The sequence below is a fragment of the Durio zibethinus genome, chromosome 27 (genome assembly GCF_047325235.1).
Source record: "Durio zibethinus cultivar Kanyao isolate XHJ-2024 chromosome 27, ASM4732523v1, whole genome shotgun sequence".
Lineage (NCBI taxonomy): Eukaryota > Viridiplantae > Streptophyta > Magnoliopsida > Malvales > Malvaceae > Durio > Durio zibethinus.
Genome location: NC_143188.1, coordinates 16274322 through 16342058, shown reverse-complemented (window position 1 = coordinate 16342058; position 67737 = coordinate 16274322). Strand labels below are relative to the sequence as shown.

General features: G+C 31.2%; 1 protein-coding gene and 2 pseudogenes across 1 annotated transcript; 2 read left to right on the top strand and 1 right to left on the bottom strand.

The window, feature by feature from the left end:
* The first annotated feature begins 7867 nt into the window (after positions 1-7867).
* On the top strand, positions 7868-13913 carry LOC111286980 (cuscuta receptor 1-like). Its single transcript, XM_089756608.1, has 10 exons — positions 7868-8541; positions 8706-8849; positions 8925-9084; positions 9192-9271; positions 9376-9531; positions 9756-9830; positions 9929-10084; positions 10381-10455; positions 11734-11811; positions 11881-13913. Exons 1-10 carry the CDS (start codon positions 8169-8171, stop codon positions 13911-13913), a joined length of 3330 nt encoding a protein of 1109 aa, XP_089612734.1. The 5' UTR covers positions 7868-8168.
* Positions 13914-16611: 2698 nt separating this feature from the next.
* On the top strand, positions 16612-43125 carry LOC149511062 (ENHANCER OF AG-4 protein 2-like; annotated as a pseudogene).
* Positions 43126-48765: 5640 nt separating this feature from the next.
* On the bottom strand, positions 48766-51870 carry LOC149511061 (vacuolar protein sorting 38-like; annotated as a pseudogene).
* Between the last annotated feature and the right edge of the window lie 15867 nt (positions 51871-67737).

Sequence of the window (67737 nt, the reverse complement as noted above, 5' to 3'; positions counted from 1 at the left end):
TATGTATTATAAGTAGACACAAAAAAAAAATTTCTAAATCCGTCACTGAAAAGCAGATATAGGATGTTATGTTGATCAATGCAAAGAAGTAATATAAATGCAACAAACACTCAGGCCAGAGGGAACAACCAGGAGGCGTGGAAAAGAATATGGTCTGTACAGTTTTCAACCAAGATTAGAACTTTCATGTGTGGCTTTGTCACGGTATTATGCGGGTAATGGTTAACTAGGCAAAAAGGCAGATTCCAGTGGAGAAAACTTACTTGCAGTGCAGGGTGGTGAATAGGAGTGATTATATGAGACAGTGAAGGGATGATAAAGAGTGTACACACAGCCAACTTGCCAAGAATAACAAACCCCGTTTGTTATAGAGTCCCTAACTGTAGTTCGAGCGATCGACTTAGATTTAGAAATGGGATTTAGAGAAATTGAGCTAGGAGGCGATGCTTTAACAGTGGTGAAGAAATTGCAAACTTCTAACACATGTCTTTCTACTCTAAGACCAATTTTAGATGAAGCAAGAATCAAAATGACACAATTTAGCACCTGCTTTATAACACATAGCAGATATTCAGGGAACGAGGTAACACATTTGCTAGCTAAGCATGGATTACAAATTCGAGGTGAATTGTACAAGGTAAAAGAATGTCCTGAACTCGTTTAAACCATTGTAACTACTAATGCAAGCCTGAATTGTGAATGAAAGAGTTAATAGTTTATTTCAAAAAAAAAAAATAAATGATTGAACTCCACTTTTCCTTTAGTTCATTTCTGCATCTCCACTACAAAACTCTCTGCTAATGCCGGCCCCCTTTCTTTTGTATAGAAAGAAAGCCTCTGCATTTGTGTTTTGTAACAATCTCTCTGCTAAGCCTCTGCATTTCCGTCTAAGCCAAGTGCATTTGCTCTCCATGAGGTTACAATCTTCATCTTCCTCTAATCCTCTATCTTTTTCACGTTTTTACATCTATTGCTTTTCAAGTCAGTTTTGAGACAAAAATCTAACAAATCTTTTCTTAATTTTTTAAAAATCCCTAACTTTTTCCTCTCCAGTTTCAGCTCAATAGTTGTCATCTTCTCCGTTAGCGCCATTTTGAAACAGTTACTTCCTATCTCTCCTCATTTTGATTCTGATTTTGTAATGAACGAAATGGTTAACAATATATATATATTATTTCGATCCAGATTAAGTTTTATTTGATGCAGCTTATCTTGATTTTGTTGTTTGGTCAAGCTCAATCTCAATTCTAAGTGGTTTTTTCTTGAGATTTGTGATTTGGTACAATGTGTGAACAATAAATTTAACCGATTGAACCTAGTTCCTTGAAGAATTGGTTGTGAAGTCAGTAAACTATAAAAGTGTAGATTCTTGAAGGCCTTTGACAATGTCTTGTGCTACATTAGTATGATGACAGTGTCTATTTTCCATTCTTTTAAGTTCCCGTAAATGGAAAGAATTGCATGTTTGCAGCAATTGCTGGAAAGGACCAAACGTGGGTTTAATTGAAGTTTAGGGAATGAGTTGTGGTGTATGTTGTTCTATATTTTATTAGTTCTTACATTTTGAATTAGAGTTTCTTGAGCTCATAAGCACCTTCACCTACTTAGAGTTTTTAACACATTTTCGCTAAATTGTTTAGATGTGATCGGGTTAGCCTTATTGAAGGCAAGGGCATTGAGAAGGATCAATATGGATTTACCCTTGACAATTTCTCAAATTTAATTAATACGAGCAAGGATATAAAAGATGAACCATTTGTATTTGCATCCCAAGCAAAACAAGTATTTTATGTACGAGATCCTTGTTATGAGAACTGAAAATTTGTATTGAATACAATACCAAGAGATTTGTATGATATGGGTGTGGAATCAAATAAGGAAGAAGGTTGAATTTACTATTATTTGTTTTCTTGTTATTAAGAGATTTCATTGATGATCAAATAGGTAACTCGTGAATTTGTTTTTTTTTTTTTTCACTTTATCTTTATATATGTATTCCTTCTAATCTGTTTGTTCTCTTTTGTGCAGCTTTTCTTAGCAGCGTAAAGGCCTCTTCTAAGGTGACCCTTCCCTGCCATTTTCTCTCTTTTCTCTCCCCTTCCTCTGATATTTTGCTTGCCTGTCTCATGTTATGCACACAGAACGAATATAGCTTTAGTTTTAATGTTGGTATAAAAGTTGTTTGATGTGAATGTATCTGCTATTACTTGAGAATTGACCTGATGCGACTGAAATAAGAATGCTTGTGGTTCCTTTTATATTTTCCCTACTGATGTCGTCTCTTTATCATTTGATTTCCTGGTTTTTGTTGTTTCAGTTTCAACTTTATAGTTAATATCTTTGTCTTGACTTTCCATCTATGTTAGTTTCAAAATATTTTAGACATTCTGAATTGAGTTTGCTTTTAATGCAGCAAGATTTCTTCCAGAAGCTTATGGAGCTATTCAGAATCTGCTACTTGGAAAATATAGATGGTCTTCAAATGATATTTAAAATAGTCAAGATGATAAGTTAATACTCTTTCTCACTTGAATGCTCTTATTTCTTAGTTAAGGCATGCTTGTATTTTACAGGTGATTCATGGATCTGTGGTTTATGTTACTATTTGTTTTACAGTTTTGCTCAACAGTCCTCAAGTTTTGGAGAAAATTTTTAGGGATGAATTAATTATGGATATCATTTGTTATCAGATTTATTACCTGCGACTATTGCTGGATTGACTTGAATGTTTAATTTGCAAATTTACTTATATAACTTCTAAACTGTGACCTATTAATCCAAAACTAGAGTCCTAGCTTCTTCATAATAACTTCATATTTTAAAAGTTGCATAGAATTGCTAAGATACTTTTAACTTTTATTGCAAGTAGTTATGATGTGTAATTTTATGTCATTATTGAAGAACACATGTCAGTTTTTGCAAGTGATTGATTATACGAGAAGCAATTCTTTACATGAAATTTTTAGGTGGAACAATTATCTTGCATTGTTCATCGGGTTGAAGTTGTTTGATGCTTGTTCTATTTTCATGTTTATTTGCTTTACAATTGATTAATTTTCTAAACTGCATGTTGGGTTGCCATTTAGTATCTACTCATGTCTTTAGTTGTGTAATTTTTGCATTTGATTGCGTTTTTCAGGATGTTGTTTTGACAAAGGTGTTGAATGAGGCCACAGTTGCCAGTCTCAATTTTATAATTCATTCAAATAATGCTATTGTAAGATTTTTAGTATTTGTTGATAATATATTAGGCTTTTTGTTTCTTTTACACTAACTGCGGTATCGTATTGTAGGTTATTCTTTGTTGAAGGATGACAGTACCTTTATTCAGGAATTATTTGCAAGTTTGAGATAAAAAAAATGGTAATTGTTGGCATTGAAATGAAGTTTTATTGTATTATTTTTCATTGGTTATGAATGTACTTCCTTTACCATGAAGCTAATGTTTTGAGCGGCAGATCTATGGATATTGATCAAACTTTGTTGACTTTCAGTTCTCCTAGCCCTCCTTTGCTTGTAATTTGTCTTTGTTATTTCTAGCTCTTTTCATGGGTTTAAGCTCTATGGTTATTCCATTTTATTTGTGTATGCCCTAATCCTATCAGCTTATATTTTCAATAGGTATATTTCCTACACGAATTTTGCAATCTAAAAATGGTTTTTTCCTTAGAAATTGCAAAAGTTGGGACTTGCATAACTTCATTTCTCATGCCTTCATTCTCTACTAATTGGTATGAATTATTTTTTATTTTTTTTAATTCATGTAAAAAAATAAAGACTTTTAAGAGCAATTTTAAGTTTAATATAACTTACTCAATAAATATAAAAAATCTAAACAAAATATCACTCTTATCGGTATTTTAAAATGCCTTCAAAAGTTATTTATTTATAACGGCAATTTAAAATACCAAAAAAAGTTATGTCAGCAAATACATGTGTAATTTCGATACAGATAACTAAATCGTCCAAAAGTTTTCACTAATACTCATCTAATTTGCAGTCAATCGACGGTCAAAAAATTGTTGGCAATGGTAATAGCAGCACTTTTTTTTTTTTTTTAATCTTTTTAAGTGTTAGTAAAAATGACTTCTTGTAGTGAATACATCTTCCATCACACAACATTTTTCAACTCACTTTTTTTTTTCTTTTCATTTTCATCCACAACGTTAGTGTACCATATAGACAAAACATGGTTAGACTTAAGAACATGCTTACGCTAGAAAAAAGTTAATATATACAACTTCTTCTACGTTCTAGACACCTAAAATATATGAAACCTCTTTAGAAATTTCATGTTATTTTTTATTTGGTCTAAAATCGCGCAATTGGAAACTTCAGACAATAAAAATCTTCTTATTTCAACTATAAGATTTTTTAAAAAATTTTTACTACGAATCAATTTCGATGTGTAATTTATCACTTTTATTCAACGAGAAAAGTTATCATTTATAGATATATATTATATCCAAAATATTAAATTTAAATAATTTATTAAATGGAATTATTTGACAGCAGATTAAAATTTATTAAGCACTTATATTTGGAACTATGACTTAATTTAAAAAAGAAAAGATAAATTATATTTGAATTGAAAATTTGTGCAAAATTTTCAATTAGAGATAAATCCTTGACACTCAAATATAAAAAAATTAAAGTTTAAATTATATTAGAATGATCTAAAAAAAATGTTTTTTAGGCATCAATTAGAGACAGGCCACATATAATTATTTAGAAGCTTTTGATGAATATTATACATTTACCAAGATTAAAGCAATTCTTATTTAAATCTTAATACTGGTTAAATTATTTAGAAATAATTAAGTAAATAAAATTAAAAAGAAATTAGGAAAACCTAAAGTAATTTCCTACATTTTCATCTAAAAAAGTCGAACATGGTTAGCACCTTAAAACCTTATGCTCGGACAAATCTTCCACTTCATTTTTATTTATTATTAAAATATTAAAAAGATTTTTATATTAATATTTTACTATTTTTAAACATATTTTAAATTAAATTAACAAATATTGTTTAACAAGAAAAAAAGCAATTAACCTTGAACAAAATTTTAAAAATTTTGTTCAAGACTTGATTGAATCGAGAATAACAGATGGTCTGACACATAGATGAGTCTAATAACAAGGTATCATAGAAACATTTACATTATTTTATATAACCAATGTTCAATTTATGATGGTAAATTATAAAAATGATTAATACTATGAATGGTTTTTAAATTATAATTAAATATTTAATATAATACTTAAATTTGGAACATTTCTAATTTAGCACCTAAATTATAAATTTTAAAAATAGTGACATACTCATTGAGTTATTTGCAAGAAGTGAGTAATTGTGGAGGTGCAAAAATAATTGGCTTTCTTAATTCTCTAAAAATATAATATTTGAAAAAAAAAAAAAACTGACCATGAACTAAGAGGAGCCGAGCATGGTTGAAGTATAGAAATCTTCGGTTTGGTGGGCTCTGCATTTCATTTTTATTTGTCAATAAAATATTAAAAATATATTTATACTAATCTTTTAAGATTTTTAAATATATTCTAAAATAAAATTAAAAAATAAATTATTTTATAATAGAATAACACAATCAATCAGAACTAGACTTCAAAAACTTTGGCAAGTCAAGGTCCTTGCTTAAGTTCTATTTCCTTTCCTCCATACCAAAAAGGAGATATAGTGTCTTTCGCTGTCTTCTCTCATGATGGTAAATGTTAGGAATTGAAGGTTACGTTTGTTTGCAGAAAATTACTTCCGAAAATTTATTTATGAAAAATATTTATATTTTTTGAATTAAAAGAAATTTTTTGTTGTTAGATAAATTAATAAAAAAATATTTTTTGTTATTTGGTTGTTTTCTAAAAAATCTATTTTTTAAAACAATAATATTAATATAACTATTAAAATATTAAAAATTATTTATTATTAAAATATATTGAAAAATTTATTATTAAAATTATTAATATTAAAAAATAATTATATTTTAATAATAATATTTAATATTAAAATATTATGTTAATATAAAAAATACTTAAAATAAAATTATTTATTATTCTTTATATTAGTTATTAATATATTAATATTTATTTATTAATATAATATTATTTATAAATAAAATTATACTAAAAAGTATTGATAAATAGTTTTATTTATAAACAATTATTTTTCAAAAAATGTTTTTCCTTTTCTAATTTTGTAAGATAATTTCTAAAAAAAAATTTATTTTTCACTGATCAATAAATTATTTTTCGTTAACCAGTTTTCTATCAAACAAATACTTAAAAATATGAAAATAAGTTTTCGAACATCATTTTTCGTGAAACAAACTGAGTCAAAACTTGTAAATCAATTGAATAAACTAATTTATTATTTAAATCAGGCTGACATACTTTGGAAAAATTTTGAAATGAGATAAAGTACGTACCTTTGCGTGTAAAACGAAGCACAAGACGTTTTATTTTCCACAAATTAAATTGTTATTCACGCTAGAGTAAAACCAACGGTGAAGATATGACTATAACTAATGTGAAGTGTCAAGCAAGTAGGAGTTAATTTGTCAATAACTTTCTGTAGGGGCTAGCCAACAACCAACATTGTAGTTGCATTTAAGAGACCATATTTACCTTTTTTACTTACTGACACATAAAGTCTAATATCAAGCTATCATAGAAACATTTACATTATTTTATATAACCAACGTTTTATTTATGGTGGTACATTATAAAAATAATTAATATTACCAATGATTTTTAAATTATAATAAAATATTTAATATGATATTTAAGTTTTAAATATTTTTAATATAATACCTGAAGTATAATAAATTTTAAAAATAGTAACATCCTAATCGTGTTATTGACAAAAAGTGAGTAATTGTGGAGCTGCAAAAATAATTGACTTTCTTAATTCTCTAAAAATATATTATTTGAGAATAAAAAAAGAGGAGCCGAGCATTTCATTTTTATTTATCATTAAAATATTAAAGATATATTTATACTAATCATTTAATAGTTTTAAATATATTATAAAATAAAATTAAAAAATAATTTTTTATAATATAATAACACAATCAATATGAAGTAAACTTAAAAAACTTTGGCAAGTCAAGTTCTTGCGTTGACTCTGTTTGGTTTCCTTTCTTTTTTACCTAAAAGAGTGTTAGTGTTTTCCGCTGTCTTCTCTCATCGATAGTAAATTCCAGGATTGAAACTTGAATAAACTAATTTATTATTAAAATCACATTTCCTTGAAAGTGGCCGACGTACTTTACCAAAATTTTTTAATGTAATTAAACAATTATAATATTGTAATAAAAAAATTATAGGTGAAATGTTCCCAAACTGATTTGCTTATTTCAATTAAATTTGTTATTAAAATGTTAAAAATATTTTATATTAATATTATAAAATTAAAATTAATTAAAATATATTATTTATTAATATAATAAAATTCTTAAGTTGAACTCAAGCCTAAATCATATTTAGGACTGGATCCAAATCATTTGACCAATAGCCTAGAAAGCAGTTGGGTTTAACAAGTACTCCAACTATAATAACTAAGAGAACAATTGTGAAATGAATGATTTTTTATCAAGATTGATCATTGGTAAAAAAAATAATAATAATCAAAACAACTGAATAATAGAAAAATAGTATATTTATAGAAAATTTAAATTAAATCGAACATATATACAATGAGATTTGATCATAAAACCTAATGCTTCCAATCCCTCTTTCTTATTATTGAGACAATTTTGCTCTAAATATGATTTTTAATTTGAGGAAAATAAAAGTCATTGTCTTATTGCAAAATTTTTTTCTAAATTATGTCGGAAACTTTCGACAGAGTGATTTCAGTGACTATTTTATACAAATTTCAATTCCAAAAATAGTAGAATTTACCACAGATGAGCGAAGACAAAGAAAGAGACTAACACTCCTTTTGGTAAGAAGGAAAGGACGAGGGGAAAAAAGTTCTAATATTTTTTTTACTTTCCCTTTTCTTTCTTTCCTACAACACGGAGTCTAAACGATCGAAGACCACCTTGATTGTCTATATATATTAAGCTTGATGCAAGGCTTATCGTTATATATTTAGAACTAGCAGTTAAGAGAGAATTGAAAATAAAAAGATCATATATAAAGAAAAAGAGATGATGGAACCCAAATGGTTGTTGTTGAGTGTGTTGTTGTTGTTGTTAGAAGGATGCAGATGGTATAGTACTGATGCCTGTTGGGAGGAAGAGAGGATTGCTCTCTTGCAACTCAAACCTTTCTTCAATCCTCACAACGATCTGAACAGCTGGGTTGATGAGATCAAGGGTTCAGATTGCTGTCAATGGGATAGGGTCGAGTGCAACACCTCCTCCTCCTCTTCCAAGCGAGTCATAGGACTCTTTCTTGATTATTTAAGATGGTCCAAAAACGAAAGATGGTATCTTAATGCCTCTTTGTTTCTTCCTTTCAAGGAACTGAAGCATCTTTATTTGACAGGGAATAACATCGCTGGTTTTGTTGAAAGTGAAGGTCGCTTTTGCCTTTTCATCTTCAATTATTTCATTGTTAATTTGCAATATGAAAATTCATTCATCAGTTCTTCATTTTTACAATTTCATATTTAATTCTATTTTTGTTTTATTGATGAAAAGCCACTAAGTCCTTATTATATATTTAAATGAACTCTCTTGCAGGTTTTGCAAAGCTAAATTTGGAGATCCTTTATTTAAGTTACAATTACCTCAATGATACAATTTTATTATCTTTGAGTCAGCTTTCATCTCTCAAGGATTTATATCTAGCAGGAAACTTGTTCACAGGATCAACTTATGCAAACGGTAGAGTTAAAACCAATCTAATTATGATTATGAATTATATACATTAATTAAAATACTAATCTTTTTTCGTTACAGGTTTTCAATGGCTTTCAAGACTTAGTAATTTGAAAACTCTTGATTTAGGGGACAATTCTTTGAAAAATAACATATTGTTTCATATGAATGGTCTTTCATCTTTAAGGATTTTAAGTTTGAGTACAAATCACTTGGAAGGAACCACTCATATTCATGATAAACTTGCTTTATCTTTCTTTTACGTTCAAATCAATTGTTGTTTTAGAAAAAAGGTGTTGCATATCATTTGCTTTAATATGAACTATTAAGTATTCATTGGCATTGAATAGGATTGAATAATTTGACAAATTTGAAGAACTTGGATTTAAGCAGCAATAGAATTGAAAGCTTTCAACCATCAAAGCAAGGTATAAATATATATTTCAATTCACTTAATTAAGTTCTTAATTACGTGATCAATGTATAAAATTTTCCATTAACAATGGCATATAATAGAAATATTCTTCTACAGGAAAGGAGATGCAACTAAGGATGACCAATTTGGAGGTTCTTGATTTAAGTAGTAATCTCTTCAAGAACGACACTTTTGCATTCCTTTCTGGCCTTCCAAGTCTAAAGACCCTGTATATGGGGGACAACCAGTTGCAAGGCTCAATAGATATTCAAGGTAAAGCTATTACAGTTTTTTTTTTTTTTAATTCTGTTTTAGAACCTTTTTGCTCATAAAATAGGTAAAATCTCATATCACATTTGGGGATTTTTCTTCTTCACTTAAAGCTTTAGATTTGTCTTGCCGTTTACTTCATTATAAAGTCATTAAAAATATTCAGTAAAAGATTATTTGAGTAACCAGGCTAACATAATGATTATTTGAATTGAACTTGGACATAGAATTGAATAATTTGATGAATCTGAAGAAGTTGTATATATGCTGCAACAAAATTGAAAGCCTTCATTCCTTACAAGGTATGCATTTATATTTGCTCAATTAGTTAAGTTGTTATATATAATTAAATATTATGTAAATCTTTTTTTAGTGATGAAATTATGCAAACCTTATGTAGATAGTGGGAGACAGCTGAACTTGACCCATTTAGAAGAATTTGATTTGAGTGATAATCTCATTAATGACAACATATTTGCATCACTTAGCTGGCTTTCAAATTTGAAGTCTTTGGATGTAAGCTTCAATCAGTTAAATGGATCAATAGATATGAAAGGTAAAATTATTATTTTTGCAAAAATTTTGAATTTGTTAACAAAAATCTTAATTCGTGTTTCAAGATGATATAACAAATAAGTTCATCTGTTTCTTTTCTTTAAGGATGAAATTATGTAAATTATTTATAGATATTGGGAGACAGTTAAAATTGACCAATTTCTAAATGCTTTATTTAAGTCATAATCTAATTAATTATTACTTTTCAACCAAAATTTCAACTCTATTATAAATACTTAAAAAAAACAAATTTCAAGTTTTCAAGTGATTTAATGACGTTTATTTTTTTTTTTCCAGACTTGGGTGCTTTTATCAACTTAGAGGAACTGGATATGAGCTCTAATGATCTGAATGAATTTGTGGCCTGTAAAGGTATGGATTTAAATAAATTTTCTATTTTTATTTGTGAGGTTTATAATGATGTAGATGTTTTAATGATCAACAAATTTAGCATATTAAAATTTAATACTCAATTTTTTAATGGAAGAAATTAATTATTATTATATGCTTTTTACTACAATACTACAATTCTCTAATTATAATAAAGAATTACGTAAGAATCCATCATTTATAAGTGTGAACTCCACATAAAATTTTGTTAGACCTCATGCAATTTTGAATTGTGATTGCTTAATGTATTACAATGATTATAGGTGAAATGCTCTTATTAAAATTAATGCCCAATTTTTTAAAGGAAGAAATTCATTGTAATTTGATTACTAATTAGAAAATGATATATATTTGCCTTAGATAATTGCTTTCTTTAAGAAGTGTTGCAACGGCATATCAAATATTTCCCTTTTTGTTTGTGTTAGCTTGTTGTGTCTTAGAGTTGGACTTGTTTGCCTTTTGTCATTCTGTTTTAAATTACTACGTATTCTTATTACCGTTTAAAAAATTTTGCCTTTTCATGTTACCGTTTTGTTTGATTTTCATCTTTTTGATTGTTTCGTATATTAAAATTTATATTAAAAATATTTAACGATTCAATATTCTTCTCTATTAAAAATTCATCTTGCATTAATCTTGAATATATAATCTTATCTACAAAAATGAAAATTTTCACTTATTTATTTTTTTCATTTACAGAGTATAAGAGTTTGAAAAAGTTAAAAGTTCTTCGTCTAAATGCGGTTTTCACCAATGGAAGCATTCCACGACTACTAAAATTAGTATATGCATTCCCATCAGTTAAGACCTTCTATCTACAAAGGAACTACTTAAACAAGACTATGGCTACTCAAGATCAAGGTAAGTCATAAATTTATTCCAAAAGAACTTAAATTAGTAGTTGTTTGTTGATTAACATCTAATAATACCTCCTATGCTATGATTACTCAGAATTGCATGTGTGGAGCAATGTGGAGGAAATATTTCTAGACGGTTCTTATCTCAACAACAACATTTTCCAAAGCATTGGAGTATTCACTTCTCTTAAAACTTTGTCTTTATGTAACTGTGGACTTATGGGTTCCTTACCTAATCAAGGTAAATTGAAGACTTTATAATTTCTCCAATATAACTCATGGAATACATCTATTTCCAATAATCTTTTATTCTATTTCTTTCATCTAATATCTTTTATATATATTTTGTTTTGGAAATCAAAATTTAATTAAAATTTCTTCCATGAATTTATAAAATTTTCAGGTTGGTGTGATTTAAGGAACCTTGAAGAGTTGGATATCAGTGAGAATGCACTTGAAGGGATACTTCCTTATTGTTTGGGTAACTTGACATCTCTTCATGAGTTATATATCTCTGACAATCAATTTACTGGAAATTTGACTTCTTTAGCAAATCTTTCATCACTTAGACTCCTCTCCCTTTCAAGAAATCATTTTCAAATTTCAATGCCATTCTTGTCACTTGCAAACCTTCCAAATCTCAAGATTCTCTTGGCTGATGAAAACAAGATGGTAATGGAACCTAATTCCTTTCACACTTCAATTCTGAAGTTCCAACTAAATTTCATCAGTTTGTCAAAGTGTTCAATGGATAAAGGACTTAGTCTACAACCTCTTAAGTTCCTTTATTACCAATATGACTTGAGATATGTTGATCTTTCTTATAACTATTTCAGTGGAACAGTCCCGTTATGGTTGTTAGAAAACAACACAAAATTAAAATATCTCTTCTTGTTAGGTAATTCTTTCACTGGTCCTTTTTTGTTACCACAGCTTCTTAATCCTTATATGTCTTTAATTGACATATCTAATAATAAATTACAAGGTCAAATTCCAACAAATATATGTTCAACCTTTCCAAATTTGAAACGGTTATTCTTATCTAAGAATGCCTTTGAAGATAATATCCCTCCTTGTTTAAGTGGAATGAACACTTTATCAGTTTTAGACCTATCGGACAATCATTTGTCTGGAAGAATATCAGAAGAGTTGATCATAAGAAGCTCATTATTTATTCTTAGGCTATCAAATAACAACCTAAGTGGAAAGATTGTTCCTATGATGTTCAATACAAGCAGGTTGTCAAAGTTGTATTTGGATGGCAATAATTTTGCTAGAGAAATACCTGATATTGACATCTCTGCCACTGATTTTTCACATTCATCACTAGAGGATATTGATCTAAGTAATAACAGTTTTAATGGAAAGCTCCCAAGATGGATAGGGAACGTATCGCATTTGAAGGGATTGGCTTTGTCCAACAATCATTTCGAAGGCTCTATTCCGAAGGAATTATGCAACTTGTATGAGCTTGAATTTTTGGAGCTTTCTCAAAATAATTTATCTGGCTCTATTCCATCTTGTTTCAATCCACCATATTTGAGACATGTCCACCTGAAGAGAAACAGACTAAAGGGTCCATTGGCACTCGCTTTTAACAGCTCTTCATTAGTGACATTAGATCTTGGAGGGAATAATCTGACCGGTAATATTCCCAAATGGATTGGCACACTTTCTGCTTTAAGCTGCCTTCTTTTGAAAGATAATCATCTAGACGGTGGAATTCCAGTTCAATTATGCAAGTTGTATTCATTGAGCATCATAGATCTTTCTGGAAATATGTTTTCTGGTTCTATACCTTCTTGTTTGGGTAATTTAACTCTGGCAATGAAAGAGGATAAGTCTTTGGTAGAGAGTTCTGGGTATAGTTTTGTTGGTCCATTACTTGAATATCCCAATAGCTACATGGAAGAATGGATAGAGTTTACAACAAAAAGTGTGTCATACCCATACGGTGGTAACATTCTTAAGTACATGTCTGGGATTGATTTATCTTGCAACAGGTTAACTGGGCAAATCCCATTCGAACTAGGAAACTTGAGTGAAATCCTTTCATTGAACTTATCACACAATAACTTGATTGGAGTTATACCCTCATCATTTTCAAAACTTAAGCAAATTGAGAGTTTGGACCTTTCTTACAATGGCTTGAGTGGTATAATCCCTATACAGTTAGTTGAGTTGAACTCTCTAGAGGTCTTTAGCGTGGCACACAACAACTTGTCAGGTAGTACTCCAGAACCAAAAGCTCAGTTTGGGACCTTTAATGAAAGCAGTTACGAGGGAAACCCTTTTCTCTGTGGGCCTCCATTGCAAAATAACTGCTCTAAAACTGAGTCAGCATCAAGAGTACCAACTACAGCAGACGATGAAGAAGAAGGTAGTTTCATGGACACATATGTTTTTTGTGTGAGCTTTCTGGTTTCATATGTAATTGTTTTATTGGGAATTTTTGTTGTTCTATACATAAATCCATATTGGCGACAAGCATGGCTTTCTTTCATCGAGAGTTGCATCATTACTTGTCGCTACTCAATTGTGGGCAATTTTCTTGAGTTATACATCCTCAAAAGATGTGCTTAGGTGTCATGGGAGCTCTTATGATTTGCCTTTTGTTTGAATGTGGTGAAGATTTGGATAAAGTTGATTTTTGTTGTTAAAAGAAGTTCGGTAATTTGATCTTTTAAATGAGAGATTTTTTTTAGCAGACTGTTTTTTTTAAAACCTATTTATTTATTGACAAAGAATATAATTTAAACCTATTTTATTTTATTCTTTTAAGATAATTAAAAATATTTTCAAATTTTAACTTGGATTTGTTTTTAGATAATTTTAAAAATATATTCTTTCATATTGATTTGATAATTTTGTAGTGTTTTTTAACAAAAGTCTTATTTTAATTTTTAATGAAAATAACTTAGTAGTAGAAGAGGAGGATTAAAATGTTCTATGTCATTTGAATTAAAAAAAATTTTAATATAATATTTGAATTATAATTTTATTAATTAATATGAAGTACTATTTATCAATCACGTACCATTATTTAAAACTTACAAGATTAAAAGTAAATATCAAATAAATTAATAAATTTATAATTTAAATTATTAAAAATTTTTAAAATTCAAATACTTAATTTTTAATATTTAACTTAAAAATCTATTCGTATATTGAAAATAAACCCCTAAAAAATTATTGAACTACCCCTCTCTTGATTTAATAAGAATTTGACACGTAATTAAATTGACTATTTTATCCTCATACATAATTATAAAAATACATTTTCTTTTATAATTATTTACTATAATATCTCATATCATAATTACAAAAATATTTTTCTCTTAAATTGATTATTATGTCTTCATACTATAATTAAAAAAAATAACTATTTTCTTATAATTATTTACTATAATACCTTCGTACTATAATTATAAAAATACTCATTTTTGTTATTAAATTACAAAAACAACCCTTCATTTATTATTGATCCAAATCACTATAATACCCTTCTAACATAATTATAGAAATACCTTTCTCATAATTGATCAAAATTACTATAATACTTTTCCTACTATAATTACGAAAATACTTTTATGAATGCTGAATAAGAAGTTGATATGTGATACTTTTGTTTCAAAATTAATAACATATATTAAAACAATCATTTGATAGTTACTATAATAACCCTTTTGTTTATTTGATATGATATTAATGTATATTCAAATTTACTATAATACCTTTTACTATAATTACAAAATGCTTATCTTTTTATAATTAATTAAAATTATTATAATACCCTCTTACAATAGTTACAAAATACCCCTCATAGTATAATTGACTAAATTACAAAAATATCATTCCTACAAAAATTATGAAAATACCTCTACCATAATTGGCAAAAAATTACTATAATGCATCTTATATGGAAATGCTTTTATGAGTACTTCATAAGAAATTAACATGTAATACTTTGTTTCAAAATTAATAACATATATTAAAACAATCATTTGATAATTACTATAATAACCTTTTGTTTATTTGATATGATATCGATGTGTGTTCAAATTTAATATAATACCTTTTTATCATAATTACAAAATATTTATCATCTTATAATTAATTAAAATTATTATAATATCCTCTTACAATAATGACAAAATACCCCTCATAGTATAATTAACTAAAATTACAAAAATATCTTTCCCACCAAAATTATGAAAATACCCCTACCATAATTGGCAAAAAAATTATTATAATACATCTTATATGGAAATGCTTTTACGAGTACTTCATAAGATGTTGACATATGGTATTTTATTTCAAAATTACTATAATACCTTTATTAAATTATATATTAGTTTTTAACATAATATAAAATTAATCACATATTAAATTATTAAAATATCATTACAATTGGTTTATAAAAATTTGACATGTGATATTTTATTTAAAAATTACTATAATACCACTATTAAATTACATATGAAAATTTAACATTATATAAAATTAACTACATATTAAATTATTAAAATACCCTTGTCGTTGCTTCATAAATATTTGACATATGAAATTTTGTTTGAAATTCACTATAATAGCCCAATTAAATTACTTATTAAATGTTAAATAACATATATTGAAATAATTCCCATTGAAATTACTATAACACCTTTTTATATATTTGATATGATTCTAACATGTATCCAAATTTACTATAATGCCTTTCAATTATAATTAGGAAAATATGACTCTTTTCATAATTAGCCAAAAATATTATAATACCTTTTTACCATAATTATAAAAATATCTTTCCTACTATAATTGACCAAAATTATTATAATTCAAAAAAAAAAAAACTCTCTTATTACATTTGGTCACAAGTATTATAGTACCCTTCATATTATACTCACAAAAATATCTTTTTTCAAAATTACTATAATACTCCTAATATCATAATTACATAAATATTTTCATAAGTGCTTTATAAGAACTTGATATATGATATTTTGTTTTAAAATTACTATAATGTCTATATTAAATTATGTATTAAATTTAATATATTATAAAATTAATTATATTAAATTATTAAAATATTCTTATCATTACTTTATAAAATTTGGCATGTGTCATTTTATTAAAAATAATTAAAATTAAATGATCAAATAAACTAAATAATTATAATTTTTATTAAAATAAAAAATTAAATAATTTTATATTTAAAAATAAAAAATATTTAATCCTCAATGTAGTGGCGATCGCACATTAGTCTCACATTAAAAAAGCCCGCAACACCAAAGTGCAAAACTTCTCCCCTCTCAGTCGCGCGCCAAACAAAAGCATCCCTCAACCAAAATTTTAGCCCCAAAAAATAAATCTCCTCTCTTTCACTTGTCTCCTCAACGGTCTCGATATTCTCATTTTTTTCTTCTTCACTTTGAAAACAAGGGGTCTTTTCTTCACTTATATTTCCAATATCTCTCTCTATCTCTCTCGATGCCTTAGCCACCTTTCGTCTTCGGAACCCCACAGGGCGAGTTGTCGCCGCCAGCGATATCTGTGGCACTAAACTTCCAAATCTCTCTCTTTCTCCCTCTACAGTTTGGTTTGTCTTTTTCGATTGGATTCTGGTATTATCTTTGAATTTGGATTTGATTACGCAAAAAGGAATAACAACGACGACCGAAAACGACGGCGTCGAGGATTTGTTAGGATTTTAATCTTGATGGCTGGGACTCGTAAAAGGGGAGGGAACAAAGCAAAAGTTAAGAATTTAAGTTTAGGAGATCATGTTCTTGCCAAAGTCAAGGGTTTCCTTGCTTGGCCTGCCAAGGTCTCTTCCCTTTTATTTTGTTATTATTGTTAACTTTTTTTTATCCTGAATTATGGGTATTTTATACTTTGATGACTATAATTTTAATTTCTTATTTGCTTATTTGAACTTATGAATTTGAATAAATCCATGATGAGTTTGGGATTTTTTTAAAATTTTGCATGATGTTGGTAAGTTTATTTTATGCTTACATTGTCTTACTTTGTGTTTTATTTGTTGGTTTTATACTCAATTTGTTTCTTTTAGTAAATTTTGTTTTATTTTGTAAGAGGCCTATTTTGGAGTTCAAGGTTCTGCCATGCTTATGTTAGCTGATTGTGTTTTTAGTGTTTCAGGTTTGGTACTTTGCCTGTTTATCAATTGGGTTACTAAATGCAACTATGCAAGGTCTTTATTTTGGGACTGAAAAAAAAGTAGGACAAATATGTGTATTTTTTTTTTTGTTGCATGATTTGATCCTAGAAAGTGTCATCAGAAATTTAGCGAGAGATTTTCAATTTATTTTTCTTTTTTTATTATTTTGTTACTTAGAACTCAGTTGGTTTGTTGTGATTTTGGTTTACGGTTGGTTTTGAGGTAGATTCTATGGGTTATGGATTTCAGATTAGCTGGCCTGAAAATTGGGAACAAGAACCTGACCCTAGGAAATATTTTTTCCAATTCTTTGGAACACGAGAAATGAAAGCATATTTATGTTCAATTTGTCCTTGTTTGGTGAATAAGGGAGATGGCAACATGATGACTAAAGATATGTGATATGTCTGTTTTAGGGCTTGCATCTGTTTTCTGGTAGGAGGGAAACCACATTTTGCCATAAGATGGAACATGAGATAACTACATGAAAGGTGTTACTGCATAATTTCCGTGAAAAAAATATTAATTTTGTTGTATTCCAAATAACTTGTTACCTATGCTGATCCTAGCAGATAAACCTTGATGTATGCTTTTTAATTTCCTGTCAATGTTGTTAACATAGGATGCTTGCTGACTAGAGGATACATTGAAACTGACTTGATTTATTCTATCTCCTTGCTGTTTGTATGCATTGTTGCTTTTCTTTCCATCCAGCTCCTGTAATCAAGAAATTGTAGAATGCACATTGTAATTACAACAGGGGAAAAATTGTAATCGGGAGTGCTCTATACTGAGTCCTCTATGTGTTAAAGTACTGAACTCCAGGCAGCTCTGTCATTTAGCTTTAGATTACATAATATAAACTCATGGAGCTCACCATTCAAATGTTCAGGGAGTACTATTTGGCAGATTTGATAGTCATGCAGATTTTCTGGGAATTTTGCATCTTAAAGTTTTTTAATATGATAATTTGAGAAATAGTGAGATGTCCTTTAGCTAACCAAGCTTTTCAATCTAGGGTGCAGGAAACCAAATATTGATACAATGACAAATGGTGCAATATTTTTCTACTTCTACATGTTCGTGATATAGCATGTGCATCTCATGTTGCCTTAATTAATCTTTTTTAATGTAATTTTAATATTTGAGTTATTATTTCTTTTGGTCTTTCCTCCATTTTGTGGTGGTTGTTAGCTAAGCAGCTGATGTTAGTTGATGAGGCTGTCTTGGACTTGTGTTGTGCTCAGGAATATCGGTATAGCATATTTGGGTTAGTTAGGATTGGAGGTTCAAGTTTATTCCTAATCTACAGTCTGTTACCAAAGGAGTTAGATACTATGTAGATGTTGAATTTGATAATTGTTAATGGCAATGGAAAGTTTTAAAATCTATTTAGTGGTTTCATTCTCTGACCATTTTGTTACCTTTTCTCATAATTTAAGTATTTTTTTTATGTTGATGTCAACCTATATGGGCAATTATGTGTGCTTTACTCTTGTTTGGTTTGGCTTCTGAATTATCTATCTTCTCTACTTTAGAAAACTGAAGTTGGCGAAACATGGATTTGGAAATTAGATTTTATCTTTTATAGGCTATGGAATGAGTTTGTGACAGCTAACAGTTAAGCTCTTGAAATTTCTGCTTGTAGAAGGTGACAGGTATATATAAGAAAAATTATTTAACAGATCAAAACACCTATTTTAAATAATTTGATTTGTTATTATTATTTTCTTAAATACTGTATTTCAGCAATGCTTAGGCTCTTAATATATGTGTATTTGTGGATTGTAGTGAATGTTGAAGTCATATTGTTCAAGAAAGCAATGTGTTTAGCTTAATTAGTAGGCATGATCATTTCTATATCACCAAATTGTAACTTGCTGAATTTGAATGTTGGTGTAGCTTTTTTGGTGTTTGAATTGAATGGCATTGCAATTTTCATTTTTTTTATTGTTGGTGTTAAATGGATTTGTGATTTAGTTATTTTTGTATGCTATGTTAGAGTTATTCTCACATTTATATTAACATGGAATTTTAGAATTATTTTTTAAATTTATTGTTGGTAATGACCAATCTTGATGGAAGACTTGTTCATAATATATGGCTGTAACACATTTAGGGTGCAATAATGGATCTTTATTTTGTACAATGGAACTTTTATGTTTGTATAATGGATCTCTTGAATGTTGATTGGACAGTTTCTTCAGCTACAAGTATCTTGAAAAGAAATAAAGTTCAAACCAATCCTCTATATATTTGGAAATATAAGGTTTTCAGTTTTACTATCACATCAAGGTTTACTTGAATAAATTACTTAAAGTTGTGTCCGAGTAGCCTCCCAATTCTAATCATGAATTAGAGGAGCATTTCTGGTTCTGTTCATATTCTATATGTTATAGTTGAGCAGTTTGAGATTTTAGGTGAAGTTTGTTAGGCATCAACATGTAGTGGTTTAGATATGGAATGCTCGGAAGCGTTCGAGTAATGGTATTTTAAATGCCCTGAAAATGAGTACAGCTGGAGTTTTCCTTAGAAACATTTGAATAAGTGGTTTATTTATGTGGAACCATTGAAGTGGTTTTGGGAATATTTTGTTTTTTGGAAACTTTCATCAGTTCAGGGCTTCTTTTGGGATTTTTTTCTTCTAAATTGTTGGACATTTTGTTCCATCAATATTTGCATATTTATAACCATTTTTAAGCTTTAAGGCTTAATCCTTAAACCTTGGATAGAAAATTTTATTCGTGTTTGGATCATAATTATTGGACGATGATGCTTCTGCTTCCGAATTATGTAGAAAACATTTTAATTTGTTGAAAATAGAATCTGTTCTTCTTGTCTTTTGTATATTCTTTAGTACTTGGTGATGTTTTTTCTCATATTCCTTTAGGGCATCTTGTTCATGCACGTGTGAGTAAGTTGATAAATTTAAATATCTGCATCTTTTTTTCCTTAAAGATAGTGCTTATGTAATTGGATTTTCATATTTCATTATTGAAGTTCTTGACTCTGCATTTTTAGTGTAAAAAGGAGCAATGCTTTTCATCTCAGCCAAGAGATGCATGCATGCATCATTATTTTCTCTTACACTACTCTTTGAACTTCAGTTCACTTGTTCTAGTTGCTTATTTTTCCCCCTACGTTTTTCTTCTTTTACAGAGCTTTTGTTGCACCTGGCGATGTTCAAGCATTTGCTATTGAGACAAAGAGTAAATTGTCGGCTAAGTGTCAAGTTGTTAAAACCATAAGTACTTTGTCCGAGCTGTGAAGGAAATCTGTGTGGCATTTGATGAATTACATAAAGAGAAGTCCACTGGTTTGAGATATGAAACTGATAGAACAACACCTGGCTGTGAGGCTTCATATGTTGATCGGGTTGAGGATGATGCTGCAGAGGCTGACTTAATGAATGGAACAGGTGCAGTAGCTCTTGGCGGAGAAACCACTAGTGACAGAAAAGGTGATCTTGCTTCTAATTTGGGCTGTTCATGCAGAGGTGAGAATAATAATGATGTAATAAAGTCATCAATTTCAGGTCATGTGGATGATGGCTCATCTCTGGTTATGTCTTCTGGAGGGAAACAAAAAATATCAAATGGTGAACAACCTAAAAAGGAGGTGTTATCTTCATCTTTAGATGAGCCTTCTCATATAAAGGAGGAATTCTCTGATGATAAAATTGCTACTGTCAATTGTACCAAGAAAACATTGAGAGATGCTCAGAAGTCAAAGAAGATGGGTCCTGGGCCAAAGAAAAGAACTGAGGAAGGCCACAAAAGCAGCAGCTCAGCCGCAACATTATTGAGGGATGATAAATATGGTGGTTGTCTTGATCGGCCTGACTCTGAGGAGCAATTAAAAGATAGAGTAAAAGGCAAAGTCTCTGGCAGTGCTGTAAGAAAATTATCATCAGATGCTCTTAAATCAGATTCTAATTACACTGGTGGTAAAAATGCAAAGGAATTGCTGAAAACCAAAAGCAACTTCAAAGCTACGGATGATATATGGGATGGTGTGGCCAATTCCAAAGGTGAGACTACTGGCAAGAAAAAAAGGGGAGAACCTGGACTTGAAAAGCCAAAATTGGGAACAGATGAAATTTTACATCCAGCCAAAAAGTCAAATTTTGTAGATATGAAAAATGATGCTTCCAAGGGATCTCTTGCCAAAAACATGAAAAATTCTCCAAGTTCTAATAATGTCAATAACAAGGCAGCTAAACAATTAGAGTTGAAAAATCCACATTGCATGTTTTAGCATTGAGAGCCCCAACAGCGATTAGTTCTGATGTTTCTGGTGATGAAGCTATGCTGCCCTTATCAAAGCGCCATTGGCGGGCTCAGGAGGCAATTTCTGGTTCTGCCTCTCTTAATTCCGATGATAAAATTGAAAAAAAATCTTGTTGAATTGAAGAATGACACTTCAAGTTCTAGTAATGTGAAAATTCCAGCTGCCCAGTTGTCCAAGAGGTGGAGTGCTGTTTGCCTTTTTGATGAAGATGAAGAAGAAGATCCCAAAACTCCAGTTCATGGAGGATCTGCCAGGAATGTCAAGGTAATTTCTGTTGTTTCAAAGAGCATTTATGTAAATCACGCAAGTGCTATCAATGCTCAACATAGTGTTGAAGATTCCACCCGATATGAGAATAGTGATCCCAAGGAGGCTTCTGTACGATTAGCAAATGATTTTGTGTCACCTCTTCAACCACGAACTCTTGAAAGGAGGCCTTCTACTCATGCCTCCATCACTCCTGAAAGATCAGAATCTGAGCGGTTGCCTTCCAAGGAGGCCAAACCAATCTTGATTTCCCCAAGGAAGTCTCCTTATCTGGTTTCTGCCACCAAAGAAGTTGTTGAATAACACAGAACTACTAAATCTACCGTTAAGGTTTCCAGTAATGGAACTCAGAAAAAGGCTCCATCTGGCTGTGTTAAGGGATCAGGTGTTGTTTCTGATGGTCCGAAGTCTTCTCAAATTCAGGTTTTGAGTCAAAGATATAGCCCAGCTTCTTCTGTAGAAAGACTGAAATCCACTCCAAAAGTAATTTCACGTAGACTGAAATCTACTCCAAAAGTAATGACACTGCTTTTGTTACCGAAACTTCAATGGAGTATGGCTCTGCATTATCTGTGTTGTTGTTATTATTTATTATATCTAATTAACCATTTTTAGAGGTATTATATTAATCTTCATTATATATTGTAGACTAATCTCTTCCTGTACGGATTGGATGTTGTAGACATCAATTTGTCCAAAAAAAATAAAAAATACAAAATACAAAATACGTATAAAATATGAAATATAATAAAAAGATATAAAATACAAAAAAAATACGAAATAAAAAAAAATACAAAAAAAAAGTAGAACAGAACAAAAAATCAAGGATGGCGGTGGTGCCATCCTCAGCACCACTGTCACCACCCGTGCCACCAGATCCATCAGACCCTACATTGCCACCACCCCTGCCACCAGACCCACCAGACCTTACACTGTCATCACCCGTGATCGCCAGACCCTACCCTTCACCCCTCAAATTAATTCTCCCGTTGACAAACTACCAGACATAGCCAAAACTAATAAAAGAGGCATGGGGCTCGTGCTTACACCCATGCCGAGCCCCATGCCCTTCCCTCCAGACACACGAAGCTCTATAAATAGAGCTCCTGGCGAAGCAAAAAAAAAAAGAAAAAGAAAAAAGAGGGAAAGAAAAGAGACGCTGCCAGAAAAAAAAAAACACAAAAAATATACATAATCCTTCCCGTAGGGAGGAACCCAGCGCCGAGCTTCCTGCACGAAGAAGAAAAAAAAACAGTTAGTTTAAAAAAAAAAGGAGTTAGAATATAAAAAAAAAATTTTCACCCAAACTTCGCCAGCAGATCTAGGAATTTTGAGACTCCTTTTGGTGAAAAAGAGGCCAGATCTGCGCTCAGGGGGTCGAGAAGAGTTTGTGAGAGAATTTTGGGATTTTTCGAACACCGGAGTCGGCGGCCGGTGACCGGCGAACGGCGGCGGCACCGACGGCCGACCGGCGCTCGGCTGAAGAAGAAAGAAAAAGAAAAAAAAAAAGGGAAGTTTTTTTTTTGAAACGGTGAAACTGACCAAAACAAAAAATTTTAAACCTTTTATATAAACTGCCAAAATCAAAACGACGTCGTTTCATTGAAGGCCCCAAAACGACGTCGTTTAGACCAAGGAGGATCCGCGTGTCAATCCGCGACCTGACCCGGGGTTCGCGCACTCGACCCGACAACCCGCTTCTCCATCAGCCCCTGACCGGTCCATCTAAACCGTACCAAACCGCCCAGACAAAACCGGACCGCTCTTGAACCATTGCCAACCGAGCCGAACCGCCGGAGCGAACCGTTGACCGGACCGTTGATCGGCCCGGTTCAGGTAAAAAAATTTTTTTTTTGAATTTTTCTTATTTTTTATATATTATTTTATTAATATTTATGCATATTAAAATAATTATATTTGTTAGATTAAATGATGAAATTATGGTTAATTTTTTTTACGTAATTATGTTAATTTTTAAAATAAACTTTAAAAACAATAATATAAAAATAAATTTAATAATAATAATAAACTAATAAAAATGTAGGAAAATGAAATTTTTATCCGACGATGAGATTCAAAGGTATTCTGAGTAGTGATGCCTACGAAATCTCTAGGTGAGAAGATTTTTTTAAAATATTACCAGCATATTAGAATATTTATAGAAAATCTTCAATATGATTAAATTTTTTTTCTTCAAAATTTCAATAAGAATTAATAAAACAATTAATAAAATTTTTGAAAACGAAAAAGATGTGTGCATCAACATGTTATTATTTGCATTGCATACATGACATAATTTTTACGAAAAGTAAATTTAAACCTCCCAAAGATGAGATTTTAAAAGTATTCCGAGTAGAGATGCTTTAAGAAATCTCTAGGTGAGAAAGAGTTCTTTTAATGTTACCAACGTACTGGAACATTTTAAGAATTATTTCAATAAAAAAGTTTTAATTTATTTTTCTCGAGAATAAATTTTTTTTTAACATGACATTTTCTTACGAAAAATAAATTCGAGCCTCCAAGGATGAGATTCTATGGTATTCCGAGAAGCGATGCCTAAGAAATCTCTAGGTGAGAAAAAGTTCTTCTAATATTACCAACGTACTGGAACATTTTAAGAATTATTTCAATAAAAGGGTTTTGATTTATTTTTCTCAAGAATAATTCTTTTTTAATGAATAAAAATCAAAGAAATTATTTTTCGAATACTGAAAATAAGACTGTTTGTATCAAAATCAAAGGATAACATGTTGTTAATTGGTACCGTTTTTAACGGGCGTTGTAGGGGTGTTAATCCTTCCCCATGCGTAACCGACTCCCGAACCCAGACTGTTTCGCAGACCGTAAAATTATCTTTTTAATAAATTTTAATTGATTTTAAGATTTCATTAAAAGGATATATTTTAATAGGTGACCAATCGCACCTAGCCAAAAAAGATTGGTGGCGACTTCGTTAGTTTTGTATTTCGTTTCCAAATTTGTCGGGCGGACGCAAAACTGTTACAACAGCTTAGCGACTCCACTGGGGATCTGCTTTTGTTTTCGAAAGTCAGGCCAAAATTAATTACTTGTTATCCTCAAATTTTGATTTAAACAGTCTTAATCAATTTCTTAAATTTTTATTTTTCATTTTTAGTAAAAAAGGTCAAAAAAACAAAACAAAACAAATCAACAATAAAAAACAAATAAAAAGCAAAAAAAAAATTCACATACATTTATCTTACTATGCCTTTTATGTTTTATTTTTTTTCCTGTATATATTGCTCTCAATAAATTAGGATATATTTGCATACAATGGCACGATGCATCTCATACATGAGCTCTATACCCGAGCTCCGTCCTTTATAGGAGGAAGTAAAGTACCTATTGCTCTCGTGAGGTGATAACCTTCGTAATGGCAAGCGAAATACTTCCACTTGAATTGAACCCTTTCCGTTCATAGCCTGTAATGGGTGAAGATCGGGGTGCCTTACTAGTCCAACATGGACGACAGTGAGGAACAATTTGGGAACCTTTAGACTCTGTCAATCCAAACCCAGCATATAATAAGCCTAGGAAACCAGCCTTATGTAGAGCCTTGTCCACCTTCTTGTAGGAAATACCTAAGAATAAAAGTTGTGTATAATACTAAACAAAACAAAACAAACAAAAAATCTCAAAACATAAAAACAAAACAAAAAAAAAATGTTTTCTTTTCTTAAACCACATCCTCACACTAACTCAATTTTGTTTCGTTTTCTTTTTTTTACATTAATCATATCATACAATTTTGTTCGAGATATTTGCTCTAGGACATTTCTCCCAAGAAGTTTTCATGGATCCCATAGAACTACAGATTTGCTCATCCTCAGTCAATGTGCCATGTGAGTCGTATAATGAAGTGCATGTTTGGTCGAAAGAAGCTCAACAAAAGAACGGAGATTGTTTGCCTATCAGTTATGTGTCTGAGTTACCCGAAAAAGTGCATTTAGATCTCACACAGAACGATTTAAAAGAGTTAGCTGTTGTCTGGGGTCAGTTAAGTGAGAAAAGAAAAGAAAGTTTTTGCAAAAAGTATGGGCAGATTGCATCCCTTATTTCAGTAGTGATCAATGAACAGCTGGTCAAAGCAGCTATACAATTTTGGGATCCGTCCTATAGATGCTTCACTTTTAATCAGGAAGATTTTGTGCCAACTATCGAGGAGTATTCAATTTTGCTCGGGATAGAACTACAATGTCCAGATAAAGTATTTACCCGAAAGCCAAAATCAGGTTATCGTAAAAAGTTAGCCAAGCTTATGGGGGTTAAAGTAGAAACCATTGATTCCTTTGCGAAGTCTAAAGGTGAACATCTCGGCATTCGTTGGGACTTTCTCTGAAACTTCATTCAGGAGCATTTGGATGATGATCAAGGTATGGATGTGTTTGCTCTAGCATTGTATGGCATGGTAATCTTTTCGAAGACTTTGGGTTACATTGAGATAACCGTGGTAGACTTTTTTAAGCAAATTAAAACTCAAGCAATTAATCCCGTTCCAGCAGTCTTAGCCGAAACCATCAGGTCATTGAATTTCTGTCGACGAAATGGGAAAGGACGATTCATAGGATGTGCATCTCTATTATACGTATGGGTTAGAAGTCATTTCAAATGTGAGAAGAGTGCGTTTGAGAAACCATATCTTCGAAATAAGGCACCACTCGAAGAGTTTTGTAAGAGCCAATGGTCGACATTAAAGACTAAGGAAGAATGGGTCCTTTTCTTGCGAAGGCTTACTGGGGATGAAATCGAATGGATGGCGCCTTGGATGCCTCGTGTGTCCTTGTTGTATCGTGGAGGAAATGAGCCATGGATTCCGTTATTAGGGCTATGGGGCGTGGTAAGTTATGCTCCATTGATGATACTTAGGTAATTTGGTGCAAAACAGTTTGTTCCTGCTACTCATGGCCTGGTCCAAGTAGAATTCATTTATGGGGATTCGAATCCATCAAGAACCTCAGAGCAGTTGATCCAGGCATGAAAGAGAACACAAAGAATGAGGTTAGGGCCTCTCATCGATAAAGTCACTTCTGATTACCAGATTTGAAAAATAAGACGGCCTAGAGATGTAGTACTCCCTCCTGATGATAGCTCATATTAATTGGTTAATCTTTCTGAAGAAGTGCAATTATCAGAAGTTGAGCTTGTCAAGAAAGAAATAGAAGCTGAAAAAGAAGAAACAAGAAGGGAAAATTTGAGACTTCGCGAGAAGGTAGGGCAATTGAAATATAAAGTGAAGATACAAGGGAGCAAATTAGAAAAAGTCATAAAAGAGTGGGATCTGGCTAATAGTGATTTGAAAGATCTACACCAGAAAAATAAAAGGTTACGAGTCCAATTCAAAACTGAAAAAGTTACCAAGTCTTACCTTTCGACAACGAGAAATGGATGAGCTCCGAGAGGGAATAAACCAATGGAAGAGCAAAGCTCAAAAAAAGCAAGAGGAGACCACCAAAATTTCTCAAGAATGTCAGAATTGGAAGGGATTATACTCTACAACCTCAGCAAGATTGGTGGAATGCCAAAATGAAAAGAAAAGATTAAAAGTCATGCTCGTAGAAGAGAGAAAAAAGTACTTCGAAGTATTGAATGAAAAAGAATCGCTTCACCAGGTGATCCAAGGGTTAGAGCTACAACTGCAAGACCACAAAAGTCATATTTCAGCAATGATAGATGAGTGGCATAGAAGGGAAAAAGATTGGATCTTCACATGTGATTCAGAAAGGGATGCTCATATAAGATGGAAGGCAGAAAGTTTAGAGAGGCAACAATACATAGAGCACTTGACTAATCAAGTTTGCAAGACAGTGAAGAAAGTATGGGAGATGGTTGAAAATGTAGAAGCATTAAGAAGAGAAGTCAATCCCATAGGAGAATATGGACAGTGCCTAGTGAACTTTTTAGATGAGGCGAAAGACCATTATGAGCAAGTCAAATGCTTTTATGGATATAACTCTAGGATGATAAATCCTATGTAATAAAAGTTGTATGGGATCAATAAAAATTTTTAATATTGAAATTCGTCCAAAAGCAAATATCTCTCACTTGTATTCATGCATCATATACATAAAATAAGTAAAAAATAAAATTTTCAACACATAGCATTCTAATTTTTTCTTTCTTTCTTCTTTTTCAAAATAAAAACTTTGTGGTAATAAAGGTTCAAGAATAGCTCGCCCACTAAAAATTTCGGCTCAACCTACTCGTCATTCATACAATACCAGGATACAGACAAGAATCATGGAGCAAGAACAGGCCAACCGATTTGAGAGAATTGAGAAAGCTCAAGAAGAACTAAGAGGGGATCTTAGCACAATAATAGATATGCTCAAGAAACTTGACAAGAGAAAATCAGTGGAAGAAAATCTTAGCTTTCAAGAGCAATCGCCAGATATGGTAGATCCTGTCTATCCTCCAGGGTTTGAGCCACGACTAAACCAACCTTCACAAGGAATTAGAGTACCAATTCTTACTCCCGATGGATATCCTAATCCTTATCCAGGAATGACGTCCACACTTGTTCCAGGATAATTTTAAAATTTTGTTAATCCCATTGTGATGAAAAAACCACATGAGCCAATTTTAGTTCCTGATTTGGATGATCCTAAAGAAAGAGAAAAGCTAGAGATGCAGACATTTGAAAAGGTAGAAGATACCAGTGCTCGGGAGAAAATGAAGTTATTGGAAGAAAGGCTTAGGGCTGTAGAGAGAATGAATTTTTATGGCTCCACAGATGCGGTTGACCTTTGTTTAGTTCCAGATGTGGTAATTCCGCCTAAATTCAAGGTCTCTGAATTTGAAAAATATGATGACACAAAATGCCCAATGACCCACATCACCATGTATTGTCGAAAGATGGCAGTATATGCTCGAAATGAGAAGTTGTTAATGCATATATTTCAAGATAGCCTTACGGGTTTTACAGCTAGATAGTATGTTCAGTTAGATAGGACTCGTATTTGTTCTTGGTAAGAGCTTACAAAGGTATTCCTTACACAATATCGGCATGTCACGGATATGGTTCCAGATCGTCTATCTCTTCAAAGTATGGAAAAGAAAGCAACTGAAAACTTCAAGGAGTATGCACAAAGATGGAGAGACGTGGCTGCACAAGTTCAACCACCTCTCACTGAGAAAGAAAAAACTATTTTATTTGTGAACACCTTAAAAGCAACGTATTATGAGAGATTGATAGGCAATGCAACCAAGAACTTTACGGATATAGTGATATCAGGTGAGATCATTAAAAATACCATAAAGAATGGTAAGCTCGATGCAAGAGAGACAAGTGGAACAAGAAAAGGTGGAGCTCTCAAAAAGAAAGAGAATGAAGCCCAAGTAGTAAACTATGTAGGGCAACAGTTCAGAGGTTTCACAACCTACTATGTACCAGTCTACCAAACCCATTACCCTTCTGTAAACCATGTTACATCCACCCCCCATTCATATCAATCATACCAGTCATTACCACAACCAGCTTATTCACCTCGTTTTTAGTCATCCTTTCAGACACCCACTTATAATCGTCCTACTGCACCTATCAGACCAGGATGGAGACCCAATCCTAATAGTGGTTTGAAAGCCCTAAGAAATACCCAAGAAAAAATTACTTTTGATCCCATTCCCATGACATATACAGATTTGTATCCTCGACTTGTTGAGAAATATTTGCTTGCTCCTGTTATCGTTGAACCCTTGAAACCTCCATTTCCCAAATGGTATGACCCCAATGCATATTGTGATTATCATTATGGGAATCCAAGTCATTCCACTGAAAATTATACTACTTTGAAGCATAAAGTGCAAGGATTAATCAATGAAGGAGTATTAAATTTTGATACCAATCAACAAGGGACTCCAAATGTCAATGGGAATCCTCTACCAAATCATACCAGACCATCAATAAATGCCTTAATTGATGGGCAAAGAAGCCATGTGAGGGAAAAAATAAATGAAGTTGAGACTCCGATGGCTAAGGTGTTTGAAGTATTGGTCAAAGCTGACATGTTGAAGCCAATAGAACCTTAAAATCGTTCTAAAGCAATTAGCTCAACTGAAGCTGCAATTATCACGGAGATGTTCTTGGGCATTCTATCAAAAATTGTCACCAATTTCGTCAAGAGGTGCAAAAATTGATGAATGAGGGTCGAATAGAGTTTTACCAAGAAAGAGAAGAGTTGGTGAAAGCTGAAGTGTCTATCATTGATTCAAAGAATAAGTTTGTACGTAGATCGGTAACTATCTATTATGATGAAAAACTAACATCGAAGCTAAAAAAACCTGTCTATCGATCGGTGGTGACAATTAAAGTTTCTGGCCCTTTTTCATATCAGAATGATAAAACAGTACTTTGGAAGTATAATTATGATGTTGTAGTCAACCCAGATACTGCCAACATAACGGGTGTAGGAGGCATAACTCGAAGTGGCAGGTGCTATACCCCAGAGGCTCTAGAAAAAGCTAGAAAAGAGAAAGCCAAAGTAGGAGAAGAAAATAAAAGTCAGAATGGTCTTGATGTAACCTCAAAAAAGAATGCCAGAAGCCAGTATCTGAGAGTGAAGCAGGTGAATTTTTGAAGTTAATAAAACATAGCGAGTATAGCGTGGTAGAACAGCTTAATAAGATGCCAGCTAGAATTTTACTATTATCATTATTGTTCAGTTCAGAGTCACACCGCAATGCTTTACTGAAGGTGTTAAATCAAGCATATGTGTCTCACAATGCTTCTGTTGAATATGTGGAACAGCTTGTTGGTAATCTGACGATTTCAAACTATATCTCCTTCAATGATGAAGAGATTTTTCCTGAAGGTAGAGGAAGTACCAAGGCTCTTCACATTACTGTGAAATGTAAAAGTCATATAATGGCTAAGGTTTTGATTGATAATGGTTCATCCATCAATGTTATGCCTGTGACTACTCTGGTAAAACTCTCTGTTGATGGATCTTATATGAAACCTAGTCATACGATAGTGAGAGCCTTTGATGAAACTAGAAGAGAGGTGCTATGAGATATAGAAGTGCCATTATAGATTGACCCTGCACTTTCAACGTGAAATTTCAAGTTATGGACATCTCTCCTTCATATAGTTATGTATTGGGTAGACCGTCGATCCATATGGCAGGTGCTGTCCCATCCTCATTACATCAAAAAGTTAAATTCATTGTTGAAGGGAGGCTAACATGTGTGGTAGGAGAAGAAGATTTATTGGTAACTCAACCGATAAATACTCCTTATGTGGAATCGGCAGATGAAGCTCTAGAATGCTCTTATAGGTCCTTCAAGATTGCCAATACAACATATATAGCTGAAGGATCTAAATTGTATTCACCCCACTTATCTACGATGACTAAAATGGTAGTCAAACAGCTTACCAAGATGGGATGGCGACCTGAAGTTGGACTTAGGAAGAACCTGCAAGGAATCACGGAGCCATCAATCATATATGAAAAGAGAGATAGATTTAGCTTGGGATATAAGCCAACGAGAGGGGACAGAATAAGAATGGTGAATGAGAAAAGAAATAAGAGGGTAGCTAATCTTAAAGGATATAAGTTAGAGTCAGAGCCCACAGTCATTCCATACCTCTATGATTCTTTTCACTCAAAAGGATACATTTATTCAGATTTACCGGGAGCTCCAAATGTAGGATTCATGGAAAAACTTTCAAAGCTGGCCATTCAAATGGTGGATGATGGAGAAAAGAAGAGTCGAAGTGAAGAGCTATTCGTGTACCCTTGTCCTTCAGATTTTGAGCTGGATAATTGAAAAGTTACAAAGCTGCCTGTTGTTTTTAAAACTTTAGAAAAGTAATGTACTGTGAACTTTAAATCCCTAATTACTTCTACGAGTATTAGGAGATCTTTTATGGTGTGTTTATGTTTGTCGTTTTAATAAAAGACTTAGAAGATGCATCTGTATTTCTTCTATTATTTTTATCTTCATTTTACTTTCCATTTTTTTTTCATCATTTTTTTTTTGCCATTCCATTTTTGTGTGCCAATATTCTCTTCATCTTACCCTTTGTAGGGTCCTAAACAATGAACATGAAGATAATCATGACAATAATCTCAGATTTGATTTCAAAAACTTAATTCATGTTGACGAACTTGATAATGAGAAAGATTCAGATAACTATATACTGCCTCCTGATTTGTTAAAATTAATGAAACATGAAGATAAGCCAATTGAACCCCATCAAAAAATTACTGAATCAGTAAATTTGAGAGATGGTGAGAACAAAAGAGAGGTCAAAGTTGGTACATCTCTTTTACCAGCTAAAAGACAGAAGCTAGAAGAACTGCTTTGAGAATATGTAGATGTGTTCGCATGGACTTACCAGGATATGCCAAAACTCAGCACTGATATTGTAGAGCACAAATTACCTTTAAAACCAAGATGTAAGCCGATGCAGCAAAAGCTAAAACGCATGAAACCAGAGATGCTGCTGAAAATTAAAGAGGAAGTGAAGAAACAATTCGATGCTGGATTTTTAGAAGTGGTAAAATATCCTGAATGGGTAGCCAACATAGTGCCAGTTCTTAAGAAGGATGAAAAAGTGAGAATGTGTGTCGATTAGCAAGATTTGAATAGGGCTAGCCCTAAGGATAACTTTTCTTTACCTCACATCGATACTCTAATGGATAATACTGCTAGGCACTCCATATTTTCCTTTATGGATGGTTTCTCAGGCTATAATCAGATCAAGATGGCTCGAGATGATATGGAGAAAACTACATTTGTGACCATATGGGGAACATTCTGTTACAAAGTCATGCCTTTTGGGTTGAAAAATGCTGGTGCCACTTATCAAAGAGCAATGGTGACTCTCTTCCACAACATGATGCATAAAGAAATAGAGGTATATGTGGATGATATGATTACAAAATCTCATGAAAGAGAAGATCATATAGTCAATCTCAAAAAGCTGTTTGACAGGTTGAGAAGATTTCAGCTGAAGTTGAATCTTGCTAAATGTACATTTGGTGTCAAGTCAGAAAAACTATTAGGCTTTGTGGTCAGTGAAAGAGGAATCGAAGTAGACCCGGATAAGATACAAGTCATCCAAAACTTATCTCCTCCTCGTACCCCAAAAGAAGTGCGAAGTTTCCTTAGGAGACTGAACTATATTGCTCGTTTCATCTCTCAACTCACCTATAAGTGCGATCCTATTTTCAAGCTTCTTAGAAAATATAATCCAGGAGAATGGAATGATGAATGCCAAGAAGCTTTTGATAAGATCAAAGAATACTTGTCAAATTCACCTGTGTTGGTGCCTCTAATCTCGAAAAAACTTTTGATCTTGTACTTAACAGTGCATGAAAATTCTATGGGATGTGTGCTGGGGTAAAGAGATGAAATTGACAGGAAAAAACGAGCAATATACTACTTGAGCAAAAAATTTACTGATTATGAGTCCAAGTATTCACCATTAGAGAAGATATGTTGTGCATTAGCCTAGATAACTCGAAGGCTTAGACAATATATGCTTTATCACACTACTTGGCTCATAGCAAAGTTGGATCCTATTAAGTATATCTTCGAAAAGCCTTCATTGACAGGAAGAATAGCGCGATGGCAAGTTATGCTTTCAGAATATGATATCATTTATGTGACTCAAAAAGCTATAAAAGAAAGTGCTGTAGCCGAGTTTCTTGCTGATCGCACTATTGAAAATTATGAACCAATGAACCTGGAGTTCCCTGATGAAGATGTGATGGCCATTGAAGAAAATGAACCTGTTGAAAAGTCTTAGAAAATGTATTTTGATGGAGCTGCTGATGCTTTGGGTCATGGTATTGGGGTAATTTTAATATCTCCTGATGGGCACTATTATCCCATTACAGCCAAGTTAAATTTTAATTGCACAAACAATATGGCTGAATATGAGGCCTATGTTATGGGTCTACAAGCAGCAATTGAAAAGAAGATCAAAGTATTAGATGTGTTTGGAGATTCAACTCTAGTTATCTATCAGTTACGAGGAGAATGAGAAACCAGAGATTTCAAGTTGATACAGTACCATAAGTACATCTCTCAGTTGGTTAAACAATTCGAAGAAATTCAATTTGAGCATTTGCCTAGAGAGGAAAACCAAATTGCTGATGCACTGGCTACTCTAGCTGCAATGATTAAAATAGATATAAATACTAAAATTCAACCCATCAAGCTGGATGTGAAAGATGAACCAGCACATTGTTCAAATGTTGAAGAAAAAGTTAATGAAAAACCATGGTATCATGACATCATGCAATACATTAAAAGCCATCAATACCCAGAACATGTAACAGAAAATGATAAGAGAACTATCAGAAGGTTGGCTATGAGTTTCTTTCTTGACAGAGAAGTCTTCTATAAAAGGGGTCGAGATCAAGTACTCTTAAGATGTGTGAATGCAGCTGAAGCGAAAAAGATTATTGAAAAAATACATGATGGAGTTTGTGGGGCACATGCAAATGGTCATATGATGGCTAGACAAATTATGAGGGCTGGATACTATTGGTTGACAATGGAGAGTGACTGTATTGATTATGCCAGAAAATGCCATAAATGTCAGATCTATGCTGACAAAATCCACACTCCTCTAACAACGTTGCATGTTTTGACTCCTCCATGGCCATTCTCTATGTGGGGTATGGATGTCATTAGTCCCATCACTCCAAAAGCTTCAAATGGACATAGATTCATCTTTGTGATGATTGATTACTTCACAAAATGGGTAGAAGCCACATCATATGCTAGTGTGACCCGATCTGTGGTAGGCAAATTCATAAAAAAAGAGATAATATGCAGATATGGGCTTTCAGAGATAATTATTTCTGATAATGTCAAAAATTTAAATAGTAAGATGATGAATGAAGTTTGCACTCAGTTTAAGATTCGTCATCGTAATTCGGCACCATATCGTCCAAAGATGAATGGGGCAGTAGAAGCTGCAAATAAGAATATCAAAAGAATCCTAAAAAAAATGACTGATACTTATAAAGATTGGCATGAGAAGTTACCCTTTGCTTTACATGCTTATAGAACATCAGTCCGAACGTCTACTGGGGCCACTCCGTTCTCTTTGGTATATGGAATGGAAGCGGTGTTACCAATCGAAGTGAAAATTCCCTCGCTGAGAGTCTTGATGGAGGTAGAATTAGAAGAAGCAGAATGGGTTCGAAATCGCTATGAGCAGTTGAACCTCATTGAGGAGAAAAGACTTACAGCACTTTGTCATGGTCAATTATATCAAAAAAGAATGATGAGAGCACATGACAAGAAAATTCATCCTCTTTGCTTTAGAGAAAGAGATTTAGTGCTGAAAAAGATCCTTCCAAATCAACATGATAATCGAGAAAAATGGACACCAAATTGGGAAGGCCCGTAAGTGGTGAAAAAGGCTTTTTCTGGTGCGGCATTGATTTTGGCAGAAATGAACGAAAGTGATTTACCTGCTCCAATAAATTTAGATACTGTGAAGAAATATTTTGCTTAAAAAAAAGTAAAAAAAAAAGAGAAAAAAAAAATGATGGTGACTTATCTAAGCTGAAAACTTGAAAAGGCAGCTTGGATGTGAAGCAGAAGCATCATCAAGAAAAGATCCCACAATGTAGGGGCAAGTGTAGTTTGACGAACTCTGAATGATCAAAGAAGTCATCTGATTTTGTTTTAGAGAAAGAATCTGAGAATATTTTGTTCATGATTATCTTGTGATCATTTTTTTTGACACTTTTGTTTCAACTCAAACACTTTGACATGCACTTGTTATCAGTCATATGAAATACATTATCTTTCCTTTGAAAATAAAGCCTATCATTTCCTTTATCCTTATCTGATATTTTTGTCCATCGTGCAAGTGAATAAGAGAAATGTGGGATTGCATTTTATTGGTCTTGAACTTAAAATGATGAAAAGAAAAACAAACATGAAAGATCTTGGCATTACTTTTTTAAAAGTTGACAAAAACAAATGAAAAAGGATGAGAAAAGTATGACAGGACATTGATGTTACAGACTTTTGAAGAAAAAAAAATATTGTGGTCAGATGTTGAGAACAGATTGGTCATATGAAAATTCTGATAAAAGAAGCCAAAAGTGAGAGATTTCGAGAACCTTTTTACTACAATGAATGATTTTGATTGCATTACATGCATTGCATTAGGAGCACTCAGTACATGCATCCATGATAAGTTGTAACAAAGATAGAAAATTTCTATTTCTTAATGAAAAACAAGATTTCGGTAAGGAAAATGATCAAACAAAAGAATTCAAAAGAAGAAATTTAATTATTCAAAGATGAGAACTCAAATTTGAAAACAAGATGAGATTTTAAAGTTGTTGAGCCTCTGCTGAGATGAGCTTTTTCAAGATTTTAAAGTTGTTGAGCCTCTGTTGAAAGGAGCCATTTTCAGATGAGATTTTAAAGTTGTTGAACCTCTGTTGAGATGAGCCATTTTCAGATGAAATTTTAAAGTTGTTGAGCCTCTGTTGAGAGGAGCTTTTTCAGATGAGATTTTAAAGTTGTTGAGCCTTTGTTGAGAGGAGCCTTTTTCAAGATTTTAAAGTCGTTGAGCCTCTGCTGAGAGAAACCCTTTTCAAATGAGATTTTAAAGTTATTGAGCCTCTGCTGAGAGGAGCATTTTCAAGAGAATTTTAAAGTTGTTGAGCCTCTGTTGAGAGGAGCCTTTTTCAAGATCTTAAAGTTGTTGAGCCTCTGCTGAGAGGAGCTTTTTCGGATGAGATTTTAAAGTTATTGAGCTTCTGCTGAGAGGAGCCTTTTTCAAGATTTTAAAGTCGTTGAGCCTCTGTTGAGAGGAGCCATTTTCAAATGAGATTTTAAAGTTGTTGAGCCTCTGCTGAGAGGAGCATTTTCAAGAGAATTTTAAAGTTGTTGAGCCTCTGTTGAGAGGAGCCTTTTTCAAGATCTTAAAGTTGTTGAGCCTCTACTGAGAGAAGCTTTGTCGGATGAGATTTTAAAGTTGTTGAGTCTCTGCTGAGATGAGCCTTTTTCAAGATTTTAAAGTTGTTGAGCCTCTGTTGAGAGGAGCTCTTTTCAGATGAGATTTTAAAGTTATTGAGCCTTTGCTGAGAGGAGCCTTTTTCAAGAGAATTTTAAAGTTGTTGAGCCTCTGTTGAGAGGAGCCCTTTTCAAATGAGATTTTAAAGTCATTGAGCCTCTGCTGAGAGGAGCTTTTTCAGATTTTAAGTTTTTGAAAGTTGTCGAGCCTCAAGTGAGAGGAGCATTTTCGATAAAAAAAATCATTTGGATTCTGGACAAAATTGTTGTCTTTGTCTTTGCCCTATTACTGATTACCAGTAATGTGCAAAGAGGGGCAGCTATGGACATCAATTTGTCCAAAAAAAATAAAAAATAAAAATACAAAATACGTATAAAATATGAAATATAATAAAAAGATACAAAATACAAAAAAATACGAAATATAAAAAAAAATACAAAAAAAAGTAGAACAGAACAAAAAATCAAGGATGGCAGTGGTGCCATCCTCGGCACCACTACCACCACCCGTGCCACCAGACCCACCAGACCCTACACTGCCACCACCTGTGATCGCCAGACCCTACCCTCCACCCCTCAAATTAATTCTCCCGTTGACAAACTACCAGACATAGCCAAAACTAATAAAAGAGGCATGGGGCTCGTGCTTACACTCATGCCGAGCCCCATGCCCTTCCCCCCCAGACACAAGAAGCTCTATAAATAGAGCTCCTGGCGAAGCAAAAAAAAAGAAAAAGAAAAAAGAGGGAAAGAAAAGAGACGCTACCAGAAAAAAAAACACAAAAAATATACACAATCCTCCCCGTAGGGAGGAACCCAGCGCCGAGCTTCTTGCACAAAAAAGAAAAAAAAACAGTTAGTTTTAAAAAAAAAGTCAGAATATAAAAAAAAAATTTTCACCCAAACTTCGCCAGCAGATCTAGGAATTTTGAGACTCCTTTTGGTGAAAAGGAGGCCAGATTTGCGCTCAGGGGGTCGAGAAGAGTTTGTGGGAGAATTTTGAGATTTTTCGAACACCGGAGTCGACAGCCGGTGACCGACGAATGGCGACGGTGAACGGCGACGGCACCGACGGTCGACCGGCGCTCGGCTGAAGAAGAAAGAAAAAGAAAAAAAAAGGGGAAGCTTTTTTTTGAAACGGTGAAACTGACCAAAACAAAAAATTTTAAACCTTTTATATAAACTGCCAAAATCAAAACGACGTCGTTTCATTGAAGGCCCCAAAACGACGTGGTTTAGACGAAGGAGGATCCGCGCGTCAACCCGCGATCTGACCCGTGGTCCGCGCACCCGACCCGACGACCCGCTTCTCCATCAGCCCCTGACCGGTCCATCTGAACCGTACCAGACCACCCAGACTGAATCGGACCGCTCTTGAACCGTTGCTAGACCGAGTCGAACTGTCGAACCGAACTGCTCATTGACCGGACCGTTGACCGGCCCGGTTCAGGTAAAAAAATTTTTTTTTTTGAATTTTTCTTATTTTTTATATATTATTTTATTAATATTTATGCATATTAAAATAATTATATTTGTTAGATTAAATGATGAAATTGTGGTTAATTTTTTTATGTAATTATGTTAATTTTTAAAATAAACTTTAAAAACAATAATATAAAAATAAATTTAATAATAATAATAAACTAATAAAAATGTAGGAAAATGAAATTTTTATCCTACGATGAGATTCAAAGGTATTCCGAGTAGTGATGCCTACGAAATCTCTAGGTGAGAAGATTTTTTAAAAATATTACCAGCGTATTAGAATATTTATAGAAAATCTTCAATATAATTAAATTCTTTTTTCTTCAAAATTTCAATAAGAATTAATAAAACAATTAATAAAATTTTTGAAAACGAAAAAGATGTGTGCATCAACATGTTGTTATTTGCATTGCATACATGACATAATTTTTACGAAAAGTAAATTTAAACCTCCCAAAGATGAGATTCTAAAAGTATTCCGAGTAGAGATGCTTTAAGAAATCTCTAGGTGAGAAAGAGTTCTTTTAATGTTACCAACGTACTGGAACATTTTAAGAATTATTTCAATAAAAAAGGTTTTAATTTATTTTTCTCGAGAATAAATTTTTTTTTAACATGATATTTTCTTACGAAAAATAAATTTGAGCCTCCAAAGATGAGATTCTATGGTATTCCGAGAAGCGATGCCTAAGAAATCTCTAGGTGAGAAAAAGTTCTTCTAATGTTACCAACGTACTAAAATATTTTAAGAATTATTTCAATAAAAGTGTTTTGATTTATTTTTCTCAAGAATAATTCTTTTTTAATGAATAAAAATCAAAGAAATTATTTTTCGAATACTGAAAATAAGACTGTTTGTATCAAAATCAAAGGATAACATGTTGTTAATTGGTACCGTTTTTAATGGGCGTTGTGGGGGTGCTAATCCTTCCCCACGCGTAACCGACTCTCGAACCCAGACTGTTTCGCAGACCGTAAAATTATCTTTTTAATAAATTTTAATTGATTTTAAGATTTCATTAAAAGGATATATTTTAATAAGTGGTCAATCGTACTTAATCAAAAAAGATTGGTGACGACTACGTTAGTTTTTTATTTCGTTTTCAAATTCGTTGGGCGGACGCAAAACCGTTAGGACAGATGTCTTTAGAGAAGATAGAGGTTTTTCGTTGACAGATTCGAAGGCTCTGGATTCTGCTATGTCTATGAAGCATCTTATAGCTGCTGCCCCGGCAAAAAGGAGACAAGCTCACTCAACAATATTCTCTTGGAAATCCTAGTTCTGTTTTTGTGTCAGTGTCTGATATTCAGGGGGCAAGTCCCAGTCCTGCAGTTCAGCCTTTTGTATCCGCAATCAACAATGCAATGCAGGCTGATGTGCAGGGATTTGCTCATCAAACAAACCTAGTTTCTCCATCAACTCTTGGTCCCCGGTGAGGATCCCAAAATCAACAGGATACTGAAGAGATTGAAGAGAAAAGATCTAGTTCAGGACACATGGCACCTGGAGGCTCTCTCAGTGGTGGTACTGAGGCAGCTGTTGATCAGGATGCTTTTGAAGGAATGATAGAGTCTTTATCAAAGACTAAAGAAAGTATCGGACGAGCAACTCGCCTTGCTATTGATTGTGCCAAGTATGGCATTGCAAATGAAGTAAGTTAAATAATATGCATATTTATGTTTGGTGTTGGTTCAACAATGTCAAGATGAGCTTGTTTAACCCCAAATTTATATATTATGATTTTTTATTGTGTTTTAAACAAAATGTTAATTATTGCATATGATTTTCATGATGTCAAAATTCTGTTGAAGACTACTTTTTGGAGGGAGTCTTAGAATACATTTTTGTATGCAGGTTGTTGAGCTTCTCATCCAGAAGTTGGAAAGCGAGCCCAGTTTTCATCATAAAGTTGACCTGTTCTTTCTTGTTGATTCAATCACCCAACGTTCACATAATTGGAAAGGTTGGTTGTGCTATCTTGATGAATGTGTGTTCAATTACTCTCTAATACTGAATTTATTTGGTGCAGGCAATTAAGAAAAAATATTTAGTTTTATTTAGAAAAGGGTATAGTTTAGCTTTTTCTTATGGGTTTAGCATTATTTTCTTAATATTTGTTATGAAAAAGAGTATTCTTACTAGGTCAATTCTCCTTTAGACTTTTGAACGAGTGCATGTTTATTTTAACAAGAACACTCTTTTAATTGCTCTTTAACTTGCGCACACATGCTGAAATAGTCATATGTGATCTATTATTGCAGCAATTCATGTAAATGGTTGTGGTTTATGTTTATTAGGCATTGCTGGTGCTTCATATATCCCTCCAGTTCAAACAGCATTGCTCCGTCTCCTTGGTGCAGCTGTTCCACCTGGAGCAAGTGCTCGTGAAAATCGTCGTCAATGTCTCAAGGTATATTATTTTTTTTCAATTGTAAGAGATTATTCTTCTTTTGTTCCTTTTCCCCCACTCTCTTAAGGATAAAGGGATCTTTGTCTATACCAGGTTTTACGGCTGTGGTTTGAGAGGAAGATTTTACCCGAATCTATTCTGCAGCGTTATATGGACGACATTGGAGTTTCAAATGATGATACAATTTCTGGATTTTCCCTATGGCACCCATCTCGAGCTGAACGTGCTATAGATGATTCTATTAGGGAAATGGAAGGCATTCTTGTTGATGAGTATGGCAGGTCTGAAAACACTTTCAACCATTTACACCAAATTATTATAATGATAACAAATATAATTTCTACTATATTACCATTGAAGTTTGGTTTTTGTTTTGGTTTGGTTTCAGATATATTTGAAACCAAACTAAGACCAAATTTACTTGTCAGTTTGATTAGCAGACCAAACTAAAACTTTTCGCTTTTCAAACCAAACAAACCAACCCTTATTGGTCACTTTAATCTGATTTTCTGCTGAGATCAAATTAGGAACACACCATTTCGCTAATATGCCACTGTTGGTTGATCCGATTAGAATATACAGCTACTATTTTTTTAGTTATCTTGCATAATATTTTTTTAAATTACTAAATTTGAAATTAGTTCAGTGTTTTTTGTAGCATTTGTGTCCCATCCTCTAGTTTCTAGTGTTTGTCACTTGAGAGGGATATGAACTTTCTGACATCAATTTTGTTAGTTCTTATAACCAGTAATGCTACATTTCAGCTTCCTGGCCTTTTTGTCTTCTAATGCATTTGAAGATGAAGAGGAAGAAGATCTTTCAAACAGTCCTTGCAGAGATGCTGCTGATGCACCACCATTAGAACCAGCTCATGCTTTAGGAGAGTTAGAAACATGTACAGTTACTCCAAGTGACAGGCGTCATTGCTTCTTAGAAGACGTGGATGGTGAGCTCGAAATGGAAGATGTACAGTTACACCAGAAGGATGATCGACCATCATTGACAAATGATAGTCTTGAAATGGACTTGCAGCAGCAGGGCACTGAAAGTATTATGGAACCGGCTTCAAATACCTCCAATGAATTCCCTCTTCTACCAGAGGGTTCCCCACCATTGCCCCCTCATTCTCCTCCATCCCCACCACCTTTGCCACCTTCATCACCCCCTCCCCCACCTCCATCATCTCCATCTCTATCTCCATCTCCACCTCCACCTCCACCTCCACTTCCACCTCCACTTCCACCTCCTCCTTCTCTACCAACACAACCACCTCCTCCCCCTGCACCGCCTTCTTACCCTTCAGCCTTTGTACCTCAACCACAGTGCCAACTCAACCTTCACTGCTATCTCAATCCATGCTACGGCCCCAGTCACCAGCACAGTGTTCACCACAGTTGGCATATCAACCATCTGTACCTCATGAACTCCGGGGCACACCAAATGTGAGATTCCTAAGATGTTTTCTTTGCTTGTTATGGAGTATGTTGATACTTTTTTATTTATATAACCTATGCCTTTGTATGCGGGGTAGTCAAATAGTTCAAATGACTGGAAATACTCCTCATGGGGGCCATATTGATGCTGGTGTGAAAAGCAAATTGTTTCCACAGGAATCACCTTGCTTTCCAACAGGAGTCTGCAATTCTAGGGAGCCTTCTGGATATAATTCTTCAAGGCAACTGGAATATGGACATAATGAAATGTACTTAAATGCCCAATCCTCTCAACTAAGTCAACAGATTCAACCTGGCAATGCAGCCTTTGTGCAAATACCTTTACGCCCTAGTCTGCCACAAACCTCATCTAGCCATTTCTCATTCACAAAGCCTGCCATGCCTCCGCATTCTCAGCATTCATGTCCTCAATACTCTCTGCTTTGCAACAAGATGGCCGAAGGCCATTTGTTGCTGATGAACAGGGGAGAATGCCTGCAGGAGAATATAACACTGATAATCAGTGTGATGGGTGGATAGCAGGAAGAAATCCATCAGCTGCTGGTCCATTGTTTGTCCAGCAATGTATGCATTATCCTGTCCTTAAATCAAAATTTTGGCATGAGTGCTTGACTCATTGTAAATTTGAATGAAATTTGTATTCCTAATCCTTATGAAGCTTCCATGATTATTAATTTTTCCTGACAAATGTATCCCGGGAACATTTGCTTCTGAGTGTAGGCCCATATTTCTGACTTGGTTAGTACATAGTAAAAAATTTAAAATAAATTTATTTCTTGTTGCAAAATTTGAACTCTGGTCAACTTATTTGTTTTTAAGGCATTTTTATGGATTCTCTTATTCAAAAATTGTCGAGTGCTTTGTGTTGAGTTAATTGCATGGGATGCCGGCTTGCCCTTTATTTTGGAGCCACTTCACATTTTACATTCAATTGAACTGCACGTTTAGTGATTATCTTCTAGTGTTCTATAGGAAGTGCTGTGACATTGCTGATGTATTTTTAGACACGACTGTGATCCATTCCTACACATGTCAACCATTGAAGTTTATGTTCCTTCGAAAGGATGAACTTGTTTAAGCTCTGAATCCATCTCCAGATTTCCCCCTCCACCTTTGTTTAGCTAAGCAATGCGTATGAGGCTTTAAGCAGACATTATAACTTAAGCGGGGATTGTGAAAGGCCATTTGCTGGGATGGATTAGGCATTCTCCTTGTAACTTGTCAATTGCGGGGATCCTAAATGCTGGTAAATTTGGCATCAGTTCCTGAACTGTCTACTTTATGTTGTTAAAGGTGGTAGCATAATTTTATTCTTTTTTGTTTCTCCTGTTTTAGGTTCCTTAATCATCAAATCTTATATTGGGGCTTTTGAATTGATATAATTGTGGGAACAGTTTAACTCCATCAGTTTCTTTGACCATGTTTGACTCAGCATGGGGATTAAAGAAGACTTTTGGCCCTAAGTTATTTTATATAAAACTTGAAACATTTTTTTTTCAAGTTCGATGACCTTCTAAGTCTAAGAGTATTCTTGCAGGAAAAGGAATGGTAAACCTTATGCTATCTGTTCCTACATTGCCATTGAGACGTGTAAACTTCTATATGTCGTTACTGTCTGAGTTGGCGGTTGCTTCATATCCGATGCTTGTTATGATGGGCATGGTTTAGATATATAGATACTAAAATGGCATCTATCTTTGCATGGCTTTTTGGAAATATTTGAGCTTTCTCTGCAATTTATCAACCAAGTCCGTTCCTGATAAGATTTGGGTCTTACTATTTGAGCCAGTTTTTAACTATATAGATTGCCTTAGGGTGCAGCCATAGAAAGCTATTAATGCTAAATCCTAATTTTTCAAGGCTTTCATCCTGGTCCTATTTTTAAAATATTAAATATTGCAGCTACTTTTTGTTGCAATTGACCTTCAGACCTATTTCTAGATGCTGAAAGAGTAGTAGTTTCTTGGTTGTAACTAATTAAAAAATGCAGGACATAATTATTGTTTCTGGTTTGCCCATTGCAACATTTTTTTCATATCTCTCTGAACAAGGGCTTCTTCAAACGACACTTGTAAAGTAATTATGCAAAGGATTTTGAGAATTGCTACTAATAAGTTTTCATATTGATCTTTTCCCCTTTTTTCTTTCTTTTTTCTGTCTGTTACTAGTATCATTGATGGGTGTGGTGGACTGGCAGTTGGGTCAAAAGAGGGGCTTTCATAGGGCACATTGGCAGGTGCAACTGGAAGGGTGATTTCAGTTATTTATCCTACATAACTTTTAACTGTATGATTATCTTTGCAGCATGAGGTTCTTGAGGTTTTACAGCTGTTCTAAGCATCACATTCTATCTCTAGTCTTTTTGAAATTTAGTATTCGTCTTTGATATAGAACCATTAAGAAATTGATGACAGAATATTTTACATTTTCTGGACTTCCGTGTTATGCAAAATTTTAAGCAGATTTTTCCAATAGCGGTAGAGTAATACCATACTAACGCATGGAAAGTGGTCCAATTTGATAGAACAAAATTTGTGCTCAGTGATCATTTTGGTGCTAAAGAAGAATATTATGAAGTGGGGGTGTTACTCCCTTTAGAAGATGGAAAGCCTTAATGTTAGGGATTTAACTGGAAATTGAGGTGTAATAATTCTAAAGATGAAATGGGGGGAATGGGTGGATCTTTTCATGCTGCTTATGCATTCCTTAAAATTTCATCTAAGATTGTCAATTCAGAAGCATCATATAGAATGTTTGCTGGACATGATAGCTCTAAAATTATAGACAAGGGGACATTCAAATGGGTGAAAGGGTCGGGAACCATGGGGCTTTAATATGTGCAAAGCAACATACATATACTGCTTGGTACTTTGAATGTTTCTGAGTAACGTGAACAGTGAATTTGACCTTTAGATAGAAATTGAATTGTTGATTAGGTTCTTAAAGAAGATCTTGAGAGGTTTAAGCGAGCAAATCCAGGGTAGTTATATGTTTCGAAGTTGCTGTGAATCTGATAGACTAAAAGAAACCTGATAACATAGAAGGCCTAAAATAAGACTCTTGACTTCTTGAATTTTCAGTAAACCAGGAAACTCGTAAATCACCCTTAACCCATATAATTCTAAAGATTCTTTTCCTTTTGATTGCTAGGGAGGGAAACTCAAAGTAATCATTTTGTACTGATGGTTGATATTCGATGTCTGTTCATGTTAGCTTCTTTCAATGGCTCTACCTGCACTCTTATCCGGTGGTCAGTGTCCCTCCTTTATCTTTATATTAAATGGTCCACCTTATAGATATGAGTAAATGAAGAAATCACTTGGTAATTAAGAAAGCATGCATATCTAAGACAAATTGAGAGTGTTATGGTTTTTTTTAATTTTTGCTTAGATAAGCCTTGACTGATATCTCTTCGTAGATACAAGAAATAGTTCCCTGGATGGACTTGGATTTAATTTTAGTGGATTATAAATGAGTAGTCAGACTGAATGCCAATAATTGGATTTTTCCAGTTGGAAATCATCTTAGAGTTCACTATGGATCACTCTGTCTGTGTGTTGGAATGACGGAAAATGCAACATCTAGGTGTTGCTTTGAGTACTGATATATCATATTTCAATATGGTTTGTTCCATATTTTCTGCAGATTAAACGAGTCTCTTACTTCATCCACGCCTACTTCACTGGATCCTTTTTCCCATTTAAAGCATCAATCTATTTTGGTGTCATTAATTATTCTTTTATAGTCATGGTTTACCTTTGGTTTTTCTGGAGGATCCAATTCCAAAGTGGTACCATGATGCTAGGATAAGAGGCTTATTGCAATTAGACTATCGAATTATAATGTGGCTCTCTGAATCCCCCGTCCTTCCCTCCCTGGATTTAGAAGTGATAAAATCCATGTAGCGCTTCCCAGAATTGAACTCTTCTGGTGAAGTATTACTTAGCCTTGCTAACTGAAGTCTTCTAGCATTGTTCTCCGTATGTGGTAACAAAGCCAAATAGGGAACTCAATTATTTTGTTTGCTTAGAATGGCAAGGTTATTTTCTAAAACCTTCTAAAAAATTGAGGTGATAGAGGCAAAGCAGCTTAGAAGATTGAGGTAGAATAAAAACTGAGAGAAGAGTGAACTTACCACAATGAATGCAAAGATTTACCTGTGGCTGTGTTTATTCTAAACCTTTTAGCCTTTGTTATGTGTGCTTGATCATCAATAATGAATTATTACCTTCTTCCTTTACCCTGTTTCAGGGTCTGTTTTTATTTTTATTTTTTTTGGTATCAATGTAAATGACTGTTGATAAGCTGGCTGGCATTTATCTTGATCCCTCTACTGTTTAGCTTGGGGTAATTGTACTTTATAATACTAATAATTTTTTTAATTTTTGACCATAGTTGAAAAGTAGGCAGTTTGAACTTTACCAACACGGTATGCTATCCTTTTAGTCTACGAATTTTAAATTGGGTTGAAGTTCAACTCATGTCTTATGTTCTTTTTTCTGTTAGTAAAGAAAAGGGAAAAAGGAAAGGCCAGTTATGTTATTGGTATTCTTTTTGTGTTCTCCAGTTGGTAAAAGAGAATTCAGTTGAGAATAATATGGTCATTACATGTATGTTTCGGGTTCTGGAAATCATTTAACTTGAAATGCCTGTATTTATGGTGTTGCAACTTGGATATCCACCAACATCGATGGGTCCAAAGCCGAGCAAACCACTGCAAAAGAATAATGTAGTGGTAAAAACTTCAAGTTGTGACCTGTGTTTTCAGTTGCAGGGCTTGTGTGATGGTGTTTCAACTCTCTCAACTAAGTTTTGCAGGCCCTTGGTCAATTGCTGGGTCGAATGGAATGGAATTGGGGAAGAGGGGAGTTTGCAAATTCCAACAGTGGCACTTTCCAAGAAATGGTTTTAAGAACCAAACTCAGATAAGTGATGAGTATTGAGTTGAACATTCCAAAAGATTTGGGTTTCAGGAGGTATTCTAGCTTTCCCTCTTCTCAATACAATCTATTTGATCCATTTTTTACAAAAATAACAATATATTACGAAAAGAGACTATTTTTTACAAATATAACATTCTTTTACAAATAGAGTTGTGCATGAATAAGTTAGGATCAAATAAAATAAAAATCGATTGGTACTTTTAAGTAAAATAACAATTCGTATTATCGTATTGTGTAAAATATTATATTCGAATTATGTTTTACATGAAAATTTGTTATAATTTTATGAAAACATAAAATATAATTTTTTAATTTTATTAAATTTATTTTTGATTTTTTTAAAATTTTAAGTTGTATTGTCTTTATATATTTTATTTGTATCATTTTTATATTATATTATTTTATTGTATTTAAAAATGATAAGTTTACCTTTTTTATAATAAGAAAAATCTCGATTGTTCAATCTTTCGGGTGAGGACAATGTGCTATATTTGACAATCAATGATAAGTTTACTTCTTTTTTTGGTAAGAAAATCTGATAATAGATAAGTTACTTAATTTTTCAAGTAAAGATAAAATATGTTGTATTTGATAACTTAAAATAAGTGATTATAGATCATGCATTTAAGATGATTTTAACTAATGATCACTAACAAAATTTAAACTTAAAATTTCTTTATTAAAAAATATAAATTTTAATCAATTAAGTTAATTTTCGACGACTTGTTCGTAACAAGTTTACTTTCAAATTAAGGTTACTTTCAAGTTAAGGTTCCATACGACCCATATATTTCTATCCTAATCAATCATTTTTACTGTTTATAAGTATTAAAAATTATTTTTATATTGATAATTTTAATATGTTTTAAATTATTTGAATTTTAAATTTAAATAAAAATTATTTATTAGCGTAAAAATAACCCATTGTTGAAAAAAAAAAGAAAAAAAGACAAAGACCAAGTTAAGAAAATTTGACCCTTAAAATCCAACTCCAATGATATCTGATTAGAAATTAAACCATCATTTTATATCAAAAGGTTTATCTTGCAAAGTTTAGTTCGGTTTTTAGAACTTCATTGTCATGTAACTTTTATACACAACAATTTAATTTCCCTATCTTCTCAACTTATATTCTCACCAAAAAAACATATATTAAAACAAATTCAGAAAGGGAACCATCTGAACTTGAATTTTTTCTGTAAGACCAAACAATCTGCTCACTAGAAATCCACTCCAAGCTTGATCTAGCAACAACCAAAATGTGATCTTTTTTAAGGCTTTATGAAAGCTGCTTGGTCAAAAATTTGCACGCGTGCCGTGTGTGAAGAATTATAAGTTGTCCATTTACACTGTAAGTAGCAAATGAAGTTGACCTTAGTAAATCAAAATTCATGAATCCATAAATTCTGAAGATTAGACGGTCCTCACAAGCTCCTTCAAATTTGCTAGCACATGTCGCGGTCCTAAATTCTTGATGTCGATGAAATTCAAAAGTTGCTCTATGTCCTACAAACACAGGGAAGATTATTGTTAATTCAATTCAAAATGAATATTGAAAAGAAAATAAAAAGACAATTAACGTCGTGCATCTCAACAAACATTTCTTTTATACAAAAGAAAAAAGCTGTAGCCTGGAAATAGAGAAAGAACTTATAGCTACTGAAATTTGAACTTTATATCTGTTGAATTTTACTTATGACTGCATAAACCAATTGATCTTACTCATTGACTAACTCTTAAAACATTAGTACAACAAATTAAGACAAGGATGAATGCTAGCTTGACCCATTGAGATTTGTCAAGCACCCATGCATTCATATGAATATGAAGTTGGTCACAAATATACATTTCTAGCCCATTTGCTGTATTTTGGCTTTCTATGCTCAGATAACAAAATTTAACATTAATATTTCAAGATTCCTTAACAGATAATTATAAGGTTAGTATGTCTTAGTCTCATTTGAAAAGTATCCACTCTTTCTCTACTTTTGTTCTTCCTTACAAACCATTTTATATGACAAAACAAAGATTAAAATTTTGAAGAGAAGGGGACATAAGAGTAGAAAGAGAAGGGACCAAAATTGGAAACTCAAATATTTTGCCAGTATGTTTCCTAATTACCCTTTTGATAATTTAGGAGACAGGAGAATTTGAGTGCTATTGGATGTAAGGTCTGACCATCATCATGGTTTTTCCTATTTAGTGGATAATCCTATATCAGACATTTAAGAATAAGGACTGAGCGAATTAAAATTCATTGATGTGCAAGAATTAGATTATCAGAACAAACAGTAAACTTAGTAAAAGATAAACCACATAGAAAGTTAGAAGCAGTGTAAACTTATTACAATAATGTAATTGGATTATAAGTGAGCATTTCTCCTTAAGGAATTTGCAACTAAGCCATTATAAACAAAAGAGAAGAAAAGAATAAACTTCTGGAAAGAACTTTCACAGTAGGGAAACAAGGGGAGAGAAGGACAATGGGCCAGAAACTGGAAAAACAGAAGTTTGGTCATTACCTTTTTCCATTTAGATGTTTCCTGAGTTATGGGGAATGGGATTTGAGTGCCAGACCTCCTTTAGATGTAAGGTGTGGCTATTATCACATTTTTCAAATCTGTTGATAATCCTTCATCTCATTTCATATTTAAAAATAAGGATTTCATGTGACAGTCTGATATGGCTGGTGACGTTTATAGATAGTCTTAAGAGCCTATTCCATGAAACTGGATGAAATTAAATACAATATCTACTGACTTTTCAACCATAATGGTGAAGCTTGATTAGCCACTGCCAACAACATAATATGACTTGTAAAGGCCAAAAACAAACAAGCACTCTTTCTCAAAGCTGTGGATGAACAGCATCTTATAATAAAAGTAAAGGACAAGCAAACTTTGAAGAGGTTTGAATCCAATAACATGCATAAAAAAATGCAAAGAAAGAATAATTCACCAAAAAAATGATAGCATTTGAAAACTCACCTTGTTCAACAAGAATACTGCATATGCTGCTTTTGTTGTGTCTTGACCTTCTAAAAACAATGGAAATTCTGCAGGCTTTACATTTGCAGAAAGTGATGTATTCCATGACAAAGCAGAAGATGTAGGCTCTACTGAAGGCGCATGGTCGTTAATATATGAGCGGGAACCACCCAAGCGCAGAGGATAACGTAAGGGAACTTGTAAATAGGATGTAATTAGTGAAACAGACTGTAAATGAGGAATTAGGGAGAAACAAGAAAGTATAATTAGGTATAATTAAAATTATTGCCTCTGCAAGAGAAACAAGCTATCAAGACTCTGCCCAAGATACTATATTTCCATCTAAGTAATATAAAATAACAGCAGCATCCTTGAGCAACAAGGGATTGTAGGTGGTACATACAAAACTTGATGCCTATAGCTTGATATTATCAGAAAACAAATTCAGTAATAAAGGATAACTTTATATTAACGAAAGGAATAGAACTCACATGTGCAACATATCCTAAGGCAGTTGCAGATCTCTGAACCTCCTTTTTGTCAGTGAAAAAACTCGTCTTTGTAAAAGGAAGCATGGTGAGATTCAGACCTAAAATCATCAAGGATCCTTGGTTAATGGGCTTAGATACAGAAGAATTCCCTGGTGAAGAAAACAACAAAAGGAACTTGGCTTCAGCATCAACAAAAGGAACTTAGATACAGAATATTGAATTAAATATAATGTAAGTAAAAGATATCCAAAACTCCATAATATCCAAAACCTGAAACTACTAGCACATTACCTAGTCTGCTACTGCTTGGATAGGATTCAAGTTCTTGCTCTTGAGTGGATCGAACCAAGATTTTTACAGGATAGAGCAATGAAACTTGTGATATCATAAATTGTTGCCTTGCTCGAAGCTTCCTATGCACATTTTTAGCTTAATGTAACCCCTTTCTTCAGTGAGTAATCTATTTGATTCCTGTAATAAAATCGTCAGACAATCAATCATGCAATGTATGAAATACTACTGAATATATGAAAAAGGAGGGAAATAAATAAGAGCACAAGAAGGGAATAATCCATGACTATTTCAAGGATTTTATAGAATGAGAATCCTTCCCATCTAACACCCCCATCCACTCCCACCCGGGGTGTAAGGGGGGAAGAGAGAGAGGATTTCTTGCTTTAGAGGGGGAGAATATCTAACATCTAAAGCTGAATAAGCAGAAAACTTCTAAAATATCATAAATTAAACCTTCCTTAAAACATCAAATGAAATTCCAAAGATAATTGACATTTTAAGTAAGAATAAATATACTTCACCTGCAATTGCTTCTTTGCCACAGAAAGAGAGATACCAGCAACCAACAGTGATCACACTTCAGCACTAAGCATTTCCTCCTGTTTTTTAGCATCTTCTGTTGCAACCATGCAACGAGTTGACATGTTTCCCATAACTACTTTTCTTGCCTCTAGTCTTTCACGCATCACCTCTAGCTCATTCAGTTGATTCAATGACTCAGTTTTGACCTGCACAGCAAGTTCCCACCCGCTAATCAGCAGGCCAATTAATTAGGTCCAATATATCCCACCGAGAGAGATTAAGAGAAGATGCTAAAAAATTTCGTGCAGACAAAACAATTTCAAATTACAAGCTCCATCTGTTCCTTCAACTGTGATATGGTTTTCTTATTTCAACTTTTCAGATCTCTTAAAATTAAATGAAAAATGAAAAATGAAAATGCAATGCGTAAACCGATTTTCAATGGCATGTTTAAATTACAATATAAAACAATTTAAGGGACCTAAAAAACAGAGAAGTGGAAAGAAAAGATGAAAGGGAAGAAAAGAAATTAAATAGAAGCAATATATAAGTCTGGTACAAATGGCAACAAACCTTGGAATAAAAGGGCTTTGGGCCAATTAAATGAAGGCATCCAGCCCAATTCAATATTTAAGATGTTGTTAAGGAAAAAGTTCCATTATCCAAGGCAATTCTCTTCCCCTTTCTTCCAATAAAGCTTAAGTGACAATTCTTCTTTCTCATATTCTTGGTGAAACATTTAAACAACCCAACAGAAATCATAATACTCCAAACTAAAATTACTGGCTCTACCAATTTCACCATCTACACTGTCCAACCTAGTTAACCATTTATGTGAAGGCACCAGAAGTGAAGACCCCGGAAATCTATTTTCTTCTCTGCTCTAGGACTAGGAGCCTATCAGCTGTCAAACACAGCTAATAAAAGTCCAGTGGGAAAAAATTTATATATACAGAGAACTATAACTTCATCCTTCCATCTTTCAAAATAACAACATTGAGCATAAAACTAAAATTATTGCATGTTTTGGTTCCTTTCTCACCTACAACTCCTTAGAAAATTTACTGCACATTACTACATCCAGAATCCATAAAACCTCTAAATTTTCTTTGTGCAACTTCTTTTTTTAATATTTTTTTACTTAAAATTATAAAAAAAATAAAAATTAAGAGTTCATCACTTTATTATTATATTATTTAGAATAATAGATGTATAAATATAATAGTCTATCAACTTTTTATTCCTACATATTTATTAAATTAATTAACTTATTTGCCCATCCATTCTATGGTTAATAATTAATTAATTAAAAATAATTTTCTTAGTGATGAAAAAGCTGACAAATCAGCATGGATGATGTTACTCTTTGATGAAAATGAAAAAGGTTACTGATTGTTTTAACCGACCAAATTCTTTTGTAGGTAGAAGATGAATGCCAATAAATTGTCATTTGCACCGAAACTTTGGACTTTCTTATTCTTTATGTTGCATTATTCAATGAGAGATTAAAGCTTTAAATTAAAAATTTTAAATTTGAATTAGTAAAATTCTTTATAGCTATTACGGGTTTAAGATTTATATTAAAGAAAATCTAATACTTCTCGATTGTGAATATTTGAATGACACGAATTATTTTGTAAATATCTTTAAAACAAAATAATTGTTATCTATTAATAAAATATTAAATTTTTTAAAGTGATAATAATTTAATATTTGATAATCTCAAATATATAAAAATTTTTATGAGATAAAAAAATTATATAGCAGTTTGAAAGTGAAAATATAATTATTATTTTAAAATAGTGTAATTATTAAATGTTTATTACACAAGGGACTCAATGGGGAAGAATTAAAAAATGTTATGGTATGAGAATAGAATAAGATGTTCCGAACGAGGAGTGAAATATTATTGTTCTTCAATTTGTGCTTTTAGCAAATTAATTAATAGTGAAATCTTATGCAGTATTTTTGGTTGGAGATCAAATTTTTTTTGTATGATTTATTATTTATATATTTTTGGCCATTATATATATTTATTAATTCCTATTTCTTTTAACTGTGTTAATTAATAGGTTCAAAGAGCTTTAACAAGCATGACATGTGTCTTAGTTGGGAATGCTTAAATATAAATACGTTAATCGAACTTTCATGTTAAGGCCATTTTCTGTGGAGAATGACTGTTTTAATGGCTTTTATTTGATGAATTGAATGGTTAATGAAGGGAAGCTGGTTCATCCCGTGAACAAACAGTTCAATTATGCCACCATGTGATCAACACTCACACTTAACGGTGTATTAATCAAACAATTATATTAGAATATTTTAAGTAGATATGACAAAAGTTGAGTCGTCGTTAAAAACATATTTAATCAATATACAAAAAATTTATATTTAATATATTATTAGTGTATAAATACTATATAATATGCACAATGACACTTCATAAAAATTAATTTTACAATTTTAAATTTATAAAAAATAAATGCACTTAATCTTAAATATATAAAATTAATTTTTTTAATGAAGTGTCATTATATGGTTTATTGATAGTGTATAACATCATACATTGACAGTGTGTATCAAATATAGTATTTTTAAATTATTAAATGATAATTATAAAATTTTTAATAATTATGACTGAATACAAAATTTTTAATTTTTTATTATTATTATCATTATTATTATTATTGTTATTTTTTTATAATTTAATATATTTAAACTAATCTCCTAAAGTTCTTATAGATTAATAAAGCTTAGAAAGTTGTACTCATATAGCTCAAAGTACGTAAGTTAATTTAGGAATAACCAATGTAGTCTCATTCTTATTTAATAAATATTTCTGATTGCCTTGTATCTCAGGCATTATGGCAACATCCAAAACAGTGCTAACAATGAACCCAGCATTGATATTCAAATTGATAGACAAAGGCAAAATAGCATTGTTTAATCATGAATTTTTAAACTTTATATATCAAATCGAAATTTTGATTATAATTCAAATATCACGTGTAAATTTTTTTGGCCCAAATACCTCGTGTAATTGATCCTAGTTTTAACCAACTTCTTGAATGTGTAGGATCAAAAGCCCAAATTTTGGTCCCATCTTGGAGTTAGTCATATATAAGTTCTAACTATTGTACAGACAACACAAGCTCAAAACCCAAACAAATGCCCATCTAGTAAATACCATAACTCTTTTTGTTAATCTTTGTACATTCTCAAACACACACACACACACAGATATATATATATATATATATAGATTTTATATTTGATACACCTGCACAATGTTTTTAAATCACATATAGCCACACAGAGCAAATTTAAAATTTGCTCTTAAATATTCTGTGCTTCAAATATAAACTCTTAAATAATTCCCAAAAAAAATATAAGAGAAAACGGAAAAAAAAAAAAAAAGAAAGAAAGAAACTTTTAATTGGACCAATCTGAGATCTACTAAATAATTCCGAAACTTTCTCGGTTGATCCTCACACTGTATATATATATATATATATATATATATATATATATTAGGAAACAAATCATATCATCAATTTTAATTTAGTAAGAAAAGTTGAAGACTAAAATGAGTTATAGTCGGTACTTGATAAAAACAAAAGTAAAGAGGTTTTGATAGTGTTGAAGACTTGGAGTCATGTTGAAAAAGTTAGAAAAAATGTCAATTTGTGTTTTCTTTCTGTCTACATGATTATGACTTATATTTGTGATAAATTTATTGATTTTAAAAGTTTGTGAATAGTGATTGTGATTACAATAAATAGATAAATAGAGTGTGATTTTAACTCTTCTTAAATGATAATACATAAATTTAGATTATAGAAATAAATAAATAAAATTAACTAATAATATTGGAAGCCAATTTAAATTCATTTAACATAAAAATAAATGCTATTAGGGGGTTTTCAAATTTGGGGAAAGGCTCTTGCCCTAACTACCGTTTGCCATTGAGAATGATTAATTTTCCTTACAATTTTATCTTTTTTTTTTTTTCATACAAATCAAATATGATATATGATAATTATCGTTTTATCTTATTTATTATCCAATGCACCAAACAAAGATTGTAACTTAGGTTGTGTTTGATTTTTTTCTCATCCTATGAGGAGTTGATTTGGGGTGTCAGTGCCACCTAACTTTAGAGTTGCTTGATCTAGCTGGTTATTTCTGTTTTAAAATGTTACTTTGGGGTGCAATGACTTCATGGATTCATGGATGGCTAAAGCCATTTACTCATTGGAAGTTGAGGCAGTCATTGTGAGAAGTCAGAGATGCTTTCAATTTAGGATGCAGTGAACAAAAGCTTGCTAGGATTGAGTGACCATATGCCTACATGATCGAGTTTCTACAAAATTATGGTGGAGTATTTGGAGCTTTTTCTTCGTAAGTTACATATAAGTACATATGCTTCTAATAGCATCTTGACCAGGATTACTGTTGCGGAAAAAAAAATAGCATGTAATGAAACTCAAATTACTAGTAATCCTAAATGCTTGTTTTCATTCATAGGCATGCTACTACATTTGATTTATCATGTTATATGAGGGACTGGTCATATGACTTCTATATCTTCTTCAAACCAAACTATTGATTTTTTACTGAAATATATCTTATTTGTCGAGTTTAAGAGTTAGTTAACAAATTCAAGTTAAAATATATTGTACCTCTTTAAATTTAAGGATGAGTGTTAATGTAATTATTATAATTTAAAATAACGATTGGATTATTAATTAATCAGCTTCATTCTATCTAGTTTAGTGAAAAAATCTTGTAAATATAAGCTCTTATACAAACATTTGACATAGAATACAAAAATTCCTTTTCCTATAACAAGTGCAATTAATCATGGTAGATATTGTTTGGACTTTGGTGCACCAAAAAAAAAAAAAAGATATTGATTGGTCGCTGTCTTAATGATTCGATTAAGAATTTGGCAGGAAGCCACGAGGATGGTACATAATTTTTAATTTATTGGTGCAATTGTGGAATGTTATGGAATTTGACATAATTCGGTAGAATAAATTATCTACCCAAAATCCACTCGTTTATTATGCTAAAGATGAATATTCTCTAAAGTGCTCATTTGGGGAAAGGTAATAGTCAAATATATACCATTGAAACAAAGACTTTTTATGGCTATCATTTTTAAAATTTTTATTAAAAATGATTTTCTCTATTTTTAAGTAAAAAATAAAAGCATTAATCAATAAATCCAATGTTCGAATGCTTCTTATTATAATTAATCAAGCTATCATAAAATCAAAATATTATATAATTAATATGAATGAACAAAATTAAGATGCTTACTAGTAAAATCCAAAAAATGAAAGGTTTTTTCTGAATTGACAGTAACTCAAGGACACATCTATTTGCATTCACGGTTGCAAATAAGAAGAGCAACTTGTTTTATTCCATTCCATGGCTTAAAACAAAAGAATGTATAAGAGACAAGCAAGATGCATGAGCATCAATAGTCAATTCCACAATTCTAGGCCTGGCAAGTCAAGGTCTCCTCTCTCTCTCTGATCATTACTAAATTTCAATTCTTTATAGTTGAAGGCAACTTGAATGGACTAATCATCAAAATTAGACTATCTCCAACACCATTTAGAAAAATTTTGCATTCCAATTCTTTATAATTGGAGCCAACTTAAATGGACTAATCATGAAAATCAGTCTGTAATTCCATTTTGGAAAAATTTGCAATTCAAATCTTTATAATTGAAGGTAGCTTGAATGAATTAGGGACGGATCCACATGTTTAGTTAGAATGTTCATGGACGCCTTTAAAAATTGCAAAGCAAGAAAATTTGAAGAAAAAAATTCACTGAACATATATATGTCCATCGATAAATTGATAAATCCGTCGACAGCTTTCTTTATATATTATAAGTAGACATTCCAAAAAAAATCTTAAATCCCGCATTGAAATTAACTAATCATGAAAATCACACTATCCCCCACACCATCAAAGAAAAATTTGCAGTGAGACAACAACGCGTCTTGTTTGGAAAACCAAGCACCAGAGGTTATAATTTTCAACGAACTAAAACTCTATTCAAACACGAAATTCACTTTCATATGAATCATGTATGGAGTATGAAATAACATTACGGGGTCAATCAAGTTAATTTTTCGAAAGGACTTAATTTCTATTAGGCCTAACCAGCTCAGGTCAATGTCAGTGTCATTAACATCACACTCTTACAAAAGTGGCTGACATAATTTAAAAAAAAAAAAGTCAATGAGACAAGTACGCGTTAAAAACCAAGCCAAAGACATTGTTTTTCAAAAATTATACTTTGTTCACGAGGATTGAGGTCTTGGAACCTTTGGATCTCATGACCGAATCTCATCGTATTTGGACTTAATTCAACTTTTGCTTTGTTTTTGTTTGAATTGTTTATTGATTTTGTTTATGAATATATATTATATTAGTTTTCAGCATGTACGTGATGTTAATATAATTTTATCCTTAAAAATTTTATTTAATAAATAATTTTTTGATATTATGATAATAATGATAAATATTAACAATTTAATTTCAATTTTGGTATCAAATGAATAAAATTTGATAACTTTTGATATAATTTTGATTTGTATTAATATAATGAATGGTCCCTAAACTATAGTGAAATGTTTAATATGTTACTAAACTTTAAGAATTTTTAATATGATATCTGAATTATAAATCTTTAAATTAATATGATACTTGGAGAACTATTTATCTATCATGTGTTATCATTTAAAGCTAGTAATGTTAAGAGTGAGTACTACATGAGTTAGTAAATTCATAGTTTAGTGTTCAGGTACTACATTAAAAAATTTTAAAGTTTAAGTACCACATTTAACATTTCAATATAATTTAGGGGCCATTCATGACATGAATCCTTTTGATTTTGATCACCTTTGATATGTTTTGGTAACCTTTGTTAGAAGTTTGAAAACTTTTGATAAAATTTTGATAACTTTCGATATAATTTTGGTAACCTACGATTAGTTTGGTAACTTATTATATAATTTTACTAATCATTAATATAATTTTGATAATATTTGATGAAATTTTGATAACATCTTGATGTAACTTTGATAACCTTTCATATATATAATTTTGATAACTTATAATATACCTTCGGCAATTCTTTACAAAATCTGTGTCACTATATATTTAAAAACGGATTCCCATTGTAAAGCATGGGTTTCATTCTAGTATAAGATAATTTCTTTTTATATAATTATATTATTACTTCATTCAAATTTAAAATTTTTTACTAATTTTTTTATTGAATAGGTTTATGATAGGCTTTTCCTAACATTCCAAGATAAAAGTTCTAGCTTCATTTCTACTAGACTTGGTAATTCATGCATTCGCATCATCTAAAATACTAAAATTCGTATATTCTTATTATATTTTACACAAAAACTATGTGTCATAATTCATGTTGATACGAAAACATGAAATAAAATTTTTTAGTTTGTTAAACCTATATATAGTGATTACTAAAATTTTAACCCATGTCACTTTTGCGTCCTATTTTCATATCGTGTTTGTGTCATGTAACCATGTTATATTTTAAATTATCAGGTTTAATTTCTTTTAGTAACTAAGGTTTAATTCTTGATAACCTTAAGTATAATAAAATTATCAATAATTAACAATTAAGTTATTATTGATTTACTATTAAGTTATCAATAATTTATTATTAAATTAGTATTAATTTACTATTAATTTATGAATAATTTAACATTAAGTTTTTAATAGTTTTCTATTAAATTGTTGCTGATTTTCTACTAAGTTACTGATAGTTTATTAAAGTTATAATTGATTTACTATTAATTTATCATTGATTTACTTCAAAATTATCAATAACTAACTAATTTACTGCTAAATTATCATAGATTAATAGCTAAATTATCACTGATTTGTAACAAGTTATTAGTAATTTCCTATTATATTATTAATGCTTTACTACTAAGTTATCAATAATTTACTATTAAATTATCGATGATTTAATATTATATTTATTATGCATTTATTACTATAATATCATTGATTTACTACTTAATTTTTTATTATTGACTACAAAATTATTCTAGATTTATTACCTAATTATCTCATGATTCACTATCAAGTTATCACTGATTTATATTAAGTTGTCCATGATTTACTATTAAATTATCACTGATTAACTATTAAGTTTTCAATAATTTACTACTAAATTATATTGATTTATTTTTAAGTTTCTAGTGATTAACTATTAAATTATTATTGATTTACTATAAGTTATTTATGATTTATTACCAAATTTATCAATTAGTTACTATTAAACTAAAATCAATTTATTATTAACTTATCACTAGTTTACTATTATATTGTGATTGATTTATTACTAAATTATCAGAGATTAACTATTAAATTATCACTTATTTTTATTAACATATCTTTAACTTATTAATATGTTGTCATACATTTGCAACTATGAAACATGGATTATAAAATGTTAACTAACAATATATGAGATAATTTTCTTTTTATATAATAACATTATTATTTTACTCAAATTTAAAATTTTTTATTAAAATTTTATTAAATAAATTCATGATAGGCTTATCTTAGCCCCAAGATAAAAGTTTTGCCTTCGGTTTTGCTAGATTAGGCTTCAATCCTTGATAATTTCAACTATAAAAAAGCTATTAAAGATTGACAATTAAGTTATCATTTATTTACTACTAAGTTATCAATGATTTATTAGTAATTATCAATGATTTACCATTAAGCTAAATGATTTACTATCAAATTATTGGTGATTTACCATAAAGTTATTGGTAATTTATTATGAAGTTATAATTGATTTATTATTAATTTATCAATAATTTACTATAAAATTATCAATAATTAACTAATTTATTGTTAAATTGTTACTAATTTACAACTAAGTTATTAGTAAACTGCTATGCTATTAGTAATTTACTGCTATGTTATCAATAATTTACTACCAAATTGTCAATAATTTACTACTATATTATTATGTATTTACTACCATGTTATGATTGATTTACTATTTAATTTTCGATTGTTTACTATAAAATTCTCATTGATTTATTATTAAATTATCTATGATTAACTATCAAGTTATCACTTATTTATATTAAATTATTTATAATTTACTATTAAGTTATTAATTATTTATTAATAAGTGATATTGATTTACTTTTAAATTTCTAATGATTAACTACTAAATTATATTATTTACTATTATCAATTAATTACTGTTAAACTTATATTGATCTATTATTAATTATCACTAATTTATTATTAAATTATCATTCACTTATTAAGTTATTAATAAGTAACTACTAAATTATCACTTATTTTTTATTAAATTATCTTTAATTTACAAATATACTTTCATGGATTTACAACTATAAATATAATTGGTTTTATTCTAAGTTAAAATCTACTTACACCTCTTTAAATTTAAAGATGAATGTTGATGTAATTATTAAAATTTAAAATTACGATATGATTATTAAGTAATCAACTTCATTCTATCTAGATTGGTGAATATATTGTAAATATAAACTCTTATACGAATTTGTCGCAGCGGTTTTGTGTCTGCTCGATGAATTTGGAAATGAAATAAAAAATGGAAAATGGAGTCACAACCAATTTTTTTTTGGCTAGGTGCAATTGGCCACCTATTAAAATTTATCCTTCTAATAAGATTTAAAAATTAATTAAAATTTATTAAAAGGGTAATTTTATGGTCTGTTGAACAGTCAGGGTTTGGAAGTCAGTTACGTGTGGGGAAGGATTAGTACCCCCACAGCGCTCGTTTAAAACAGTACTAATTAACTATATGTTATCATTTAATTTTGATAAAAAACAGTCTCATTTTCTATGTTTGGAAAAATAATTTTCTTGATTTTTTTTATTTATTGGAAATTAGTTTTTTATTTAAACTTATTTCATATTTATTATTCAAGTTTAATTCAAGAAAAAATAAAATTTAACCCTTTTATTGAAATAATTCTTAAAATATTCCAGTATGTTGGTAACATTAGAATAACTTTTTCTCATCTAAAAATTTCTTAGGCATCACTTCTCGGAATACCTTAGAATCTCATCCTCGGAGGTCCAAATTTACTTTTTGTAAAAATTATTTCATGCATGAAATGCAAATACTAACATGTTGATGCACACATCTTATGTTTTATTTTTAAAAATTTATTAATTTTTGTTAATATTTTCATTTAAAAAATGAAAAAAGAGGAATTTTTATTATATTAAAGATTTTCTATAAATATTTCAATACACTGGTAATATTTAAAAAATATCTTCTCACTTAAGGAGTTCTTAAAGTATCTCTAACCGAAATACTTTTAGAATCCCATTATTGGAATAATTTTCCTTTTTTTCTCATTTTTATTACTTATTCTTAATTTATTAATTAATTTTTTTATTATTTTTATAAATTTTTTTATTGTATTGAAAATTTTTTAATAAATACTCCAATATACTGGTAGTATTTTAAAAAAATCTTCTCACATAGAGATTCATAGATATCACTACTCGGAGTACCTTTGAATCTCATCATCGGATAAAAAATTTTTTTCTTATTTTTTATTATTTTATAAGATTTATTTTAAATAAAAAATAAAATTATCACAATTTTGTACTATATGTTTCATTATTTAATTTTATTTGTTAATATTATAAAACAACAAAAATTTATTCTAGCAAATTTAAATATTTTAACATGCATAAATATTAATAACAAAATTTAAAATAACAAAAATAATATTTTAAAAAATTCAAAAAATTCAAAAAAAAAATTTTTTTTACCTGAATCGGACCGATCAATGGTCCAGTCAATGTGAGTCCGGTCGGTTCGACGGCTCAATTCGGTCTGGGTGATTCTGTAGTTCGGTGCGGTCTAGTTCGATCTAGTCCGGTTTATGTAGATCGATTAGGGTGAAAGGGTGAGTCGAGTCAGTGGATCGGGTGCATAAACCCCGATAGGGTCACCGGTTGACGCGTGAATCCTCAGGAGCTTAAAACGACATCGTTTTAGGGTTTTTTTGAAACAACGTCATTTTGGCTTTGGCAGTTTCTATAAAAGGCCTAAAATTTTTTTTCGTTATTTTTCCATTTCTCCCTTTCTCTCTAACTCTCTCCCATTCCTAGAGCCCCTCTTTCTAAGATGATCAGCCGATTAGTCTGGCCACTATCGCCACTGCTCTGGTGGCCGTCCGTTGTCATCGGATGGTCGTATGAAAATACCCAAAAACACCAAAACGTTCCCCTCAACCCCTTTTCACCAAAAATAGCCCCGATCGATGTAGATCGAAGTTTAAAGTTTCGGTCTCCTTTTTTTTCAGAAAAACTAAAACTAACTATTTTTTTTTGTTTCTACAGGTCTTGCTTGGTGCTAGATTCCTCCCTACGGGGAGGACTATGTTGAATTTTTTTTTATTTTTCTGGCAAAAAGCTTTTCTCTTTCTTTTTTGGCAGGATATCCTTCTCTCCCTTTTAGGTTAAGCCAGGAGATCTATTTATAGAGCTCCGGTCGTGCCCTATGCTTGAGTAGGTGACACAGGGCTTAACATGAGGCTTAAGCATGAGTTCCTTATCCCTTTTATTTCTTCTGTCTTATTCAACAATGGTAGGGCATGATGGCTATAAGGTAGTGAACAAGGGATGGTAGTGGCGAACATAGTATGGGTGACCAGAGGGTAGGGTATGGTGGCCAGTGGTGCCGTGCAAAGCACCACTAGCATTAGCCCTTTTGTTTTTTTTTTTTTATTATTTTTGTATTTTTGTATTTTCATTTAATCAATAAATTAATAAAATAAAACAAAAAAAAGCTGGGCCTAAATAACAAATTGGGCTTTAGGCCCGATTGAAATCACTTTTGGCCCAATTAAAATTAAAATTGGGCTTGAAGCCCAGTTGAATTAAAATCGAGCTTGAAGCCCAGTTGAATTGCAACCAGGCCTTAGCCCGAAAACCCAATATATTCTATAACCAAGACTTAATTAAAATCCGGATAAATTTGTTGACTATAAAACTTTTACATTAGAATACAAAAGTTCCTTTTCTTATAACAAGTGCGATTAATCATGATAGATATTGTTTGGTATGTGGTGCACCAAAACAAAAAAAGATATTGATTGGTCCCTTTCTTAATGATTCAACTAAGAATTTGGCAAGAAGCCACGAGGATGGAACATACTTTTATAATTATTGGTGCAATTGTGGAATGTTATGGAATATGATATGATTCGCTGGAATAAAATTATTTTCTCAAAATCCATTCATTCATGGTGCTGAAGACGACTATGCTGTGAAGTGCTCTTTTGGTTTAAAGTGTTAGTCAAATATATATTATTAAAAACAAAGACTTTTTATGGCTATCATTTTTTAATTTTTTAATTAAAAAAAGTTATCTCTATTTTTTAAGTAAAAAATAAAGCATTAATCAATAAATCCAATGTTCGAATGCTTCATATTATAATTAATCATGCTATCATAAAATCAAAATATTATAAATTGATATGAATGAATAACATTAAGATACACATTAGTAAAATTCAAAAATTGAAAATTTTTTTGGATTAACAGTAACTCGACGACACATCTAATTGCATTCACGGTTGCAAATAAGAATAACGACTTATTTTATTCCATTCCTTGGCTTAAAACAAAAGAAGGATAAGAGCAAAGCAAGATGCATTAGCATCAATAGTCAATTCCACAATCCTAGGCTTGGCAAGTCAAGGTCTCCTCTCTCTCTCTCTCTCTCTCTAATCATTACTAAGTTCCAATTCTTTATAGTTGAAGACAACTTGAATGGACTAATCATCAAAATTAGACTATCTCTAACACCATTTAGGAAATTTGCATTCCAATTCTTTATAATTGAAGCCAACTTGAATGGACTAATCATGAAAATCAGTCTGTAACTCCACTTTTGAAAAATTTGCAATTCAAATCTTTATAATTAAAGGCAGGTTGAATGAATTAGGGATGGATCTAAATGTTTAGTTAGGGTGTTTATGGATATCTTTAAAAATTGTAAAATAATAAAATTTGGAAAAAAAAAATTTTGTCAATAAAATTGATAAATTTGTTGACAACTTTTTATATATAATATAACTGGATACCTTAAAAAAAAAATCCTCAATCTCGCTCTGGAATTAACTAATCATTAAAATCACAGTATCCCCCAACACCATCAAGGAAAAATTTGCAGTGAGACAATAAGGCGTCTTGTTTGGAAATCCAAGCACCAGAGCTTATAATTTCCAATGAACTCAAACTCTGTTCAAACATGAAATTCGCTTTCATATGAATCATGTATGGAGTATGAAATGACATTGTGGAGTCAAGCAAGTTAATTTTTCAAAAGAACTTAATTTCTATTAGGCCTAACTAGCTCGGGCCAATGTCAATATCAAAAAGGTGGATAAATTATTCATTTTATCACTTAATTTTTCGGAAACTTCTATTTCTGTCATGTAACTTTGAAAAATGAATTCCAAAAATTAAAGAGGAGTGTTAAACTTCTATTTCGGTCACTTAATTTTTATTTTCCATAAATTAAAACTTTATTCACGCTAAAGTAAAAGTAAAACCATGGGTGGCGGGTAACAATAGTCCCCAAAAATTTTAGTACATGTATATATATTTATATTAAATAAATTTAAATTGATCTCTAAATTAAAATTATAAATTTTTTTATGATTTTATTACTTAATGTATGCATTATAATTTAAGAGATGTTTAAATCACATTGGTATTTATTTGTTTATTATACCAAAATATCATTACTTGTAAATTTTTAAAATTAAGAGACTTGTCAAAAATTTTAAATCACAATCATGTAAATTTCATAATAATTTGATTTTAATTTTAATTTTCTGGACGAGTCTCTAAATTTTTTTATAAGTACTAGATTTTTTTTTGTACAAAATAGACCTAACCTAGGAGATTTAGGGAAAATGAAATTACAAATTTTAAGAATTGAACTCTCACCCTCTTTTTAGCTTACTTCAATTTTTGCTCTCCATATCATTTTTTTTTTATTTTAGATCTATATCTCATGTTGTTGTAATTTTTTTCCAACAGAAAAATTATATGGAACTACTTTACAAAAGAATAAAAAAAAATATTATAACTTTTAATCTCAAATTTTCATCATCATTCTTTTAAGAGTATATTTAATTTTTTTTGTTCTAATAAAATGTTTAATAATTGATTTATTGGTATCTCTTTTTTATTTTAATTTTCAATAACCAAAAAATAAAAAAATTCTCATAATTCATTGATAAAATATGTAATTAGTAATTCTATCATTAATTCTAAATCCTGTTATTGTTAAAATATAATATTGTCACAATAATATTTTTACTTTATAATTTTATGTATGGGTCATATTTTTATTGATCCATTATTTGCACTAATAAGTATGATATAATAATTTTTTTGAAAAAATAAAATAAAATATATTATATATAATTAGTTGGTGCCTTCAAAATTAAATGTCAATATCTTCCATGGTGAAGGTATGACTGGAAATAATGTGAAGTGTCAAGCAAGTTGGAGATAATTTCTCAATAATTTTCTTTTGGGTTTGGCCAACACCCAACATTGCAGTTGCTTTTAAGAGACCAATATTTACTTTTTCTACTTAGTTTTTTTTTAAATGTATTTTACTTTTTTTTTTTCATTTTTTTTAATTCCTTTTTTCGTGCATAAAAGCTAAAAGTCCAATTTGATATTAAAGTAAGTATTTTGAAAAATTAAAAAAGCATTATTTTTTATAAGTATTATTATTTACCAAATTATTCAGTTTAAAATTATTTTTTTAAAAAAATCCCATGCAAAGCGAGAGCTTCATTCTAGTGATGTATGAAATTATAAATTATCTTATCCTTTATTAATGGCTTACGTAAATTTTTAAATTACCATTATGAAATTTAGTATTACCTTATCGATCGATTACTACTATTTTATTCATCATTTACAAAAAAAAAAAAATGAAAAAAATTTAGACAAATCACAACATTTTTTATTCATTATATTCTTTAAAAATCTAAGCATATATTCCAATCAAATAACGTGGATATGACGCAATTGTGAATTTCAAGGTTGACGCCAATGTCAAGATCCTCTCAAACAATGCAATATTTGACGTTATAGTCTCGTAGACTTAAAAATAAATAAATAAAAGATATCAAATGGAACTCGGCATAAACGTTTCTTCTTTCCACGAAGAAATAAAATGCCACAGGCAGCTACTTCGAAAAGGTGGAAAGAAATTTTTAACCCAAACCCCACGATTTAATGTACAAGTCATATGGGTTAAAGTATTAATTACAAAATGAAAAAAAAAAAAAAAAAGGAGAGAGAAAAGTCGAATATATCATTTACAATTATTATAATAATTAATCACAATTTAAAATTATATAAGGTGAATAATTGTAAGATTATAATAAAAATTTACAGGTGAAATACACCCACATTGATTTACTCATTTTAATTAAATTAATTATTAAATTATTTTTATATTAATATTTTCATATTAAAATTTAATATAAATATATTATTTATTAGTATAATAAATTTCTCAAGTTGAACTCAAGCTTGAAAAATCATATTTAGGATTGGATCCAAGTCTTTTGACCAATAGCTTAGAAAGTAGCTGCGTTTATAAACACCTAATAATTAACAAGTACTCCAACTATAACAACTAAGAGAACGATTGTTTCGCTTAAAAAAAATAAATTTTGGTTAAAATTCTTTTTTAGGAATATAAAAAATATCTTTAAGTTAAAGAATTATCTTAAAATTCTTCAACATCTAGGTAGAACTTAAGATAACTCTTTTTGCTTAAGATTTAACATGATATTCCTTAAAATAAAAAATAACACTCGTTATGGAAGATAATTATTGGTGACTCTCCAACATCTAGGCAGAGTACCAAAAATTATTTTCTTCGAAATGTTATTTTAATTTTATTTTGTAATTTTAAAATTTTAAAATA

What these genes read in the sequence shown, in the direction of transcription:
- LOC111286980 (XM_089756608.1), top strand. Translation starts at nt 8,169, where the DNA reads ATGATGGAACCCAAATGGTTGTTGTTGAGTGTGTTGTTGTTGTTGTTA. An exon ending in ACCACTCATATTCATGATAA is followed by an intron (nt 9,085 to 9,191) that starts ACTTGCTTTATC and finishes TTGGCATTGAAT; the next exon opens with AGGATTGAATAATTTGACAA. An exon ending in AGGCTCAATAGATATTCAAG is followed by an intron (nt 9,532 to 9,755) that starts GTAAAGCTATTA and finishes ACTTGGACATAG; the next exon opens with AATTGAATAATTTGATGAAT.